Raw genomic sequence first — 72089 nt, 5'->3', positions numbered from 1 at the left:
AAACATTTGCTCAGAAAAATACACAAGTCCCCTCATATTACAGCATGTGAGAAATTTAGATAAAGATAAATAGAATGCATAAGCAATGGTTTATTTACAAGTTGACTTTCGACTTCACTTATGCCTTCAAGTTCCCTGTTATTTAATTGTTTTCATCCTGTGTTCACAACCTTATGATAACTCCGTGAAAATACAAATGCTTTGCCTCAGATGTCATCACTTATTCATATTAGTGAAAACTTTACAGTTAAATTTTATATTGGATTCAGAGCTAAGGCTTGTTTTCCCAAAACATATTCTCTGGTGGCTGTTCCATTTAGAATGACATTAGCTAATATAAACACATCCTGAGTCTTAATTTTCAGTTTATATTTTAATTTTTCTTTAATTTTCAGAAAGCAGTATTTCATAAGTAATTTATCTAGATTTTGAGCCCATGTTTAGCCAAACGTGAGGATTCCTGTATTAAATCATCAGTACAGGTCATAAGAGAATGATGAGCAAAGAAGGACAGAATTATGCCCTAGGAAAAAAGTAGGCCTAAGGAACCTGCATGGAGTCTTAGCCTTCTGCACAATACAACATGAAAATCCCTAGACAAGAATTTCTAACCTAAGTCTTACCAAATCTTCATTATTTTTCTCCTAACAAGAGGAAAATGCCATGTTCCTGGTACATATTTCATCCAAGAAATATTTATTTAGCATCTGCTAAGATTTTGTGAAGTGTGAAAAGATGCATAATGACATTTGAAAGTTGATGTTAATAGTTTAAAACATGCATAAGAATTCATAAAGTGGAGGGGTGCCTGGGTGGCTCAGTCGGTTGAATGACTCTTGATTTCAGTTGAGGTAGTGATCCCAGGGTCATGGGATCAAGCCCCACATTGGGCTCTGTGCTGAGCATGGAGCCTGCTTGGGATTCTCTCTCCTCCTCTGCCCCTTGCCCCCACTTGTGCTCTCTCTCAAATAAAAATAGAAAGACAGAGGAAGAAAGAAAGAAAGAAAGAAAGAAAGAAAGAAAGAAAGAAAGAGAAGAAAGAAAGAGTGAATTCATAAAGTGGAAATAAAACTATGTTGTCTAGTTAGAAAGCTTTCATTGCCCAGGTGAGAAAAGTATTAGAATCTCTCCTTTGATCCGTTACCTGCTATATTTTTTAACTTTGATCCTTATACTAGTTGTTTTTTTCTTCAAAGTAACTAGCTCCTTTAAATCTCAGTGAACTGTTTTAAATATACTAAGACTGGAGTCTGAAAACTCTGACAAAAATAAGCAAGTAGCCCAGAGAAGGATAATTCCAGTACCATAATGGGGGGCAGAGGGGCATATTCCTAATTATAAAAAAAATTAATCCACCTCATACGATTCACCCCATATTTATTTTCAAATATGTTCTAATTTTGTGGATCTCTTTCTACTGTGTTAAATATATATTATAATGTATACGGTCTATATATCCTTACCATCATTATCCTATTCACTTATATTTCATATCTACTCAACAATTTATATTGAGTACATATACTGTGTGCTACAAGCATGCAGCAAGAATCAAAATAGGCACAGTCTAGTGGAAAAGTTGGACCATTAAAGAGAAAATTATATCACATTTTAAAATCCCAATCATGCTGACAGTACATAAAAACCCCAATCATGGTAGTCTGGAATTTGAGGGAAGGTAGGATAGGAGGACCTCAAAGAAGACCCTCTACCAGGAGTGACATTTAAGCTAGACCTGAAGAATAGACGTTAGCCGGGCAAATAAGTTTTCCGAAAAACTATTCCAGGGGAAAGAGATGGGGACAATGACAAAAGGATCTTCCAGAGAATGTTTCATATTTCAGGAATTCAGAGTAAGCTCCTGTGGTAAATGCTATTATTTAGCCCATATGTAACTTTTACTTCTTTCTTATGAACAGAACTCAGATTTTGTTCAATGGAGAAAAACGTGTAGGTTAAATAGATATAAAAACAAACCCAAAAAACAACATATTTCTGACTCATAGTTAAGGGCCATTTGGCAGAGTTCCGGCCAATGAGACATAAACAGATGTTTAGTGGATTTGTGAGTAGGTATTTCTCTCCTGATCTGCATGCTGTCTCTTCCTCCTTATTTTTCCTCCCTCATATCCTGTCTGGAGTATGGATGTATCTCTGGAGGTGGAGCAGCCATCTTGAAACCAAGAAGGAACCATAAGGAGAAAAGCCCGAGCTGTGAGCTGTGGTGTAGAAAGGTGTAAGAAGGAGACTGGGCAGTTGATGATATCATGGAGCCAGTGTCCTAGCCCTGAACTGTCCACCCTTGAACTTCTTGATATTTAAAAAATGATAATAATGAACCCACCCCCAATTTCGGTGACTTGGGTCACTATTTACATACAGCTGGATGTGATCTCATGTAGTCCATACAGCTGCTGCATTGTGTGTGAAGATTAAGGCTGATAATGGGTGCCTGGCTGGCTCATCAGAAGAGCATGCGACTCTTGATCTCGGAGTTGTGAGTTCAAGCCTCACGTTGGGTGTAGAGATTACTGAAAAATAAAATCTTTAAGAAAAAAGAAAAAGATTAAGGCTGACAAGCGAGCAGGAACAAGATCAATGAAAGACCTTCAAACACGTTAAAGAGTTTGGACTTTATCCTTGGAGCCTTTGGGATACCACTAAAAGATTTTAGATAAAGAAGCCAGTAACAAAATTTGCATAATAGAAAGTTCCCTTGGCTGCAGTGTGGCAAATGTACTGGAAGGGGCAAGACAGAAGGCAGAAAACCACTGAAGCTGGGCAGCCATCCAGACCTGAGATAGTAATAGTATGAACTAGAGTAGTGGCTGCAGGGATGGAGAGAAGTGAATAGTTCTGAGAGATACTGAAGTAGTAAATCAGTAGGAAGAACTTTGCAGTTCCAGCTACAGCTGGGTATAAAGGGTGAGACACATAGATGAGCAAAGGTGATGGCAGTTTTCTGACTCAGTCAGCTGAGAGGGTGGTGTTATCATTTCATGAAAGAGAGACCGAGTGTGGAAACAGGCAAGCTTTGAGGAAGATGAGCTTGGATTGGAGCATTCAGAGTCTGTGATGTCCAGGAGACCATGCGAGGTAAAGTGTTGGAAACACAGATCAGGAACTTGGGATACATCTCTAGGTACAGGATATAGATTTGGGAGTTGTCATCATTTAGATGATATTCAGAACCATGAGAGGAAATGCAGAAGCCCAAGGAGGCACATGGAGAAGGAAAAGTTGAGGTCAAGGTCAAAGGCTGGGAAATGATACCATTTAAAAATAGACAGTAGGGAAACGAAGACTTCTAAGGACACCAAGAGAAGAGGCCAAAGAAAGAGGAAGAGGGAAACAAGACCATGATAGCCGAGAAATCTGGGGGAAAGAAGTGTCTACGGTGTCAAAGGGGCTGAGCGATCAAGGAGGATACAATGCAAGCGTTGTCTGTCAGCTGCAGCTCTAATCGCCTTTCCTGACTTCTGTGAGAACAGTTACCATGGGAGCTCAAGGGCTGAGGAGGGAGCGTGAGGTGACATCCTTGAAAGAGCTTGTACAAAAAATTCTTAAGAGAAGTTTGGCATGGGTTTTGGCTGTGTAGCCCCCAAGCCAGGGTCTCTGGCTCTCCCACAGATTCAAAGAACTATCTGACATTTTTACATGTTCCCTTTCTGCTTAACTAACTGGAACTGATTTCATTTGTTGGCAGCTTGGAACCTCAACTGCTACACAGAGACCAAAGTATTGGAGTTAAGGGTTTCCTGAAAAAAAAAATTTTTTTTTCTGACGCAGTCACCTTTAATTCTTACCTCAGTGAGGGCTGTGATTCCAGAACATCAGCGGATAATTCAGAAAACTCCATCATCTCAGGAGAATCCCCAGAGTTGCTTTGGTAGATAATTGCAGATATCTCTAAAATCTAAGAAAGAACCAAAAGTTTCTTTCTTACATGGGTGAAATGATTTGTTGTCAGAGCTCCTCAGGATGGAAACAGGGAAATCTGTTGTCCTGGTCCCTTTTAGTCACTTAGTCACAAGTTATGTACATAGAAGAGGCACGGGAGAAACAAAGCAAATTTAAATTTTAGTGTTCTATGTATTTGATCAAATAATTTGTAATATGTTTAGCACTAACATCATGAAGGAAGATAATATGTGGTGAGACCTATTATAACAGTGGCTAAAGAACATCTTGTATTTTGTGCATGTTTTTCATAAATAGGTATCAATATGCATCTTATTTCCCTAGAGCCTAGCACCGTGCTGGCAAGAAGAGACTATAAATATTGTACATATGTATGGTTATACTCTGCCTTTGCACACATGCATGTTTAATTTCCAAGACATAAATATCAGGCTGCAAAAGGAATTCATATACATAACACTGTCTGTGTTTATGCCAGAGTTTTACCAGTCACATGCGTGTTCAGCTTGGTAAAGAGTCCGAGTGTTCTGCCTGGATTAGAATGTATACAAACACAGCTGCCAAAACTGAGATTTGTGTCTCCGTCTCCTGGCACAATGGATTGCCAAATACCTTTGCTTAATCTTTGTTTAGTCCTCTTTGATGTTGTAGCAGTGCGGTTTTTATACTTTATTTGGAATGAATTATCTGTGAGATGAAAACACATAGCAGACACAATCCTAAACTCAACCCCTCCAAGGCATCCTGTTGTTTCTTGGAGGCTTGCATATGTAACTGAAACTGGTACATGTTAATTATTTCCTTGTCAGCCAATCACTCCTCAGATGACCAGACATTTTGATACAAAGACTCAAGATCTATGAAAGCCTGATACTATTTGCCCTTTGAAGTAAAAGAACTGCAATGAATTCAATCATATGTCTGTTCTTCTGAACACACCACGAAGGATAGCCTATACATCCATCCCGAAAAATTGGAGCATTGCATTTTTTAATTTTTTTTTTTTTTACCGCTTTGTGCTAGATTTAAATATCCTTGTATCTGAACAAGCATGGAAGTCTTTTTTTTATTTTTTTTAAACGTTTATTTATTTTTGAGACAGAGGGAGACAGAACATGAACGGGGGAGGGTCAGAGAGAGAGAGAGAGGGAGACACAGAATCTGAAACAGGCTCCAGGCTCTGAGCTGTCAGCACAGAGCCCGACGCGGGGCTCGAACTCACAGACCGCGAAATCATGACCTGAGCCGAAGTCGGCCGCTTAACAGACTGAGCCACCCAGGCACCCCCATGGAAGTCTTTTTAAAAGAAACATGATTTACTTGGAAAAACTGGTTCGTTTTTGAGAGATTACTATTGCCTTCCTTTAAAAAAAAAACAATTAAATGGTTTTTGGCATATTCACAGTGGTACAGTCATCGTCAAGATCAATTTTAGGACATTTTTATCACTATGAAAAAGAAACCCACTTACCATTTTTTCCCCATCCCTCTCTCTTTCCAGCCTGAGGCAACCATAAATACACTTTCTGTCTCTATAGATTTGCCCATAATGGATATTTCATGTCAGTGGAATCATATAATATGTGGTTTTTGTGACTCACTTCTTTCCGCTGGCATGTCTGCAGGGTTCATTCATGCATCACATGTGACAATATTTCATTTATTCTTATTGCCAAATAGTATTCCTTTGTGTGGATACACCACATTTTGTTTATCCATTTCATCATTTGATGGACATTTGGGTTGTTTCCACTTTTTGGCTATTATGAATAATGCTGCTCTGAACATCCATACACAAATTTTTGCTTGAACATGTTTTCATTTCTCTTGAGAATATGCCCCGGAGTGGAACTGCTTGCGTCTACGGTAATTCTGTTCAACCTTTGGAGGAGATGCCAGAGTTTCCACAGCAGCTGCCCCATTGTGTATTCCCATCAGCAGTTGCATATGATTTTGAATATCCAAATATTTACATATTCTTGGAATTCATTACGTTTGAATCTCTGCACCTAATAATATAATAATCTGTAATGTTTGAGGAAAGTCTAAACAAATGGAATTTTTTAATTCTTTGGAAATTAGAGTTTTGAATATAAAATATTAAACGGTAATTGAATTTTAGAAGCCTCATTTTAATATATATTTCTTCAAAGAAAGTAACAATTTTTTTGGCTGTTTTACATATAATTATACTTTATAACTTTACAAGTTGTATAGGAACCTTAGAAGATCAAATGACATTCTGCTTTTTCATTCCTGAATTACAAGCTGATCGAATGCCCTACACTAACCTCTGACTAAATAAATGGAAATCCCATTTACTGACAAAAAGTAGAAAATATTAACCACACTCATCACATATAACTTCCTTTTTAAAATAGAATATACAAAGTTATTTTCCAGATATATTTACCATTTATATATATGAATAAACAGAACTAAGTATAATTCTACTCCTAGATATAAAACATTACATTTTAAACTGATTTTTTGATGCTAATAGCTTAGCAAATATAGTCCGACATTAACAGATTTTGGTGAATCATTTATACTTTCCCCTTACCTCTATTTTAGAATGGAATCTTTTTTTTTGTTTTTGTTTTTTCCGGTATGAGACAAAAAAGGTAGGATTGGATTCTATTTTGTTCTATATTACAAGCAGAATTTCAAACTGAATACTCTTTATCTTTGTAATTATTCACACACACAGCTTCCTAATATTTCAGATTTTTGTGAAACATAACATTGCTTTATTATACTTACTTAGTATGAAGATATCACAGAGATAAGTTTAATTTCAGCATCATAGAAATTATAATGAGAACCTGGCTTGGTACCATATGTCTATGCAATGTCTTAAGCTGTAAGTTATAACAGAAGTGATTTCTCAGTCAATTAGGATGATTTTTAGATTCTGAAGAAGCATATTGATGCTCTGTTTAATAAGTCATGCAGCATACTTTCAATTTATATCACAGAGAGTTATTATTCTAAAGAACACATGAAGACCAACTGATGATCACATGGGGCATCAAGAAAAACCCCAATTTTCTACTAAAAGGCAGTGTTATCTTTAAATAGAAAAAAGCAGGATAGTCCCTCAGCGCTCGTGGTTTCTGAATGGTAAGCTTCAACCTTGATTTCATTCCCCTGTTTTGAAACTACATCTGGATATGCCTTAAGACCAGCCAGTCCTTTTGGATTGAGAATATCACAAATTTGCTACCAACTCTCAATCGATTCCAGACTGATAGTTACTAATCCTCAAATACTATGTCTTCATGATAAACGCAGCATACTGACGAATTAATGAGCTAAAACCAGAAAGTGTACTTTCAATACAAGAACCTATTGACCTACCTTGTTTTTCTGCTGCTCTAGTCTGTTATACTGGAAACTTTGTGAAATAACTTTCTTCCCTCCCTTGCTCTCCACGTCCCAAAGTAAGTCAGCACATGGTCATAGAGCTCTTACCTGGACTAAGCCAAATTACAACTCTAAAACACTGGCTTAGTGATCCTTGGCCAATAAATGACTTAACCTCACAGAGCCTCAGTTTCTTCACTTATAAAATTGGGATAAATCACATAGCTCTTGCTTGTAAGGCAGTTCGGAGGATAATTGATAAATGTGGAAAACTCCTTTTCAAATTAAAAAAAAAAAAAACCTCCTTATTTTAAAAATAAGCTTGTAAGGGTACCTGGGTGGCTTAGTCAATTAAGTGTCTGACTCTTGATCTTGGCTGAGGTCATGATCTCACGGGTTCATGAGTTCGAGCCCCACATCAGGCTCTGTGCAGGTGACAGAGAGTAGTCTGCTTGGGATTCTGTCTTCTCCCCTCTCTCTGCCCCTCCCCTACTGGCACTGCCTCTTTCTTTCTCAAAATAAATAAATAAACTTTAAGAAAACAAAATAAGTCTGTAAATTATAATTGCTCTTCATGTATTCATTAACAAATTGATTTTTGTAAAATGCTAATGATTTATCAGATATCAAATCTAGGACCCAGTTTCTTCATTAAATTACTTGCAAATAGCCAACAGTTTTATTTTTCTTTTCAATACATCAGACACGATGCTGCATCTTTGCTGAGTTTGCCTGTTTTGTGCCAAAAATGTCAGTAGTTTAGAGTAATCTTTAATTTTTTTAAATGTTTATTTATTTTTGAGAGAGAGGGAATATGAGCAGGGGAGGGAGTGGGGTGGGGTAAAAAGAGAGGGAGACACAGAATCTGAAGCAGGCTCCATGCTCTGATCTGTCAGCAAAGAGCCCAATACAGGGCTCCAACTCAAAAACTGTGACATCATGACCTGAGCCGAAGTCGGTCGCTTAACTGACTGAGCCACTCAGGCGCCCCTAGAGTAATCTTTAAATCTTAATTACTTGTAACTAAAATGCTGTTTAATTAATAAGTTCTGTGCTCTTCAGAAAGCTAAAAAAATAAAAGTAATCATAAATAAAATACTATTTTTATGCTATGAAATCACATAAAGTACTATTTTATCTAACAATTGTTGGCGTTATGCAGAGTAACTTTATTCAGTGCCCAAAAACAAGCTGAGGAGGAAACGAGGCACATCGATCCTGAGGCACACTTAATTTGTTTATTTATTCACTCTGAATATTTTCTAAATGCCTATCAGTTGGCAGGTATGGGACTAGTAGAATCCGTAAGAACGAAGGTTGTTTGAGTCTTCCCCTGATCTGGTATCACCTACAGAGGGCGCCCTTTCACTCCTGTCTCAGGGCTCTGCGGTTACTTGATTCTACTTTGGCAGCACGGCCTGTGGGTGGGGGATGACCTACATTCCCTTTTGAAAGGAAGACCCAACATCAGTACTTAACACTGTTGATTAAATGTAGCCGATCAGTAGCAACTCCCCCCTGGGCCTCTGCCCACGCCCCCTTTCAGTTCGCACACAAAACATCATAATATTCATACATTCTGGCCTGAATCCTATGCTTGATGGAAAAGCTCCCCTGCCAGAGCAAACACACCCGTTCTGACTCCCATCCCTCTGGCACCATCTCGTCTGACCTCCTCCTGACAGTTTGAACAATTGTACAAAGTAGTGCAACTTTTAGAAATTTCTACGAACGTGAAAACACAGGCTTTCCTCCAAGTTTCTGTCCTCCCCTTGTCTCTAGTAATCACACCTACCATGCCTCTATGCCAGTAACTCTAGAAATTTATTCCATACTGACTTCTGTCCTCAACTTCAGTCAGTAGTTGCCAGCTGCTTCTTATTCTAGAAGTTGTTTAAGAACTTAGCCTTAGGTAGTCTGATTTGGTGGATTTGGGTGGGAAAATTGTAAAATCTTTTGACCATACGTTAGAGTTACATTCCTAAGAGACCATGCATTATCACAAAGTGTGGTATTAAAGCAAATACCTCAATGAATAATAAAAAAGAGAATTAGAATCTAAAAATTTTTAGACACATAGAAAAACATTTTCTTCTATGTTTTTTTAAATGATAATAAATATGGCTATATAATAGATACAAAATCAAGCAAATCTGGATAGGATTTTATATAGAGTTTCCTATTACTGCCCTTCCAGAGCTGTTATTAGCACAGGAATTCTTAGATACAACTTACCACTTAAGTTACTGACATGGGAGGCACAAAGCCACACGAAGTGGCTGTTGCCCAAGAACACATCTTTTATTTTAGTGTCTGCTGCTGTTTTCCAATCATTATTTATCTGCTACTTTCTGCTCATGGTCATATTATAATCAATGGCAGTTTGTAGCAGTGTGAGGAAACCAAAATGTGTTACCTGCTTAATCAATCATGACATATTGAACTGCAATCTAAAAATTCCAACTGTGACAGAACTTTCTGCAGTAAAGAAGCAAACACCCCTCACCATCTGATTCTGGTAACAGTTTTGAAAACCGCTGGGCTAGACTACTCTGTATGTGTATACCCACATCACCACCAAGTGACACATGCTTTCTTATTTCAGACCGGTTAAATTCTCCCATGCTGATTTCACCTTTGTGCTTCCTATTTTTTGTCAATGGTTCCAACATTTTTCTGGTTACTCTGCTTAATACACAGGAGCCATATGACACTATTCCCACCTCGGGGATCAGTTTCTAGGACCTGTCAATCTTCTCTCCAAATTATTTAACTTCCGTTTTCCCATCAATCCATTCTCTCTGTTACTAACCTTTCTTCGGACTTCGATTGCCTCTAAGCAGGAGTCTTACCGAGCTGCCTAACTAGCCCTCCTCCTCACTCTGTTCTTAACCAGTTTTTGTCAGAGTAATCTTTCTAAACCACAGATCTGAAATTGGCAATCTTCAAATGAAAACAAACAAACAAACAAAAAAACAACTTTGACCATTTATTCTGTAATTGGTAGGACCCACCTCAAGAGCTGAGGATACAAGTAAGCTCACAAAAACTGTTTTTCAAAATAAAACCACCTCAGAGTCACCTGGGTGGCTCAGTCACTTAAGCGTCCAACTTCGGGTCAGGTCATGATCTCATGGTTCATGGATTAGAGGTCCATGTCAGGCTCTGCGCTGGCAGCATGGAACCTGCTTGGAATTCTTTCACTCTCCTTGTCTCTCTCTCTCTCTCTCTCTCTCTTTCTCAAAATAAATACACAAAATAAAACCACCTCAGAATCAAATATTAGGTTAGCAGGAAGACCGGTATCTTCCTCTTGGGGCCTCTCACCTTTCCGTGAAGGATCTCATAACCATAGGAACTGAATTTAAAGAAGCAGCCTTCTTTTTAAATACTTTTTGACGATAGAGTTGAGGATAATATGACCATATGACCAGTCTCCTAGTGGCCTGGTTTTCAGCCACTTTATCTCCGTCTGTCCTGTAGTGTTGTTGTTCTGAACAAGACTTACTATCATCATGCGATGATTGGTTGAGATTTCTTCAAAGACTGCAGTAGTTCTGACATAAAGGAAGAGTGAGCTTACCTGTGGCAGAAGTCCACCATGCTAGGAAGACAGGATGAGGGCAGGCTGTTGCACTCATCCGTGGTACACACCGAAACCAGGCCTTTCTCCCACGACTGTTCAAACCCTGTTGTTGAGACCAGGTCTCCAGGGCGGACCTTCCCCTAACTTCTCTTACACAAGTTCCCACTGGAAGCCTCTTCCTGCTATAGACCTTAGCTGAGGCCATGTCAATCTCAAAGAAAAAAAAAAAAAAAGATTCAATCAGATACATGTCTTTTATTCCTTCTGCAACCGAAATGTTCCTTGGCTTTAGACAAGGTTTTGTACCTTTTCCTAGCTAGCAATTCCATTCGGGGTGGCAGTACTGTTTACAAAAAAAAGGGCCCATTCTGTCTTCTTCCCCAGGCAATCTTTACCTAATTGCCTTGCATTTATTTAACTAAAAAGGACATTTAAGCTGCTTCTCTACAACCAAAGATATGCCTCAATGAGACTTACACTCACTCCCAGTCAGAGAGGCAGCTGGCAACTTTTATATGGCAGATGTGTCTGGATTTAAAAAATAATCAGTCTAATAGTTCACCTGGCTGTGATAAATTCTGTACCGGCATTGCTCAAGACATTGGAGATCAAAGAGTCTAGCAGGAGAATTAGACACGAAAACAGAATTTCAAAGGGATTGGCGCTTAAGTAGGGGTAGATACATGAAATGGAAGTGGTGCAAAGAGAACAGCAAGTTACTCTGGTTGGGAAACTGAGGAAAGCCGCACCAAAGTGCAGGCTCTGGAACCTTGTATTGAACAATAAATAGATCTCCAAGGCGACAAGGGGTAGTGCACGGCTGGGCAGGGGATGGATATGGGACATTGTGGGCATTGTATAAAAAGTACAAAGGCACTTTTGTACCTGCCCCAATTTAGTTCTGCCCCAATCCAATATCATTCTTTTGTAACACCTTATATTCATTTTTCTTTTTCATTCTTACTTTTTAAAAAAGCATAAAATGCATACAAGAAAAAACAAAAATCATAAATGTGCAGCTTGGCAACCTATAAGAAAGTGAACACATCTATGCAACTACTATGAAGAAATAGAACAGTATTGTCTACTTTTAAGGAGTGACTGCCCTGGCCAGGCACTCACTCTACTAAGCGTTGTATATAGATTTGGGAACTGACTGGGTGTGGCATGATAATATTAAGGAGTCCTCAATGGCTGAAATCCAACTTCCTTTACCAAGATGTAAAGACTATCCACCATCAGGGTCCTTTTTTTTTTTTTTTTTTTTTTTTTTTTACTTTCTGAATTTGCCTCATGCCACAGAGCCCTATGTTGTTCTTAGCTGATAAATTACTTGCTGTTTCCTTGGAACACACCCTAGTTCTCTCTGGTGCCTTTGCTTGGGCTGTTCCTTCTTCTTCCGGGAGCACAGCTCCTTCTCCTGGTCTGTTTCTCTGTCCTGCCCTCCCCCAGCACACGCAGGCTCAAAGCCTTCTTGTGGGACTACACTTCAACAACACCTTTTCAGCGGTGGGTGACAGCTCTTCCCAACTGCAGGTAAGTCCGCATCTTCAGACGTTTTCACAACATTGTGTGTATCCTGCTATAGCCCTTATCTTTTTCTACATTGGATTATTATCTTCATTTTATATCCACTGTGTATCATTTTATCATTTTGCATTGACTTATTCTTAAAATACCATCTCGAAAGATTAACCATGGTACTTTGTACACATGTCGTTTTATCAGCCATCACTTATATTGTTTAAATTTTTGTTAATGTTTGTTTATTTTTGAAAGAGAGACAGAGCCAGAGACAAAGCATGAGTGGTGGAGGGGCAGAGAGAGAGGGGTACACAGAATACGAAGCAGGCTCCAGGCTCTGAGCCATTGGCACAGAGCCCAACGCGGGGCTCGAACCCATGAACTGTGAGATCATGACCTAAGCCGAAGTCAGACGCTTCACCGACTGAGCTTATATCACTTACATTTTAAACCAGTGAGCTTTCATCACTTATATTTTAAACCATAAAAAAGTTTTCTATGCTCAGCAACGTGAACATCAAAGTAAAATAACTGATGTAGATAGGATAGCACAGAAGCATTCAATATACATCTCAGATGTGATCAAAGATTTCCTCAATGTAAACTTGGAATGTAAAATAAAATAGGGAGTAGAAATTTAATTGTTTTTAGTGTTTATTTTTATTCTCGAGAGACAGACAGAGGTGGGAGAGGTGCACAGACAGAGAGAGACACAGAATCTGAGGCAGACTCCAGGCTCCAAGTTGTCAGCACAGAGCCCAACTCATGGCTTCAGCTCATGAACCATGAGATCATGACCTAAGCTGAAGTCAGCCACTCAACTGACTGAGCCACCCAGGTGCCCCAATCATTATCTTTTTCCTGATTAAAAAATATTTTCTTTTCATCCGTCAACAACAAAGTTCCTAGTAAAGCATTTTGTTTTTCATTAGTACATGAGAATGCAAAGAAAGGAAGCAAAGATTCTACTTGACTTATAATTTTAAAATAAACCACGCTTCAATCTTCCCTTAAATGCTAAATGTAAGACAATGAAAAAGTTGCATAGTAAATAAGTCATTCCGTCCTCAGGATTATAAATCATATTTGATTACTTGACTTCTTCGTTGCCTCCCTTCCACATTATAACTTGCCTCACCCGGTCAACTACTCTAATGCTGTTATACAAACTCACATATACCCACTCACACACACTCACACGGATATACTCACATGCAGACACACACACACACACACACACACACACACACACTCGCACATACTCATTAGGGCAAAGATCAACTGTGGTTTCTAAATATCTATTCTAGTACTAGACTACTGCTCTAAAAACTGTTTATGAAATTGGTGTTTTAGTAAGGGAATTAATAAACAAATAAAAATGGACTCAAGAGTAATGTAACAGAACTTTCTCTTCTCATTTTCTCTAGGATATTAGGCTATAGTTTTTCTAAATTGTCCTAATAAAATTACTTACTAGATGGTTTCTTGCAAAGAGAACTAATCTATTGTTTGTTTTATGTATATTCATAAAACTCATTTAAAGATACCTTAAACTGTTAGGAATTCTTCAATAATGGGGGAGGATATGAGGCAATATTTCTGTTATGTATCCTTTCATTAGATATTAAAGTGTTGTTTGGTCTTAATTAAAATACCCCAAAGTGCTATGATATCAATTCTATTCTGGGTAATAACTAATTTTCCTAACTACACAGAGGTCCAGTTTAGATTAGAGAATTTGAAATTAGTTATCTAAATCCCTTATTCTGTGTTTGGCAAAAGGAGAAGCACTTTAATTATACATGGTTGTTCTAAACAGTCATTTCAAGGGGCGCCTGGGTGTCTCAGTCGGCTAAGTGTCTGACTTTGGATCAGATCATGTACTCACAGCTCATGAGGTTGGCCCCATGTCGGGCTCTGTGCTGAGAGCACGGATCCTGCTTTAGATCTTCTGTCTCCGTCTCTCTGCCCCTCCCCATCCCTCAAAAATACATAAATATTAAAAAAGAAAATATTTTAAATAAAATAAAGAGTCATTTTAAGAGTGATTGCCACAGGGGCACCTGGGTGTCTCAGTCAGTTAAGCGTCTGACTTTGGCTCAGGTCATGATGTCATGGCTCGTGGGTTTGAGCCCCGCATTGGGCTCTGGGCTGACAGCTCAGAGCCTGGAGCCTGCTTTGGATTCTGTGTCTCCTTCTCTCTCTGCCCCTCCACCTGCTCATGCTCTGTCTTTGTCTCTCAAAAATAAATAAACGTAAAAAAAAATTATGTTTTTTTTGGTTTGAAGGTAGAGGAAATTATTATCCTCAAAATCATAATTAGTTACTGCCTCAAAAGTTGTAAGGATCTGAACACTACTTTGGGTCCCCCTGCTCTTGGGATTGAGAAAACCACTGGAAGGGCTCTATGAGTTGCATTAGTTACAGCAAGTACCTGGTGACTAGTTTCGGGAGTACTGAAGTAACTACCAAACTTAATGGAGATATTTTAAATGGGGAAGCTAAGCATTCCGTTTTGTCATAATGGTGCATTCGAAGCTGTTTCTCTAGGGTCTGTTGCCTGTTTAAGAATCAGTATGTGCAAGTTATTCGTTTTGTTTTTTTCTCTGTGTAGAGTTGTGCCTTTAAGATTATCACTTGTTTTTATGGAGATCAGCTGGCTCCTGTTTGAGCAATTATTCTTAGGATGTGAAACATTCATTCAATAAATTCTGACCTCCTACTAAGTGCCAGACACTGCAGTAGACACTAGGGGTGGAGTGGCACATGACATTGACATTCTCCTTGCCTGTGGGAAGTTATAATGGAAAAGGGGACAGATAGTGAGGGCACACAGTAAACAAATACAAATTCTAGGAAGAAGAAATAAAGCAGAGTAAAGAATAGAAAATGGTGGCAGAGATGGAAGGGGGTTCTGGGCAGATACTTGAGATATTCGGGATGGCCTTTCTCAGGAGGTGACATTTGAGCCTGGCCCTTTCTCAGGAGGTGACATTTGAGCCTGAGGGGAGAACCTTCCCCCAGAAGCAGAGAGACCACACGAGAGGACCAGAAACACACCGGACATGGACTGGAGTGTGGGGTGGTAAGGCAGCAGTGGGGTGGTAAGTGGTAATTTGGTTTGGATGTATATATCCCTGGATGGGTTAGATATGGTATATGAGGATGACTCCTAAGTCCTTGCTCTGAGAAAGTAGGTAAATTGGGTGCTAATGTATAGGGTGGGATATGCTCAGTCTGAGGAGTAGGTTTAGGAATTGTTTGAGATGTTTATATTCATCTCAGTTGTGGATATCAGGGAATAGGTCCGGGTTGGAAACAAATCTGGCAGAATAAAGGGTGTTTAAAGTCCTGGTGCTAGATGAGATTACCTAAAGACTGAGCTTTGGAGCGTTCCAACAAGAGAATGTGAATGTGATGGAGAGGATCACAATGCTCATGACAGAGGGTAGAAATGTAAAAATGACTGAACAGGACTGGACTGTTGAAATCAGATATAACACACAGGGCTTGTTAAAAAGAGCAGAATCAGGACACATCTGTTCTGATGTGATGGCCTTACCGGGGTGCTGTTACACTGGACATTCTCACTGTCAGTCATACCCAAAGGGACAGGTCCAAGGCCAGAGGGACACAGAGAGTAGACCTTGTTTGTGTTATGCCGTGATAACTTTCCACCACTGTGCCTTTGGGCAGCTGGGTCTTGACTAGGTGTCCAGAGGCATGTGATGGCCCTCTCAGAAGACATGGCAACTTGTCTCATGACTTAAAACCCGGCGAAACTAGTCCTTGAAGCTGCCCATAAAAGAAGTTCATGAGGAGAGTTTTGGACCCATGGGCCTGGTGAATTCTTATCTAGGAGTCATTCTATGTAAATCTGAGGTTGTACTTCTGACATTTTCTTTTTAAAGTCTTGTCAAAATTGTACCGTGGCTTTGTGCTGTAGTGGATCAAAGTGAATTAGCCTAAATTAGGACTCCCTAGAGCATAATGAAGAAGAAAAGACACTGGTGCCAGACATAGGGGACAAATGCCAGTGCCACTGCCTGTTAACCGAAAAATCAGTTAGGAGGTAAATTAACTAGTTTAGGAGAGACATTATAAGACCCAGATGTAAGTACTGGAAATGGAATGTAAAGAAAGAAATGGATTAAAGAGACAGGTGGCTAATTGTACGTGGGACAAAGGAGAATTTTTTAAATGGCTCTGAGATTTTACTTGCGGCTCTTAAATGAACTCCTGTAAGCCAAAACAAGGACGAAAAGAGAAGGGTCATATTTCAGCAACAGTAATCATAAGGTGATAATTACGTTTCGAACATCCTGGGTCTTTGGTAGAGAAGTTCAAGAGACAATTCAAAATGGAGTTTAGCTGAAAAAAACTTTCTGATATAAGGTTATGAAACATAAATAGTTTATCATGAATATGAATGATATTGACACACTTTGGAAACGTAAAATGTATCCATTTTTATTCTATCAGTTGATGTTCAGGAAAATATCCTTTTGCTGGCACATCTGTTTTCCCTCAGCTTTATTGAGCTATAATTGACAGGTAACATCATGTAAGTTTAATGTGTACAATGTGATGGTTTTGATATATTGTGAAACGATTACTACAATAAAGTTAGTAAAAATATCCATCATCTCACAAGGTTCCCATTCCTGTGTGTGTGTGCATGTGTGTGTGTGTGGTGATAACATTTCTGATCTACTTTCTTAGCATGTTTCAAGCAACAATACATTATTGTTAATTATAGTCCCCATGCTGTACATTAGATCCTTAGAACTTATAACTAGAAGTTTGTACCCTTGACCAACATCTCCCCTTTTTTTCCTTCCTACCAATGCTTAGCAACCACCATTGTACTCTCTTTTTCTATGGTTCAACATTTTTTATTAAAAAAAATTTTTTTAATGTTTTTATTTTTGAGAGAGAGACAGCACAAGCGGGGGAGGGGCAGAGAGAGAGTGAGATACAGAATCTGAAGCAGGTTTCAGGCTCTGAGCTGTCAGCACAGCCCAAACTCACGAACTGCGAGATATGACTGAGCTGAAGTCGGACACCCTACTGACTGAACCACCCAGGAGTCCCTGTAGGGTTCAACTTTTTAAGATTCACAGATAAATGGTATCATACACTATTCTTCTTTCTGTCCGGTTTATTTCACTTAGCATATTGCCCACCAAGTTTGTTCATGTTGCAAATGGCAGAATTTGCTTCTTTTTTTTTTTATGGTGAATAATATTCAATTGTATACATATACCACATTTTCTTTATCCATTCATCATCCGATACTTAGGTTGTTTCCATGTCTTAATATTGTAAATAATACTGCAATAAACATAGGGGTGGGGATATCTCTTCAAGACAGTGATTTCAGTGTGTTGCTGGATCATGTAATAGTTCTATTTTTAATTTTTTGAGGAACCTCCATACTCTTTTCCATAGTGGCTGCACCAATTCACATTCCCACGACAGTGCATAAGTGTTCCCTTTTCTATCCATCCAAACCAACAGGTTTTCTCTTGTCTTCATAATAGCCATCCTAACAAGTGTGAGGTGATATCTCATTGCAGTTTGATTTACATTTCCCTGGTGACTAGTGATGTTGAGCACCTTGTGGTGTATCAGTTAGCTATTAGTGTGTCTTCTCTGGAAAAATGTCCAGTCAGGTCCTTTACCCACTTTTAACTGAATTGAATTTTAATTGAATGTTTATATTGTTTTATGGGTTTTTTTTTTGTTTGTTTTTGGTTTTTTGTTTGTTTTGTTTGTTTTGTTTTGTTTTGTTTTTGCTATTGAGTTGTATGAGTTCTTTATATATTTTGGGTATTAACCACATGTCTATCTATTATCAGATAGATACTTTTCAAATATTTTCTCTTATTCCATAGGTTTTCTTCTCATTTTGTTGATTTTTTCTGTGCTGAGGTTTTTTAGTTTGATGTAGTCCCACTCATTGATATTTGCTTTTGTTGCTTGTGCTTTTGGTGTCAGATTTAAAACATTATTGCCAAGACCAATGTCAAGGAGACTCTTCTATTTTCTTCTAGAAGTTTCATGGTTTCAGGTCTTACATTTAAGTCTTTAAGGATAAGAGTCCAATTTCATTCTTAGCCAATGAATGTCCAATTTTCCTATCCCCTTCTGTTGAAGAAACTGTCCTTTTCCTATTGAGTATTCTTGGCACGTTTGTCATAGATTAGTTGAGCACATATGCGTGACAATTTCTGGGATCTCAGTTCTATTCTATAGAGGTGTTCTGTATGTCTGTATTCATAGCATTGCCATACTCGTTTTATTACTATAGTTTTATAATATACTTCGAAGACAGAAAGTGTGATGCCTCAAGCTTTGTTCTTTCTCAAGATTGCCTTGGTTATTTGGGGTCTTTTGTGGCTTCATATGGATTTTAGGATTATTTTTACTATTTTTGTGAAAAAGATCATTGGAATTTGGGGAGAGATTGCAGTCAGTCTATTGATTGCTTGGGTTAATATGAACATTTTAACAATATAAATTCTTGAGATCCACAAGCACAGAATATCTTTTCATTTATTTGTGTCCTCTTTAATTTCTTTCATCAGTGCTTTATACTTTTCAGTGTATAGATCTTTTTTATTATTTTACTATTTATTTTATTTTATTTTATTTTATTTTATTTTATTTTATTTTATTTTATTTTATAGACAGAGCACACAAGCAGGGGAGAGAGGCAAAGGGGAAGAGACATAAAATCCTAAGCAGGCTCCATGTTCAGTGTGGAGCCCGACACTAGCCCACTAGCAGAACACCGGGCTCATGCCTGAGACCCTGGGATCATGACATGAGTGTAAATCAAGAGTTGGATGCTCAACTGACTGAGCCATCCAGGTGCCCAGTGTACAGATCTTTTGCTTTCTTAGTTGAATTTATTCCTACATATTCTATTTTCCTGGTGTTATTGTAAGTGGGATTATTTATTTTGTTTATATAGTTTGTTAGTGTATAAAAACACAGCTGATTTTTTATGTTGATTTTGTATCCTACAACTTTACTGAATTTGCTTATTAGATGCAAGGTTTTTTTCTGGAGTCTTTAGTGTTTTCTATATATAAGATTATATCTGCAAACCGTGACAATTTTATTTCTTCTTTTCTGATTTAGATGACTTTTATTTCTTTTTCTTGCTTAATTGCTATGTCTAGAACTTCCAGTACTATGTTGAATAGGAATGGTGAATGGGAGTGGGCACTTTTGTCTTGTTGCTGGTTTAAGAGGAAAAGCTTTGAACCTTTCACCATTGGGTATGATATATCTGTGGGCTTGTCTTATATGACCTTTATTATGCTGACATACATTTCTTCATACTCAGTTTATTGAGAGTTTTTATCAAAAAGGATGTTAAATTTTTCAAATGCTTTTTCTGAATCTTTTGAGGTGATCATATGACTTGCATTCTTTTTTTTTTTTAATGTTTATTTTATTTTTGAGAGAAAGAGAGCACGAGCAGGGTAGGGACAGAGAGAGAGGAAGACAGAGAATCCAAAGCAGGCTCCAGGCTCTGAACTGTCAGCACAAAGCCTGATGCGGGACTCAAACCCACAAGCCTTGAGATCATGACCTGAGCCCAAGTCAGACACTTAACTGACTGAGCCACCCAGGTGCCCCACCCTTTTTTTTTTTTTTTTTTGCATTCTTAATTCTATTAATGTGGTGTATCGCATTTATTGATTTGCATATTTTGAACCAAACTTGAGGTGTTAAAATGTTACTTGACATTTTTATTTTATCTTAAAGTAGGTATTTATAGCTATAAACTTTCCTCTTAAAATTGCTTTTGCTGCATCTAAGAAGTTTTGTTCTGTTGTTTCCATTTTCATTTGTCTCATAATTTTTTAGATTTTTTTATTCTTCTTTGATCTGTTATTTGTTCCAGAGTATGCTATTTAATTTCCATGTATTTGTGAATTTTCCAATATTTCTCCTGTTAGTGATTTCTGATTTTATCCCATTGTGGTCAGAAAAGATACTTGATGTATTTTCAATCTTCCTGAATTTATTGAGACTTGTTTTGTGATCTAACATATGATCTGTCTTGCCTCATGTTCCATATGGGTTTGAGAAGAATGTGTATTCTACTGCTGTTGGATGAACTGTTCTGTATATGTCTGTTAGGTCTATTTGGTCTATGGTGTTGTTCAACTGCTGTTTCCTCATTGATTTTCTGCCTGGATGATTTATCTATTGTTGAGAGTGGAGGATTAAAGTCCCCCTAGCACATCTTTCTTTTTTTTTTTTTCCTATGGGAAATTATAATCTCCTCTTTTTGGATGTGTTTGAGTATATCATAGAAGTTATGCTTCCGTGCTCTGTGTACTGTTGCTTCTAGCTGCAATTCTTTTCCCCTACACTTTGTCTGGTGTTGAGTTCTTTTAATACTCAGCTTTAAAATTACATTTTTTCCTGACCTTGACTCTGTCAGATAAAGTTTGTACAAGTATATGACTTGATAATAAGTTCTATTTTACCACTCAGAAGTCCTATTGTATATCATAGCAATTATGTGCTGTGTGTCTATTGCCTCCACTGAACCAATTCCTTCCACCATAGCCCATGCCTTCTGTTTACCCAGACCTTCAAACTTGGGAGATTCCAGTAAATATGTACTAGTTATAAGCCTATGTGAGGTATCCTAGAAAACCCAACCCTGTTCTAGTTATAAGCCTAAGTGAGGTATCCTAGAAAACAGTGTGCAAAGTCATGAAGGACATTAGCTACGGTGTGTGTTTGCTTAATTTAAGCACATCATAGAAAATCAGATTATGGAAGAGGAAAAATGCTACAGGCATCAGATTTGATCTGGGTCCTGGTATTCAAAAAGGAGAAAAAAGGTAAATTACTCAATTGTATTTCAAAGGAGAAAGCTTACGGATTTCTTAAGATCAGTATTTCTTCAAAATGTCTCACCATTTAACCTGAGATTCTTGTTGGATACAGATCACTAGCTCCTTCCCTAATGATTCTCTCATTTGGCAGGTCTGTGATGGAGACCAAGAATGTATATTTTTATAACCACTACCAGATGCTTCTCCTTATTAGTAAAGTTTGGAAAACCATAACTAAAGGCAGGGGTTCACAGAACCTCTTGTCTAAATAACTTTTTCATGGTGCCTCAGGCCCAAAGAAATATCCCAAATTTCCATTTAAGTAGATAGATCCAGTCAGCTTAATAGTTACAGTTGTTAACAGAGTCCAACAGATGGCACTGTGTTTCCCTCAAAAAGTTAAAATCTCCCATAGAATCCTCATGAATTCCTGAGGCACCCCAGAGCACCTCAACACGCAGCCTATGTACTATAGCTTAAAAGGAACACTTTCCTGGAATAGCATCTAAATAAAGTATCTGAACTTGCCTTCTACAGGAAGGTTGTGCAACAAAGTAAATGGTGTATTCCATTAATTCCATTGCTTTTTATATCATTTAATGCAGTTTTCGTATGGTTGTTATTACTTACAGAGGAGGAGTATGCTTTTTCTCTAACGAGCTGGAGAGAAAATATTTTAGGTTTTGTGGGCCACAAGTGGCCTCTATTGTATATTCTTATCTTTTCTGTTGCAGCCCTTTAAACATGTAAAAACCATTCTTATCTCCTGATATAGGCAAATTCACACAGGCTGTAGTTTGCCAACCCTGTTCTAGTTATAAGCCTATGTTATTAGCATTAAGTGTAATTCCATGAAGGTGATTCTGCCAGGGTAGAAACTCTTAGTATTTTCCCATCTCCTTCTGTTTCTCCAGGGAAAAGTGTACAGATACGCACCCTTGCAACTAACAGGGAAAGGCCTACTTAATTGTAAAGCTATTGTAAACACAAGGCTGTTAGGGACTCATGTTCTTAATTCTTGATTTCATGACAATTTTCAAGTTTTTCCAGTTTAATAAAGAATATCTGTTAAATTTCTAAGAAAAGACTAGTTATTACACTAAGCCCTTTATCACTTACTTGCTGATTATTGTAAATGGCTAATGCTAACTAATGGCTGTAAATGGCTAATGATAACTAACAAGGCAAGCTTTAGCTTACACTAGATTCAGCAACTTGATGTAATATGCTATTTGAGATTTCTAGCTTTATTTCCAAAATTAGTGGTGTGGTCTTGAAAATATACACTGTACTTAGACCTAAGGTTTTATGTCTATTCTTTAAAATAATTTTTTAATGTTTATTTTTTTTTTAATTTTTTTTTTCCACGTTTATTTATTTTTGGGACAGAGAGAGACAGAGCATGAACGGGGGAGGGGCAGAGAGAGAGGGAGACACAGACTCAGAAACAGGCTCCAGGCTCCGAGCCATCAGCCCAGAGCCCGACGCGGGGCTCGAACTCACGGACCGCGAGATCGTGACCTGGCTGAAGTCGGACGCTTAACCGACTGCGCCACCCAGGCGCCCCTAATGTTTATTTTTGAGAGAGAGAGAGAGAGAGAGAGAGAGAGAGAGAGAAGCAGAGTGTAAGAAGGGCAGGGCAGGGAGAGGAGGAGACACAGAATTCAAAGTAGGCTTCAGGCTCTGAACTGTCAGCACAGAGCCCCACCTGGGGCTAGAACTCATGAACTGTGAGATCACAACTGGAACTGAAGTTGGAAGCTTAACAGACTGAGCCACCCAGCTGCCCCTTATGTCTGTTACTTTAAAAAAATCTAGTAATAAAGGTAATAAATATCACTAGCAATGATGGTGTTGAGAAACATAAATTTCTTGAGGAAACTTCAATCTGTATTTTCAAAGTGAAATTGTTTTTAATGTGCACCATGTATATTCTTCCAAGTTCCAATCTCTTACAGTCCCAACCCAAAAGATGTTTGTTGATTGACACTTTCCCAGTACCACACCTTCAATGTTGTCTAAGTATCCTGAAATTATCACTGATCACATTTTTAATTAAATTTTTTCATGTGGCAATTTGGTTACTCTTTTGCTCCCAATGAGAACAACATTCCAGGAGACAGAGACAAGGTCTGATTTCTTCACCATTCTATCCCTGAGGACATAGAATTGTCCTTACTGCCTGTTAAGTCAGGCTTGACTTATGAGTCAAGCACACAACTGCCATTTAGGGTCAGAATTATTCAACAGGAAGCATTAGGCATTTAATGACTAGTAAGTAGACTTTAAGTTCCACTAATTTTCCTTGGGTTAATAGAAACGCCTATTTAATGTTTCAGTTTATTTCCTCATTTGTGAAACCGGGATATTTCTACCTCACGGGGATGTTGCTAGGGTCGTGTGGGAGAGAGGGAATTTATTTGCTTTGCAAAAGGATGATGAGTTTCAGACACCATTCTGCCCCAGACGTTCAGGCCAGCTACTGAGGCACGCCCACGTCATCCCGTTATATAAGGGGCCCGCCCGTCCGGGATCTTCTGAAATCTCTGACGGTACGTCACCGGCCACCGCCCAGAGGACACCGTACGGCGCCCGGAGGATAGGCGGTGCAGGGTGGGACCCGCCGCGAACTATCTCAAGCCACCCGCCGGCTAGAGAAAGCGTCGGAGACAGCAACTGCTCAGGAAGCTGAAGCCGGAAGCTCCGCCCGACCTCGCCTGTGGCGGGTCCGGGTTAGGCCAGTTCGAACGTGACCTTGTTTTGCCGTTGCTAGGAGACCGGGCTCCCGCACGCCCCCCAATGGCCAGCTCCCGGGTGCGCGCTGAAGGGGGGCGGGGCCGCGGCTGCTGAGCTGAGGGATCGGCCGGGCACCGTTAGGAGGCCTGGCGCACGGCGCCAGCCGGGCGCCCCTAGAAGCCGCGTATCACCCTCGGCCACCAACGGGGCCTCCCTGGTGCCTTCCGACAGGTAGCAGCGCGCTCCCGAGCTGCTGTGAGCGACGCTGGGTCCAGACCAGGAAAGACGGTGAGTCAGGTGAGCCGCAGCGGGGCGGGCAGCTGGTGTGGCCACGCCCTGCGGAGGGAGAGGAGGCTGCCGGGTGCGGAGGGGCGAGGTATAGGGATCGTGCTGGCGGGACAGTGACCCTGCCCGTGCGGGAGCCGCACGTAGAATCATTCACGCCTGGGGGTTGGCACGGCCTCGGCGAGCACCTTTCGCCAGCGGACGAAGGGTTAACGCGCCGGCGGTGATCGTGGGTCCCGGATGTGGGAGCCCCGGCCGGCGTTCGCCGGCCGCGCTGCAGGTGCGCCAGAGCGGGCGGAACGAGGTGTCTGGCAGCGACCTGACCGGCCGGTCGAGGCTCCTTGTCACCTGCAGGGGCCACTCGGCTTCCTCCGTGGGCGCCTTGTTTTCTAACTTAAGGGCAACAGGTGGTGCCTGTGGACCGAGGGAGAGCCCAGCTCGGCCGCACTTGGAGCGGCAGTTAATTCTCACCAATTAGGGCACTGGGGCGTGTGTGTATTGGACGCGCTGACGCGGGTGACCAATGGGATTTGGGCTCGTGGGTGGGCAGTGAGGGGTGGGCGTGGTCAGAGTCCGAAGCTACGGTTTCTAGTGCAGCAACTGCCAGAGCTGCGTGGAGAGCGAAGCTGAGCGGTCGTGGGGTGCTTTTCTCTCCAACCCCGTGCGTGTAAAACGTCTAACAAATGCTTTCCTATTTGGATCCAGACTCCAGTTCCGGAGGTGAGAGCACTGTGCTGTTTGCCGGGGGGGCGGGGGGGGGGGTTCGTGAAGGGGGGATAATAGTGACCCTGGGTATGCTGTTAAGCACGTGGAATTAGATCCCTAAAATAGGATTACGTGTTACGCGTTTTCTGCCAAAAAAGGCACTTCTGTGGTTATTGTAAGTCGAACCAGATACTGGTGATTAGGTTATCTTCAGAATGAGGTCTTTGAGATTTGGAACCCAGGGACGTAGAGAAGTACGTGTTACTGCAATTTTCATGACTGTGAAAGAATTTGAATCACAAGGATTATTCTGTCTTTTGCCTTGGTTTGCGTGCGTTTATTTGGCTTATTTACTCGAACAAGTTTTATTTTCAAGTTCCTCGTCTTAATATAAGAAGAAGGGAGAGAGAAAAACAGTTGTAGTACGGTATTTCAAAGAATAACTTATTCATTTTTCCCCTCAGCAGTCTTGTAGCTGGATCCCCTAGGAAGAGAAATTCTGAAGCAGTAAGAAGAAAGCATTTCAATTTGGAACACTAATTTGCACCTGGAAATGGGGAATGGACTGTCAGACCAGACTTCTATCCTGTCCAGCCTGCCTTCATTTCAGTCCTTTCACATTGTTATTTTGGGTTTGGACTGTGCTGGAAAGACAACTGTATTATACAGGCTGCAGTTCAATGAGTTTGTAAATACTGTACCTACCAAAGGATTTAACACTGAAAAAATTAAGGTAACCTTGGGAAATTCTAAAACAGTCACTTTTCACTTCTGGGATGTAGGTGGCCAGGAGAAATTAAGGCCACTGTGGAAGTCATATACCAGATGCACAGATGGCATTGTGTTTGTTGTGGACTCTGTTGATGTTGAAAGAATGGAAGAAGCCAAAACTGAACTTCATAAAATAACCAGGATATCAGAAAATCAGGGAGTCCCTGTACTTATAGTTGCTAACAAGCAAGACCTGAGGAACTCATTGTCTCTCTCAGAAATTGAGAAATTGTTAGCAATGGGTGAACTGAGCTCTTCCACTCCCTGGCATTTGCAGCCCACCTGTGCAATCATAGGAGATGGACTGAAGGAAGGACTTGAGAAACTACATGATATGATAATTAAAAGAAGAAAAATGTTGCGGCAACAGAAAAAGAAGAGATGAATGGTAATACCTTTTCGATCTGTGTGGAGTAGGTTTTCTCCAGTCTGATTTTGACAAATGGAAGAGTGTCTACAGCCTGGTTTGCCTGCCTGCCCTCCTGGATGCTGATAAAGCTTTGTTTTGTTGAACAATCAGATGCCCAACTCTTTTGCCTTGTGGAAGATGCGTAAATGCAGTGCTTCTTAAAATGGTCTCTTCTCCCTACCCCACAAATCTTTTGGTACTACCATTCTGGGAAGCCAAGCATGGATAGCAAATTGACCAGAAAACACTTGTGGAAATTTGACCTGAAGTTAGTGAAATAAAACTTTGAAGAGTATCTGCCTAGTGTTTTGTATTTGCATCTTTTGGGGGGAAGCCTTTACGAGGAAATTACAATAGAAGGCTCTGTATGTTAAGATGAAATGCTAATGAATGGAAATGTTAAGGTAGATTAATATATATACAGTTGTATTGATCACATTGGTCCAACCAGTAAGGGATAAGGAGGAAGTGTTTGTTTTTTTAAGTTTTGGCCAAATGCATTTTGACATTTTCTGGAATCAAATGATGTAATGCTCTATCTTAATTCTGGGCAATGTTTTAAATTGGTCTAACTTAAAATAATAAAAATAAGGTATTGGCATATTCAAGTGCATGAATTAGTTTTCCTGACAATGCATGTTTTGGTGTGTAGTTGTTTACTTTTTAGAAGTAGCTATGCATCTTTCTCCATGGTCAGGTTTAAAACACCCTTTGGGGGATTTAGGGCTGTTGTAGAAATAGTTTATTGTCAGGAGCACTTTCACTTGAACCTAAAATAAGTTACTTAATTTTTTTATATCGTCAATTAGGGCATGTAGACTAATCATAAATGCACACGCTTGGTATATGTATGGATTTATGAAGAAAGCAATTGACGAATTCAGTCAAGAGGATGTAATTACAGTACATGGTCTCTAAAGTATTCCAGTTGTAAAATATTTGTTTTCTTGACGCTGGCTGAAAGATGTTTCATATATTTTTGTAGACTTTTGAGAGGAGCAAAAGCTTTATCAACAACACCTGATGCACTGTGGAGTGAAAATGTAAGAGGTATCCTATAAATGCTCTGAGCTTTAATTTTTTTGTTTACAATCCAAGCAGCGTTATGTGGGCAGTCAAGTCCTGACTATAAGGTAGGAAGAAATGAAACAGTACTGCTGATAAAAATTAGAAAATGAAGGAGAAAGTAGCAAAGCTATGTTTTATGAAAATTCGCTGGTGCTGTTTACACTGGAATCCAAAAAACCCTCTAAATTAAAAGGAGGAAAACCCTCTACCTGATTCTTACCTACAAGCAAGGACTTATTTCCAGTGATCGTATATTAGCAAATCTACATAATTTCTACGTGTAAAGCCAACAGCTGTTTGTTCTGAAGATAACCAAAAGGACTGCACTTTGCTAACAGGCTTTTATTTGGATTCGGTTTTCTGTTTTGGGGGTTGGTTTTGTTTTTAGTGGTACAGTTAGGTTTTCGGAACCTCGATCCTTGTTACACACGAAATAAAGTAGCTTCCTGTGGAGCTCTCGTTGTTAAATGTACCTGCACTAGTGACATTCACTTAGAATGTTTATATTTATAAAAACGTGGATAATAACTACGAATAAAGTACTGGAGGCACTAGGAGAACAGTGTTTGAGTTTTAATGTATTTCCTTTTGCTGAAGCTTTTAATGAGGTGTGTAAAAACAACCCTGACAGCTGAGTTACAGAGTCCTAAAGTAGTTTTATTTCCCTGAAGTGTGGCAGAGGCACCAAAGACTGTTGTCTGGGAGAACTTTTTTTTTTCCTTTCTCTGAATTAAATCATGATACACTCTAAACATCACTAGATCCGTGATGGATTAATAAAGCTTGCTGAAAAAAAACAAAACAAAGCAAAAACAGGGAATGGATTTAGATTTTTAGCCTTCCGGTACTTTGTATATACTTGCTGTATAAAATTGTACTGTTTTAACGATCACTTGAAAGTTTAAGCGTGCTGACCCTTATTTTGTAGCCTAAGAATTTGATAAGCAAATTCATGTTATCTAAGCATTTCATATTTAGTGCACAACTGAACAACAAAATAGCGACAATACTATACTAGCTTTTATTTATGAAATACATTTTCAACTCCAAAACTGGTTGTAATGTTTTCCATTTTGCTAAGTTGAAGTTCCCCAGCACCTTTTCTAGCTATTAATACCATAGGATGATGGGATGGTAGGAATCTTCCCACAATACACCCAAAGAGTTTAGACAATGCTCTTATACCCAGTTTTTTATTAAGGTACAACTTTTCTCAAGTGTATTTCTAAAATATTTTCTTATATTTAAGGTTACTTGGTTTAATACCAAACCTTAAGGACTGGATGATTCTAAATGCAAATTACTATCAAAGAAAGTTAAATATAAAAAAGTTTAGGGTAATTCCTAAATGGATTATAAGCATTTAGGGGGAAAAAAAAAAAGCGTGTAGTTTATGTAGCCACCATAGGTTTACTAAGAGTCATGGAAAGATGGGGGCGCCTGGGTGGCGCAGTCGGTTAAGCGTCCGACTTCAGTCAGGTCACGATCTCGCGGTCCGTGAGTTTGAGCCCCGCGTCAGGCTCTGGGCTGATGGCTCGGAGCCTGGAGCCTGTTTCCGATTCTGTGTCTCCCTCTCTCTCTGCCCCTCCCCCGTTCATGCTCTGTCTCTCTGTGTCCCAAAAATAAATAAACGTTAAAAAAAAGAGTCATGGAAAAATGAATGAAGCCTTGGAAGTTGAAAAGTGAAGCTACTGGTAAAAATAAATGTATGTAGAGAAAATGACTAGCATGTAGAAGCTTGATGGTTTCTGAGCAGAGGGAAAGATATAGAATGTTTTTGTTTGTACAAGCCATTTGACACTTAAACGGTGTTTGATTAATTATTCATATTGACCTGGAGGGAGGTCTTAGGTAGAGTGTTTTCCGGGGGTTCTATTTAATACAACAATTTCATCAGTAATATAAACACAATGGTTTCTTAAGTGATAGCAAAAGACACAAAAAATGTTTTTTTTTTTTTTAACTTTTGGTGATGTAACACTCAGCATTTAGTTAATACAACTTGGAACTTTGAATATAGCATCGTCTGAAGTTGGAATTTTACATTTAAGGTTTCAGTTTAGCAGAAGATTCTTAAATGGATAGTGGTAATGCTTGTGTAACATTGTGAATGTACTTAATGCCACTGAGTTACGCGTCCGAAAATTGTTAAAAATAGTAAATATTATATATATTTCACCATGATAAAAGATTTAGAATATTAAGTGTACACTTCGTTTCGAAGAACCAGCCAAAAGCAAAGTGAGGGCATCCTAATTTAGAGGCGAAATTTCATTACAAATTTCGTGGAAGATGGGTATTTTTTTTTTAATTTTTTTTAATGTTTATTTCTGAGACAGACAGAGCACGAGTGGGGGAGGGGCAGAGAGAGAGGGAGACACAGAATCAGAAGCAGGCTCCAGGCTCTGAGCCTTCAGCTCAGAGACTGATGCGGGGCTTGAACTCACAAACCATGAGATCATGACCTGAGCCGAAGTCGGTCCCTCAACCGACCGAGCCACCCAGGCACCCCGAAGATGGGTAATTTAAAGCTTAATATGAACGAATGTAGCATGCTAAAACTAATAATCATAAAATTAGTATTAAAATATGTGATATAATAGTCTGAACCACAGCTGAAGTATGTACACAAGATAGAACTGTAGGAATAACTACACGGGAGGCTAGTGGAGCTTCAGAGTCAGGTGAGGGTTCAAATCCCAGCTCTCCCACTATATACTTGTAACCTTTTGGCAAGTTCTTTGAAACTTCTCATGATGTGAGTACCCTCCTGGTAAAATAAAGACTGTCACAGAGAATTTTGAGAGAATTGAGTGAAATAATGTCAGCTATTTAGCTCTTTATTTCATAAGAACTCAATAAATGGTAGCTATTATTGTTAAGCAATATGGATCACTAGGTGTTGAGAGGCAGTTGATAATGATTGTAGAAATTCAGATTTGATTCTTAGATACACGATTTACTAGTTTCATTTTGGACAATTTATTCGCCCTCAGCCTTAGTTTCTTCACTGGTAAAATGAGCCTATACCTACTATTTGGGTTTAATTGACTAAAAGGATTAAATAAACAACGAATGAATACCTGACACATGGTAAACATTGAATGGATACCTGTTAATAGCCAGGATATTTTCTGACAAATGTACTTAAAACCTATTCTGGAGAGGAATGTGACACAGAAAGCTCCTAATTTGTTTTTCTTAGCACTCCTGCAGTATGGCACAGAATGGGAGGTTAGTGGAGCCTGGGTAAGACTAAACATAGTGAATTCTCTTGAAATCCACATCATTTCCTTAAATTTCTAAAGCACCACTCAACTTAGCTAATATAATCTCACCTTCCCCATTAAGAAACAAAATTAAAATCATGGTTATTTTTTGGGATAGACATAAATCAAAATAGAACACCACAGAAATCAAAAATCTGGAACTGTGTACCTTGTGGTTCAAAATATCTCAAGATCGTTATTAATTTGTAAATTTTATCTGGTGATAAGTAGGGATTTGTATGCTGAACCTTGCATGGAAACTTAATATTTGTGGGCATGTCTGGTGGATGATGACGGACAGATGTGCGTGCTGTGTTATTTTCTAATTTCAGTTTGGGGTCATGTTTTTATGTGTTCTGCTTATGTTTTGTTGAAGTTGAGATTACCCATATTAGGCGTTGGGTTATAAAGAAATTGAGTAGAAAATCCTGGATTATTAGCCAAAATAAACCTATACTTTTTTTTGGCCCTCTCTTCTGTGAGTCTGTAATAAGGAAGAAATTAAAGCAGTGCCAAAATAGAAGTATTATCTGGACCATTGTACCCACCCCTTTCCTTCCTGTTTGAAGACTAACTCAGGTAATGCATCTTTGTGTGTGTGTGTGTGTGTGTGTGTGTGTGTGTGTGCTTGTATTTATGTCTTCTAAATGAGTGAAACTGGTATGGGTTCTCAAAGTATGGTTCCTGGAACAGAAGTATTAGCATTACCAAGAAACTTGTTAGAAATGCAAATTCTTAGGCTCTATTCCAGTAAAAGTTTGGGTTTGGGCCCAGCAGTCTGTGCTCTCATAAGCCCAGCAGGTGATTCTGAGCTTCACTAAAGTTAACCATTGAGTTAACAGAAAACCCAGGCATTTATCATGCTAAAAAAGTTGAATTAAGATAAATTCCAGGGGCGCCTGGGTGGCGCAGTCGGTTAAGCGTCCGACTTCAGCCAGGTCACGATCTCGCGGTCCCTGAGTTCGAGCCCCGCGTCAGGCTCTGGGCTGATGACTCAGAGCCTGGAGCCTGTTTCCGATTCTGTGTCTCCCTCTCTCTCTGCTCCTCCCCCGTTCATGCTCTGTCTGTCTCTGTCCCAAAAAAATAAATAAACGTTAAAAAAAAAATTTTTAAAAAAGATAAATTCCAATACCATAAGATTTAGGCCTTTTTTAACCATGCTTTTTCAGAAGCATGATGTTTGACTTAAAGTAGTCATCCAATAAAACCTAGTTGAATAAACTTTAATCATGCCAGCAGAAACATATCTTTTATTTTATACATATACATAAGGGAAAGGAGCTTTGTGAACTGTGTGCTAAGATGTATAGCATCCTCAAAATGAGTGGTTGTGGCGCCTGGGTGGCTCAGCGGGTTGAGTGTCCGACTTTGGCTCAGGTCATGATCTCACAGTTCCTGAGTTAGAGCCCTGCCTTGGGCTCTGTGCTGACAGCTCAGAGCCTGGAGCCTGCTTCAGATTCTATGTCTCCTTCTCTCTGCCCCTACCCCTATTCCATTGTGTCTCTTTCTCTCAAAAATAAATAAACATTAAAAAGAAATTTAGGGGTCCCTGTGTGGTTCAGTCGGTTAAGCGTCAGACTTCCGCTCAGGTCAAGATCTTCCTGCTCCTGGGTTCAGCCTTGATCCTGCGTCAGACTCTGTCTCCTGTGCCCCTCCCCTGCTTTGTGCTCTCTCTCTCTCTCTCTCAAATATAAATAAACATTAATTAATAATAATAATAATAATAATAATAATGGGTGGTTGAAGAGAGACTGTGAGGTTGATTCATTTCAATGATGCTCTAGTTTTATTTTTTTAAATTTTTTTAGTGTTTATTTATTTATTTTAATGTTTTTATTTATTTTTGAAGGAGAGAGAGAGACAGCATGAGTGGGGGAGGAACAGAGAGAGAGGGAGGCCCAGAATCCGAAGCAGGCTCCAGGCTCTGAGCTGTCACCACAGAGCCCGATCCGGGGCTTGAACCCACGAACTGTGAGATCATGACCTGAGCCGAAGTCGGATGCTTAACCGACTGAGCCACCCAGGTGCCCCAATGATGCTCTAGTTTTAAATAAAAATCTTAACCTTTTATTATGACAAATCTCAAACTTACATAAAAGTAGAATAGCATAATGAACACCCAAGTATCTCTCATCTAGTTTCAGTAATTATCAATTTTTGGCCAATCTCGTTTACTCTGTATTCCATCCACCTCCTTCTCTGTGACCTTCTCCTCTCTCCCCTGTACTATTTTGAAGTCCTAAAAATAACATTTTATTTATAAATAGTTTATGTCTCTAAAAGATAAGCACTGTTTTGTTTTGTTTTTTTTTAATTTCAAGTTTTTATTTAAGTTCTTGTTAATATATAGTGCAGTACTGGTTCAGGAGTAGAATTTAGTGATTCATCACTCACATATAACACCCAGGATAGGCACTCTTCTTAAAAATAATCTCAATATCATCACATGTAAAAAAAAATACTTTTTCAAAATAATAAAATATCCGTTCAATGTTTAGATTTCCCCAATGACTTTAAAATTTTGAAAAGTTTTTTTTGCACTGGAAGACATCTGCTATGGAACAGTCTGGTTGAAAAAGGACTTAATCTTGTCTTTCTATCGCTGCTGTATGTAATGTGAACATGAATATGAATAGTCATGTTTCCTTTTTAATGCAGAAATGGAATAACTAAACAGCAGGTAAGATTGGAAACCATGGGCATCCAGTGGGTGAATGTATTTTTTAAATATTAAAATGAGAAATACTTGTCCCCCTTAATCCATTATCTCCCTATCTATAGATACCCTGAAATGGGTCAGTAGCAAAATGGAGTTCCCTGGAACAATGTTTTGCCAAACTGGCTATACCACAGAATGGCTTAAGGAGCTTTTAAAACTCCCTAGACTGTACCTGGGACATTTTGAATCAAGTATCTAGAGGATGGAGCCAGTAACTTATTTTCAAACTCTTGCTAGCTTTTTAACACACCTGCATTGGCTAGATTTAGAAACCATTGCTTTGTTGGGGATGATAGAGGGATGGTACATTTAGTGGCAGATAAAGAGATCATAAATAGAACTGGCTGGTTGAACGTTTACCTGGCTGTCTTAGATCCTTTTTTTTTTCCCCATGAGGTGTGATTTTCTGTTGGTTTGACATTGATGTCAAAATAACCAAACTGAGAACTTTGATTCAGAGACAGATTGGATAGCTTAGGGGAAATCTGAGAAAGCCCAGCGGAAAGGCAATATGGAATAGACGCTCTTCCTTCCATGGACTGTGTGTATAGTTGATGCTAAGGGGAGGAAGGAATCCTGGAAATTGATAAGTAGTCCTGCTCATCTCAGAAAAACTACAGACCAGTTAGAGACTTAGAGATAAAATACTAACTTGCCTGCAATGTTGCTTTTCTGTAATCCTCATGGGAACTTTGTATATCACAGGCTTCAATGATCATGATCATGGCCAATTATTTTGGGACTACCAGGTCTCATAAAGAAAAATCACAGATGTATTATAGTTGCAACACCTAAATAAAATGGGTGTTGCCATACGACCTAGACTAAACCCCTGACACATTTGATTAATAAAATAAACAAACACTTTCAGTCCTTCAGTTTGGTGGACAAAGATGGTTCATTCCTCTTGCTGGATCAGTCTGTCAACAATACCCCATGCTAAACTCTGGTGCTTGTTTTCAATTTTACAGAGAGTTAAAACCACGATCTTGACCTATATTGGCTATGTGACTGAATGCAAGTTACTTAATTTCCCTGAGTTGCAGCCTTCTCACCTTAAAATGGTGATACTCCCTCTCTTACAGGGTTATATTGTGAAAGACTTGTAAGTCATCTGGTATGATTCTGGCACATACATCAAACATTCACTCAAGAAGTATTTGAATGACTGCCTCGTGCTGCCAGGCGTTTGGGATACAGCAGTGAGCAAAACCAGAGATGGGTACTGTTTCTATCTTCTGCACTAGAAAGTAAGCTCCAGCAGGGTAAGGAATTTATCCATTGTTGTATCCTTCACGCTTAAAATGCTACATGGCACGTGCACATACTCACCACTTAAAGGGCAGAGGAAGGACAACAACAGGAGGGGCTGACTGTTGATAGAGTCGTTTGGGAAGATTTTTCTGATCTATCCAAAGAGCTATGGAGAGACTAGAGGGAAAAGCATTTCAGGCAGAGGGCCTTTCGATGCAAAGGCCTTGACTCTGACAATCACTAAATTGAGTTGAGAACTGAGAGTAGACTAGAAGGGTCAGAACTAGTGAGAAAAGGAGAAAATGGCAGGACGTGAAGTTGAAAGATCGGGGTAAGACTTTTTATGTAGTTTGACAACTGTGTTTTAGTGAGACTATTTAGTTTGCTTTTATTTTGTCTTTAACATTTATTTATTTTTGAGAGACAGAGAGACACGGAGCTTTAGTGGGGGAGGGACAGAGGGAGAGGGAGACACAGAATCCGAAGCAGGCTCCGGGCTCTGAGCTGTCAGCACAGAGTGTGATGCTGGGCTCGAACTCAGGAACTGTGAGATCATGACCTGAGCCAAAGTCGGACATTTAACCAGCTGAGCCACCGAGGTGCCCCTTATTCAGTCTTTATATATTTAAATACATATTAGTGTTATCTGTGTTTAAATCTGCCATAATATTTTTCATTTGTTTGACTATTTCTGTTTTTCTAAAATGTCTTTTTCTTCTTTTTTGATTTGTTGAGTATTATTCTTTTTTTTTTATTAACTTATAAAGTTTTCTACTGACCTTTTTTTGTTGTCATAATTACCACATACATCCTTGATTTAGGGAGGTTGAATATAAATTAGCACTTTTGCCATTTCTACTTTTTGGGCAAATATGAAAAACATAGAGCACTTTTAACTGCATTTACTTCCTTTGTGGTAAAGAGGCTATTAGTGTCGTATATTTTATACACATTGGAGATCTTCTAAGACACAATTATTTATTTATTGCCTACGTATTCTTTTTGCTCTCTACTTTTTCTTGAATCCCTTGAGGTATAATCCGGGATAATTTTCCTTCTGCCTGAAGAAACTCTTTTACTATTTTCTCTAGTATGATCCAGTGACAACAAATCCTTCCATATTTGGTTTCTGAAAATACTTACTTTGCTTTTATTTTTAAAGGGTACTTTTACCGTGCATAGAGTTTTAAGTGGGTTTTGTTGTTGTTTTCGACACTTGAAAGTATGTCATTTTGTTGTCTTCTTATCAGGAGGTCAGCTGTTAGTATCATTTGTGTGTGTGTGTGCTTACATGAGAGTAGTATGTCTTTTATGCTCTGGCCCCTTATAAGATTTTTCTCGGTGTTCAGGTTTTACACTTTGACTATATGTGTAGGGGTGGTTTTATTTGTGTCTCTTTTGGTTGGGATTTATAGTTTCCTCAATTCGTGCCTGTCACATAACACCAGCATCTGGTTATCTGTGTGTCTTGTTTGTCTTCCATTTTTTAATTAAATTTTGCCCTGTTATATTTTTGTTTATCTTCTGACTACCATACATCGTAAATAAAATTTTAGTGATATTTGAGGCTCTACAGCATGTCATTCTCCAGAAAGAATTTACTTTTGTTGCTGGCAGCTAAGCAAGGGTTCATCTCTCTGGGCTTCTTTTTTCTTTTGGCTCCTTCCCCTAAGTCCCCAGTGTCTCTGCAGGTCTCTTTTCCCTTCAGATAGACTTAAAAACACCAATTGTCTAGCTTTTCTAGTTTCTATTAAGTAGTAGCTTGGTCTGAAGGAAATTAAAAGAAATATTCTAAAAGCTCTAGGAACTTATTAAAGAGTTTCAAGGATTTGACATAATCGGATTCCTATTGTTAGGATGATATTTAAAATTATTTATTTTGTCATCCCTTCCCTTAAAATGTCTCTAAAGTTGCCTTTTATCTCCATTTCTACTGTTATCATCCTGATCTAAAGTCTAGTTACTGGCTTGAGTATTGCTTTATCTTACTCTCTCAGTCCCTGAAGGCCATGCAGCAAGCATATCAAGGTTAGATTCTTTTTCCTGAGATCCTGTTTCTTTTATGTCCAGATTTGGAACCTAAAAATAGCTCCGGAATCCTTTTACTTAAGTAGGTAGTTTTAATAGTCACTTTTATAGAAGAGCAAAGTGGCTTAAGGTGGTTAAAGAACTTGTTCAGATGGAGCTACAGGTTGAACACAGGGTTCTTGAATTTCAGAAGGTAGAGCTATTATTCTGTAACCGAGTTGTATTCTACTCAGACTGTATTTACTCCAAATGTAGCAGCATTTGTATTCTGTTGCTGCTGCAGAAAAAACTTAGTTAAAATTTAAACAATAAGAAAATGTTAACACTTATCACTGTTCATGCTCACTGACATCAAAGTTGCTTGGACCGAAACTTCTTTTCAAAGATGTTCAGAGATTTTTTTTCCGAGACATTTAACAGTGGCCTATACAATTGTTAATAATATTTTAGAATAAGAATCCTTTCTATTTATATACAAACATTTAATATTATTTCACATACACACACATAACACACACATATATATACACAGATGCATGAGAATTTTAGAAAGCATGAAGATATTAAATTTAGTGCCTTGCTAGGGCCCAGTCGATTAAGCGTCCAACTCTTAGTTTCAGCTCAGGTCATGATCTCACATGTTCATGAGTTGAAGCCCTAAGTTGAGCCCCACCTCGGGCTCCGAGCTGACAGTGCAGACCCTGCTGGGATTCTTTCTCTGTCCGTCTCTCTACCCCTCTCCCCCCGCCCTGCCTTTAGAATAAATAAATGAATGTGTAAAAAAGAAAATAGTACTTGGCAATTTTTATTATCTAATCGTATGTATATATATATATATATATATATATATATATATATACACACACACACACACACACACACATATATACATATATATATATATATTTTTTTTTTTTTTAAAGGATCAGAGAAATTTGTTTCCTGGACTACAGTTTCTATCTTTTTTTTTTTTTTTTTAATTTTTTTTTTTTTTCAACGTTTATTTATTTTTGGGACAGAGAGAGACAGAGCTTGAACGGGGAAGGGGCAGAGAGAGAGGGAGACACAGAATCGGAAACAGGCTTCAGGCTCTGAGCCATCAGCCCAGAGCCTGACGCGGGGCTCGAACTCACGGACCGCGAGATCGTGACCTGGCTGAAGTCGGACGCTTAACCGACTGCGCCACCCAGGCGCCCCTACAGTTTCTATCTTTAATTTGGTATTTCCTAGGTACTTTGGTATTCTTATTTTTGAGGTATTTTTAGATATATCAAGTGCTTAAATCACTTATTTCCTCATATATTGGGCTACATGTATGTCTATAAGCCTGGGCATAGATTGGGGGGGGTGTAGGGAGGCAGTGCTTTTGTCATTTTTTCTTAAAATGAAATTGCTAATAACATTCTACTCATTAATCTATGCCCTAATATGTGCCATTTATACTTATTGGATTAAAGTTTCAACTCCATCTCAAATACATCCTAGATTCTTGATATCATGTGTGTCTAGCTCACATATTTTGAACAATAACTGGATTCCTATATATCCTGGAGTGACTATTTTTAAACCCCTGAATTTGAAATATTAGAATTTCAGACCCAATAGAACAGAAGAAGTTAGAGTGAAATGGCAGTGATGAGTTGTAAAGCTCTCTGAGAGAAGGTATGACATGGTTGTGAAGAGCTTAGCTTCTGGAACCAAACTGACTGGGTCCAAATGTTGGTTTTACCATTTATCAACTATGTAACTTTGGATAGGTTACTTCACCTCGTCGGCACAATATTATCAACTATAAAATCAGATGAATAATAATATACTCTTTTAGAGTTGTTGTAAGTATTAAAATAACCATGAAATGTTAAGTGTTAAGAATCTTGTCCCACCCTTAGTGGGAATTTATTTATTATTATTATTTTTACCAATAAAATTTTCTCTGAAGTGGCCCAGACATAATTGGGTTTGTATGGAAGATCTTCACAATCCATGACATTCTGTCAATTGATGTAGTTTCCAGAGATTCTTCAGCAGTTTGAATGAGCTATGACTCTCCAATATGATATTGTTTATATCTGTACCAGTTCTGCATGTGGCAATCTGTGGTCTGTATACTAATATGCAAATGTTCATTTAAAACTCAGTGTTACAAGAGGGAAGGGTAGATTCTGACACAAATAAACAGGACATAACTAAAGAGATTTTTCAAGAGGCAGCAATAAAATTCTGCTTCCTGGCTGCAGAGAGGAATGTTCAGGGAGGTCTGACTCCAAAGGAGGACCAACAAGGAGCCAACCACAGGTTCCTCCAGGTTCTGCCTTAATTGAGTTTCTCTGACCCCATTTGTAATTGAAAGTCTGGTGGACAGAGGGCTTCTGGTGTATCCAGCAAGTCACTAATATTTCTAAGTAATACATGTTACCACTTTAATTATACAGCCTTGCCGAAATGTTGATGGCCTCAGGTTTCACAGGTGTAGTGTAATGCTAAATTGGCCATGACCACAAACAGGATGTCATTGTCATTCCTTTCAAACTACAGAACAGTAATCTGGTAATGAGTGAACACCTGGATTCGTACCGCCTTTAACCTAAAAAAAAAAAAAAAAAAAAAAAAAAAAAGGGAGAGGAATGGCCTGAATCTAGTTTTGTCCTTATGAGAGCTGACCCATGTATCTCCATCCCTTTATAAGCATTGTATTTGGGTATGTGTCTATGTATATGTACATTTTTATTTTTTAGAACAGCTCCTTGAGGGAACCATTACTTTTGCCATATTATGTACAGCAACGTGGGTGCTAAATGAATGTTAAGTACTAATAATAACAATACCAGTAATTTACGGGTGAGGCACTGGTTAGTCACCACTTGCTATGTGTTCAATATTTAAACTTGGTTATAAAAACGTATCAGATATTTCTTCTATGAATTTAGCTTTTAGCATAATCCCTGGAGTCATTGTTAAGGAAGAGCCTTTTAAATGTTTTTTGTTTTGTTTTACTTTTTTTCCCACTTTGTTTATTTTGAGAGGGAAAGAGAGGGAGTGGGAGAGGGGCAGAGATAGAGGGAGACAGAGAATCCCAAGCAGGCTCTGCCCTGTCAGCTTGGAGCCCAACGTGGGGCTCAAACTCACTAAACCTTGAGATCATGACCTGAGTGGAAACCAAGAGTTGGCCGCTTAACCTACTGGGCCAACAGGCTCTGCTGTTTTGTTTTACTTTCAGTTTTGGAACAATTTTAAACTTGGAGAAAACTTGTAAGAATTGAACTGAAAAAAAAAATGAAAGAAAGAAAGAAAGAAAGAAAGAAAGAAAGAAAGAAGGAAGGAAGGAAGGAAGGAAGGAAGGAAGGAAGGAAGGAAGGAAGGAAAGAAAAGAAAAGAAAAGAAAAGAAAAGAAAAGAAAAGAAAAGAAAAGAAAAGAAAAGAAAAGAAAAGAAAAGAAAAGAAAAGAAAAAAAAAATTAGCCTAGGGACTTCATCCAAGGTTGGCTGATTGTCTCAATAACATCCTTTATGACACGAGATGCACTCAAGGATCAATGGTGATACCTGGTTGTCTCATTTATTCTGGAACAATTCCTCCTTTCCTTGACTTTCTTGGCCATATCATTTTGAAGATTATAGGCCAGTTTTTGGAGGCTGTCCCTCAATTAGGGTTTATCCAATGTTTCCTCATAATTATATCCAGGTCATGCATTTTTTTGAACAAAATCTCACAGAACTGGTACTTAGCTCTTTTCCTTGCACCTAATCATATTGCACATGGTGTTAATTTTTTTCATTACTGATGACCTTGACTTTGATCACTTGAATAAGGTCATATCTCTGAGGTCTCTTTACTATAAAAGGTATGATTTTTTTTACATTTTGGAATTAGTAATTATCTGGTAGGGAGAAATTTTGACACTGTAAAATCTTGTTCCTTGGCCCACTTTCGCTGGTTAGTTTTAGTATCCTTGCTAAATAATACCTAATAATAATAATAATGATAGCTATTGCTATTTCTTGCCTGATTATTTCTATATTGGTTGAGAAATGTTGATTTCTAATTTATTCATTCCTTCTACAGAAAGGAAATTCCTTTCTTTTCTCCCCATTTGTTTGTATCTATCATTTGAGGACTCATGAATTCTTTTTTTTTATTCCATGAGCTATAGTTAGGTACTGTCATTATTTATTTTGATGTTCAAATTATCCCAGATTTGACTAGTAGACCCTTCAGTCTGGCTTTTGTGTCCTTTTGACATGTAGCCATCATTCTTACTTTCTGGTACAGTCAGATGATCCAAGCTCATCTTGTTCTTTCTTTATACCAGCCCCGGGATCAGCCATTTCACTAAGAAGCTCTGTTTCTTTTAGTAGAAGGGTACTAAACTAGCCCTAGAAGCTAAGATCAAGATGACTGCAAGGTATGCCCATTGCTGGGATAGATAGATACTCCTGCTTCTAGGCTCCTCTAGTGGAAAAAGGAAATTTATACATATACATACATATACCTCTGTTTCTCTCTCCAGCTCTCTCTTTATATGTGTGTGTGTGTGTGTGTGTGTGTATGTGTATATGTATATGTATAGACACATATTTATTTATTAATACAAACCATATTTCCAATTCATTATTTCCTAACACCACAGAACTCATTATAGGAATTTCCCTGGCTTACAATGGGGTTACTTACTGATAAACCCACCTAAAGTTGAAAATATCATCAGTCAAAAATGCCATGAATATACATAACCTCTTGAACATCATAGCTTAGCCTAGCCTACCTTATTGTGCTCACAACACTTACAATTAGCCTGCAGTTGGGCAAAATCATCTAACACAAAGTCAATTTTATAACTAAGTGTTGAATATCTCATGGAAGTTGCTGACTACTGTACTAAAAGTGACAAGCAGAATGGTTGTCTGGTACACAGTGTTTGTAAGTATATTAGTTGTTCACCTTCATAATCACAGGGCTGTCTGGCATCATGAGAAGGGATTGTATGGCATATCACTGGCCTGGGAGAAGATCCAAATTCCCAATCTAAAGTGTGGTTTCTACTGAATGGATATTGCTTTTACGCCATCACAAAGCTGAAAAACCATAATCAATTAAACCACTGTAAGTTGGGGGCCATCTGTAGCTTTCTCTCTTTCCATATTTGTACCTTCTTCCTCTGACAGTAAGAAACATGGCTTCCATTATTTCAGTATATATTATTTTCTCAATTCACCTATATGTAGCCAACCTTGCTAAGCTGCCTTCCTGCCCTCTTGGTTCTGCCTAATGGCTTTTTCACTGAACAGTAGAACAGGGACAAAGAGAAGGATAGAGGGAGGTAGGGAGGGAAGAAAGGAAGGAGGAAAGAAGAGAGGCAGGGAGTAACATTTCAAATCTAAACTGAGGGGCACCTGGGTGCCTCAGTCAGTTAAGTGTCTGACTTCGGCTCAGGTCATGATCTCACGGTCTGTGAGTTTGAGCCCTGTGTTGGGCTCTGTGCTGACAGCTCAGAGCCTGGAGCCTGTTTCAGGTCTGTGTTTCCCTCTCTCTCTGCCCCTCCCCTGCTCATGCTCTGTCTCTGTCTCAAAAATAAAAAAATAAAATAAAATCTAAATTGAAATTTAAAAATAGATTTTTTGCAGATGTTTTATGTTATAGGTATTACAGAAATAAAATTCTAGGAATTAATTTTATTATTTTTTTTAGATTTTGAATGTATATTCTATTATTTTGTCTTCATATATTCATTCACAGCATTTAATGGTAAATGATGTTAGCCATACAAAGATGAATGAGACAGAGTCTCCAGAGAACACAGAATTTGATAGAGAAAGCAGACATGTTAACAATCCCTATGGTAGTCTGATAAGGGTTCTAGTAGAGGAATACAAAGAGTTCCAGGAGCATGTAGAAGAGACCATTAGATTTTGAGAGAAGCAGCTGAACGCTTTTCTTGTCCATTGAGAATAGGGATTGATAGGCTAAAAGGTTAATTTCTTTTTATTTATTTATTTATTTATTTATTTATTTATTTTTTAACGTTTATTTATTTTTTGGGACAGAGAGAGACAGAGCATGAATGGGGGAGGGGCAGAGAGAGGGAGACACAGAATCAGAAACAGGGTCCAGGCTCTGAGCCATCAGCCCAGAGCCCGACGCGGGGCTCGAACTCACGGACCGCGAGATCGTGACCTGGCTGAAGTCGGACGCTTAACCGACTGCGCCACCCAGGCGCCCCTAAAAGGTTAATTTCTAATTGGCCTTCTGAATTATTTTTCTTCATTCTTTGTTCTGCCCTAGTCATTCTGTAGAAGGCCAGAGAAGGTTAGAAAAGAGGAAGTCTCCCTGAGTGGTCAGTTAGGATAGCTATTGAACCATAGCAAACACAACTGTGCCTTAAAGGTCTGGTGTCCTGTTTCTCCCAGTCCTGAAGTTGGGAGACTTTGTCGGATTTTGGTTATAGCTTTTACTGCAATGGATCAGAATTTTATTATATTTAATACCATAATTCTTTTGAATATTATATACTTTTCAGCGATTTTAAAGCCACTATTATAAAATGTATACTATCACATCATACCAATATTCTAGAATTTTTGTGCAAATCAATTTTGCCATTATGTATAGTTAATGGCCACATAGGTAAATAACTTCAGTCTTTGTTATTATAGTTAAAGGGTTCTTTATTATATAAGGTGTCTTTAAAACATGCTTGTTAAGTCTTTCAACAATGTGGAAATGTAGGTTGGTTTTACCCCTTTCCAATTAAAAGTTATTCATTCCTTCATGGCTTCCAAGGAAGAAAGGTAAGGCACTTAGAGAAACTGGTACAATTTTACATGGTACAAGTAAAATAAGTAAATCCAGATCAATGAATCTTGACCTCTTTTTTTTCATGCCTTAAATCATCTTAGAGGTAAATAAACTCCCTGTTCTAATAACGGAGTCTCAGGTTCTAGCTCAGAAAGCCATTGTCCCTTATCAGAACTGACCTTCAAAACTTGAGATGCTCTGTTTTCAAACAAAATCAAATTAAAATAAAAAAAAAAAACAACATTCTTTGATATTACACAAAAGGCAATGGTAATGTAATAAAAAAAAAAAAAAACATTTAAAGCTACCTTTTGCCCTGCATTACAGAAACTGACAACTCTATTATATATTATTATATTATATTATATTATATTATATTATATTATATTATATTATATTATATCATATTAATGATATTATATATGCATATTTTACAACATAAATATATTCCTTAAACTAAGTACTAGCATTAAAACTGCAAGTGTCTGTCTGTATTTGATATGGAGCATGGATACTGGGTCACATTTTGATAAGGATCTCAGGCCTGTTGAAAGCTGCTTGAAACCCAGGGTGGAGTCTGTGTGACAGGCCCATTATGATTGTGTCTTGGACACAGCCCAATGACACTTTGATTATGACTTACAAGTTCACACAGTTCATAGGTAATTCATATACACTCAAAATGTTTGAGTAGCCAGGCAAGAGACTATTTGCATCTTAGGGGCCCCTAGGTCTGAGTTTGTGACTCATTTCTATGTATCTAGAAACCTTAACAGTCCTCACCTTGGAATCCTGTCTTGGTGGAGGTACAATTAACTTTCATTACTTATTTTGGATTTGGATGGTTTTAAAACCAGAAATTCACTGGGGCGCCTGGGTGGCTCAGTCGGTTAAGCTTCCGACTTTGGCTCAGGTCATGATCTCACGGTCCTGGGTTTGAGCCCCTCATCGGGCTCTGTGCTGACAGCTCAGAGCCTGGAGCCTGTTTCAGATTCTGTGTCTCCCTCTCTCTCTGACCCTCCCCCGTTCATGCTCTGTCTCTCTCTGTCTCAAAAATAAATAAATGTTAAAAAAAATAAATAAATAAAAATAAAATAAAATAAAACCAGAAAGTCACTAAGTCCAGTACAATCATCTTGCATCTTGTTTATTTTTTTTAGAGCTTTCTTTCTATTCCTTTTGATTTTATTCATAACTATGGTAAAAAAAGAAAAGGTAAATGTCATGTGAATAGATAAGAATTTTGAAAATGTTTTCAGATCTGTCATAGGAAGATACTCTTCTGAGATTTCCCTTCTGGATTGTGTTAGAGGAATGATATGATAAAATATTTTCACAATTATTTTATCAAGCATAATATTCAGCAAATGATAACACTAACCTTATTATACAGAGTCTGAGGAAATAGGTAATAAGTATTATTATTTTGTATTTAGTGATAGAAACATGCAGGCCGACAATAACCAGTGATTTAAAAATAATGATTAAGTTCCATCTAAGCTAGTCATTTGACAAGCATTTACTGAAAGTAGTTGAGAAAGCAGCAGCAGGAGTGATGGCGATAATAAAACATAGCAGGATAGACTTGCCTCTTTCATGTCCATGGCTCTTGAGCAACATGTATAATTAACAATCCATTGAAACCACCAGAGGAATATCTTGTAACTTAGTTTAGAGAGATTTTGTCCTCAGATTTACTAGCAAATGATATTCTATCATGATCTGGTAACTCACTATATTCTACCGATTTTAAAATATTAGCGAATATATAGTTAAAAATAGCCAGTCTGACAGAGAACTCGAGTTGTACCTTTTCTTTTAAACTCTTCCCAGGAACTTTTGGCATTTTCTCAACTTCTGGGGAATGCCCAGAACGTCTGTCTCTCAGCAGATGAAATGAAGCACCAACAATAGACTCCTATTTTGAAATCCAGCAGTTTCATAAGGCTGTTGAAATTATGTTCATTACTAAACTCTGCTGGTATAAATGTTACATAACAAAATTATGACTTACTAGTAAATCATTTCATTTGAACTTTTGTAATGCAAAAATCAAGAAACAACGTATTCTACATTTCTTCCTGCCAATAAATATCTACAGTAAATGTACTTTTAAATTATAGGATCTGCAACCCTATAAATGTCATAATCTTTAAAGATATAAAATTCTGAGAAATAAAAGTGACCTGAGATGTACCAACTCACAATGAGATGTACCAGATATGACTGCTTAGCAGAAATATGAAAGTCTGGCTAATGATTTGTTGAGAATAAGTTTGTAAAATGTTTTCAAGAAAAACTATGTGTGAAGAACGATTGAAAGTTTTTTGTTTAAGAGTTCTCTCTTTTACTTATTTATTTTTAATCTTTATTTATTTTTGAGAGAGAGACAGCGTGTGAGCAGGGAAGGAGCAGAGAGAGAGACACACACACGGAATGTGAAGCAGGCTCCAGGCTCTGAGCTGTCAGCACAGAGCCCGTCGGCAGGGCTCGAATTCAGGAACTGTGAGATCATGACCTGAGCCGAAGTAGGACAGTCGACCCACTGAGCCATCCAGGCGCCCTGAAAGTATTTTTTTAAATATGGTTCCAATTTAATTAAACAACAAGCCACTTCTTAGTACCTGCCTCCTAAAGTGTTATACACACATAGGCACATTTAAGGATATTCTCAACCCTTCTTGGATCATGGCGCTTTTAATGTCTCAGTGATTTTTTCATGGTGGCCCGAGGACAAAAGCAATATCTAATATTTCTGTTTATTAAGTAAGTAGACCCACGTTTAATAGTATTGTAGTAGTTTGTGTAGTGTTTGACAGATGTTGCTGTGCTCCCCTCAACATTTAAAAATACTCTGTGACACTGCTGTGTGTTCATAGCAGCCAGCATGGTTTGGGAACTATGGTCTTAGCAGCATTAATTGCAAAACACCGGTAATGACTTAAATGCTCATTAATTGGAGGATGTTTAAACGATAGTGTATCTATGTGACAGAATACTATGTAGGAGTCAAAGAGAATGAAACAGATCTGTGTATATCGGTTTAGAAAGATCTCCAATACATGCCATTAAGTAAAACTTGGAAATTTGTAGGGAAATAACTATGATATATACCATTTAAAACACATACATGTATATACATGTATACGTACACAAACACACAGAGTGTATATATATATATATATGTATGTATACACACACATATATACATATATACATGCATTTTGTGTGTTGTGGGTGACAGACATTTTGTGCTGGTCCCTGACGCTCGCTGCTCTGTCTGGGGTGTTCCCATCCGGTATTGTTCGCCGCTCTGAAGTATGCAGTAGATAGCCCAGGCTTCCCCCTCAATAGCGGTTTCCCTTTTTCCAAAACTGCTCTGTCTGGCTCTCCATATTCCATTCTTTTCTCTCCCCTACAATTTTTAAATAATTAAGACAAAATTTTAAAGGAATTATATTGTGAAGGGAGTAAACTTAAAGTTATGCCCTGTAGGACTTTCTTGATGATAGAAGATCAATCAAAATCTTAAGACCTTACTAAGGAGCCCTCACTTGCAGAGCCTCTGTCTCCAACTCAGTTTTCCTGACCTCAGGTTCATGCATTTCTCTCAAACTGTGTCCTCCTCCTTCTACACTTTCCTGTAAGTGGCGTCTCTTGTATGTCACACAGGCAACTCCAAACCCTGCCTAGTACATGGTCTAATTCCCTGTGGGATCCTGCTTCCCTCTATGGTCCATCTCCCTACCTCCCCTGGCATGTTTCCTGTAGGCAGTAACCACCCCCCCGCCCTTATCCATGCGGGATATGTTCCACGAGCCCCAGTGGATGCCTGAATCCCTATATATACTATTTTTTTCTAAAAATACATACCAGTGATAAATACCAATGCCTAATTTGTTAAATAGGCATAGTAAAAGACTGTCAATAGTAACCAGTAATAAATTAGAACAATTATAATAATATATTATAATAACAATTGCGTGAATATGGTCTCTCTCTCTCTCTCTCTCTCTCTCAAATTATCTTGCCATACTGTACTCACCCTTCTTGTGATAATGTGTGATGATAAAATGCCTGCACGATGAGGTAAAGTGAAGTGAGTGATGAGGCATGGCAACATTAATGTCAGATCGACCTTTCTGACTGTGTGTTGGAAGGGGAATCCTCTGCTCATCTGCATCTAGACCACTGTGGGCTACAGGTAACTGAAACCAGGGGTAAGGGGAGGACTACTGTACCAGGTCTCTGGTAGAAGTTGGAAAGTGTTCTCTTGGTCAATTCCGACCATCGCAATTGCTCAACAACGTCGTTTGCACACACACTCTAGCTCCCAGGCACCACACACCTGTTTCTGCTTTAGGGCTTTTGCTACAGCTTATTTCTGACATTACTGTCCATATCACATTCTCACAGAGGCCTTTCCCAACCTCTCAGTTTAAGAAGTCTCCCAGGTAGAGTTGTGACATGAAATACAAGAGACAGGACTTAGTTTGAATCTCAGATAAACAATGAATATTTTTTTGTAAAAGTATGTCTCATATGTTGCATGGGACATATTTATTTATACTAAAAATAAGGTTATTTATTTGAATGTAAACTGAACTGTCTCCTGTTTTATTTTTATTTGTGGGGGGGGGGTGCCTGGGCACATGAGTGGGGGAGGGGCAGAGGGAGAGGGAGAGGGAGATAGAATCTTAAGCAGGTGCCACACTCAGCGCAAAGCCTGACACAGGGCTCCATCCCAAGACCCCAGGATCATAACCTGAGCCGAAATCAAGAGCCAGACACTTAATTGACTGAGCCACCCAGGTGCCCCTCCTGTGTTTTTATTTGCTAAGCCTGGCAACTCTCCTTCTGGTCATTTTCTAATATAACACCCTATTGTACTTTTCTCCTGGCACTTACCACTGCATGATATTCTCTTGTTTATTGAATTTTGTTTTTGTGTTTAATGCCTGTCATCCTCCACAGGAATGTAGGGTCCGTGAGAGCAGGAGCCCTTTTTGTCTTACTCCCTATTGTCATCCCAGAGCCTAGGATGCTGCCTAGCATATAGTAAGTAGTCATTATACTCTGTTTAGGGGATGAACACACGTCTTCCAAAGACAAATGTTAATTATCAAAAGTAGTCCATTTTACACTGCAATATTCCCTACCTATCTTGTACCTTGTATTTTGTGAGGAACCCATCTTTCGTGGAGCTCTGTTGTCACATAATTACACATGGGTGCAGTTAATTCCTTACCACTCCTGATTGTGTCCTTCAGAACTGCTAAAATAAGAAAGGAGTCATGTAGTCCAGTTACAGAAAGAAAAGCTTTGAAAAGGCCATTTAAGAAACGAACAAAACTTTATTACATTTAGTGATCTTGATAAAGAGAAAGGAGGTCATGTATTTTACCAGGCATATATATTTTAACGAATCTTTTTAAAACTTTAGTAATAACAGGGGCGCCTGGGTGGCGCAGTCGGTTAAGCGTCCGACTTCAGCCAGGTCACGATCTCGCGGTCCGTGAGTTCGAGCCCCGCGTCAGGCTGTGGGCTGATGGCTCAGAGCCTGGAGCCTGTTTCCGATTCTGTGTCTCCCTCTCTCTCTGCCCCTGCCCCGTTCATGCTCTGTCTCTCTCTGTCCCAAAAATAAATAAACGTTAAAAAAAAAAAAATTAAAAAAAAAAAAACTTTAGTAATAACAATCAAAAATATATCAAAATTAACTCATAGGATATTGTTAACACATTAGGTTGTCCTGGGGTTAACTTTAAATGGTTTTTGGCAAAAATCTCACAATAAAGCCTCTATTAATATTTTTGAACTTTTTTTGTAGATGTAGTATTATATGAAATTCATAAATTTTTTTAAAAAATTGATTTGTTTTTAAGTTAATTGGCTTTCTGGTAGTCTAAAGAAAGGTAAACAGTGTTTCTTGTTCATCCTGGTAAATGATGTTTTTTCTGGATATTTGTTTCCGTGGAATACAAATTCTCCGGAACGTGAATCTTATTGATAGAGGATAAAGTTCTATAAGATCTTTTTCACAAAAAGTTTCTATATCTTCTTTGGGTGAATTTGGCTAAGTGATCATTAGGCAAAACGGTCTGAGCAAAATTCTGAGTCGAGCAATTATGAGGAAAATCTAATCAATATAGACTGATGTTGTGTAATTCAGATCTCTTTTTTTCCTAATTCCAATGTAAGGATCAGGATTTTAGATTACATAACTGTAAATCGTGCTCTGTTTATTTACTTGAAGTCTAAATTGGTGGTGGTTGGTGTGTGTGTGTAGAATCTAAAAATGTACATGAAACCTTTAATAGATTTTAAGTCTCCATTTCATTTGTATGCAACGTATGTATAACATATCAATGTTTTGCTTTCAGCACACAGATCTCTCTTGGACACTGGGGATCAAAGCATCTATCTATCATGATATTCAGAACTCTCCTCCAGTATTAACTAAGGATGTTAGATTTTGCAGCTTCTTTCAGAGCAGTTGCTAAGGTGGGTCAGCATAATTAGAAGGCTTCCCTTCCCCTGTCCCCGAAAGCAACTAGGTTTTGCTTGAGTGAAACAAATAAAAAGCAGGAGGCTGGCCAGAGGTTGTAAAGAGTGGGCAGTGGGATCCCCCAGAATTCCTCTTGGGTGTATCCTATCTTCTCTTTTGTTTGGTGAGTGTGTGTGTGTGTGTGTGTGTGTGTGTGCGCACCCATTAGCTGATGAAACCCCCTTCGCGTTGAACTGGGACGGAACTAAGTGAGCAGGGTGTAGCTTTGGAGGGTTCTGAAATCTAAGAACAAGCTTCCTTTCCCACCACTTTATGCTGAGTCAGTTCGCGGCAGAGTGCTCTGCAGGATCTAGAAGCCTTTGTGTTCAGATTATTTTACTAGCTACAAAAGCCACACCCTTGTGCTACACAAACAGAACACTTTGTCCTTCCAGGAGGTCCGTACTTTGACCACAGCCCTGGGATTTCAAAGCTGCCTCACAGTGGCTCGCCTATTGTGATGTAAAGTGTTAGGCCAGTGAGAGTCTCCGAGTTATAATGCAGATTTTTACGATTGTGAGCTCTGGGGCTCACGGGCCAGTGGAAGCTTTGAACAACGACCATCACTTAAAAACGCCTCAGAAATCCATGCATTACACTCTCACAAAAGAAAATAGTACAGTGACAGTGAGAAAGAAATGGAATAATGTGTTTTGATTTAGAAAAATCCAGACTTTTATTTTCTAACAACACGTATTCATTTAGAGCAAATACAGGCCCCCCCCCCCCGGCCCCCCCAGCCCCTCCACTCCTTATCTGTGGTTTTGCTTTCTGGGGTTTTAGTTACCCGCAGTCAACCATGATCTGGAAGCAGATGATCCTCCTCCGGACCAGCAGTCAGAAGTATTATCATATCTATATGTCGATAGGAGCCTAACCCTCACAGTGTCCACATCACTCACCTGACTTGTCCCATCACGTAGGCATTTTATCACCTCCCACCATCACAGGAAGGAGGGAGAGTACAGTACCTTAAGATATTGTGAAAGAGAGAGAGAGAGAGAGAGAGAGAGATCACATTCACATAACTTTTATTATAGGATATTGTTATACTTGTTCTATTTTATTATTAGTTATTGTTGATCATCTCTTACTGTGGCTAATTTATAGATTAAACTTTATCATAGGTATGTGAGCATAGGAAAAAAAAACATAGTATATAATACAGGGTTTTGTAGTATCCATGGTTTCAGGCATCTGCTGGGGGTCTTGGGACATTTACCTGGCAGATAAGAGGGGACTACTGTCCCCATTTAGATTTGTTAGGATAGTAAATTATCCATTGGTCCACACTGGTACCAGCAGGAAAGAAGTGGCTGGAGGGCTGAACTTGGAGGCTAAGCCACACCTGGCAACCTAAATCTCCAGCTTCTTCCTAGCATAGCAGCAATCATTTTCATGAGATCTTAGTCATATCCTTATTCTCAAACAAACTCTGTTACAGGCTCCAATGCATTTTACATAATATTATATTTCTAACTCAATACGGTAATAATGAAACTACCTTTACGTGAATGGTGATCACTGCCCTATGCACTGCACTGTACTAAATGCTCCATTTTCTCCTTTAATTCTCAACATAAACTTGTTGTAACTTCTGCTGTAATCCTTTTTTCACTAACAAGGAAAGCGGCTTAGAGGTGTTAAATCTTTAGACATGGTCACTCAGTTAATGAGAAGAACTGGGGTTCTAACAAGGCCTGGTAGATTCCAGAGCTCAAGATCATAACTTGCAAGCCCATTAATTGCACGAGACTTTGCACTAAATTAAGGAGGATTTTGAGAGGCAGCCTGGACAAACTGGAAGGCCAGAGGACTTGCTTTGAAGTGTTGCCCTAGGAAGCACACTGGTTTTACTTAGATGGGATGCCAGTTGTGGGGCCTAACCAGCTTTGTCCCCCAAACCCTTGGCAAAACCATTTCCTCTCCTAATGCTTTGCAACCTTCATAAGATAATGTGGGATATCATTTTTCCTTTAGCCAAGTAGATCTTAGTGAATTCTCCCTTTTCACTATTAGCACCCCTCTTCCTGAAATGCACATTCATTACCATCCACCAAACTATATCCTAAACTGTTCTGCGAAGTGAATTTCACACCAAAGTTATTGACATTTTTTCTGAAGACTCATAGACCACTCCTGCAAATTTCAGCCATTACAAGAAATATTGTGAAGCAACCTACCCCTGGCTTTTTTTCTTAACGAAACCTAATTGTATCTGTCTGAGGCATTTAAAAAGTTTTGACGGGTGGGGGTATGAATGCTCATGTTTTTATTCTTTTATTTTGATACGTGACTTTAATAGCAGCCAAAAAAACTAGTGTGTGTGTGTGTGTGTGTGTGTGTGTGTGTGTGTGTATACAATTCTTTTGGTAAGTCCTCAAACTGAATACAAATGATTCTAAGAAGTGTTTCTTTCATTTCTTTTTGTAAATGTGAGCTGATTTGGTCACTTTTTTTCTGAAAACACACTCTTCTCATGCCTTCTGTGCCACCACAGTCCTCTGATTTTCTTTCTGTCTCATTTGCTGTTCTTCCTTGCTCGTCTTTGCTAGTTTTTTTTTTTTTTTTCTTGACTCAACTGCTCCATCTTGGAGTACCTTGGATTTGACTTTGATCTCTCTCCTCCATCTCTTCTCTATCCCTCTCTGACCTTATCCAGCCCCATCCGAATTTAAAAACCCTCTCTACACTGAAGATCTAACATTTCTATCTTCAGTTTTGACATTTCCTCTAGTTCCAGATGTCTAGTCCATGACTCCCTCCCTATGTACAATGACAAGATTTGTCACATATACAAAGAAGGACTTTTAATTTTCTCTCAGAATGATTCCTCTCCTAGTCTCGTCCATCTTGGTTATATTTAAACTGCTACATACCATGTTGTTCATGCCATTTCATAGTCTCTTGTTTCTGTATCTCCCCCATCTCTGTCATTCTTTTCTCTCTCTACAGACTAGCTCTTCACTGTGTATTACTTCCCAGTGACGGTGCTGAGGAGAGAGGGACTGAAGCTTCTGAATTCCAACTCCAGCCCTGGCTTTGTAAAGAAAGTCATTTGGATAAGCTCTTGTTAGCGGTCTGTCCTGACCTTAGCATGGGATTAAGGTCATATGCTATCATCAGGCCTCACCTCTAGTTATGAGTAAGGCAGTTTTTCAGAGAAGGGTGTGAGATGGGCATACATCCTGGTAATTGTTTACAATCATACCAGATTTATTTTTATTTTAATTTTTTAAATGTTTATATTTTGAAAGAAAGAGAGACAGAGGGCAAGCAAGGGAGGGGCACAGAGAGATGGAGACAGAATCCAAAGAGGGCCCAGGCTGTGAGCCATCAGCACAGAGCCTGATGTGGGGCTCAAACTCAAGAGTGGTGAGATCGATCATGACCTGATCCGAAGTCGGACACTTAACCAACTGAGCCACCCAGACACCCACAGATTTTCAATAATTTTTACAGTCATGGTCCCCTTGACTTGAATGCTCATGTAAAAATTTAGAAAGAATCATGCTTTTATCAGTAATGATTGTAGTCAACAGACTTCTTTTTGTGTTCCAGCATTTCTTCTTTTTCCCTGTTGATTAACAAAGAACTTGGACTGTATGATTTCCCAACCGACCCTAACATAAGCTCTTTCTTAAGTTCAGCCCAGCAAGTTTGTTTCCCTTTATTTCTTTACTGAATGTGCACGCCTAGTTTGGACCCTTTGCCAAGTAGGCCTTTTGGGGGTAATCTGATGTACTAAGAGTAGCAGTGACTAAGTAGCCTTGAATTCAACCAGAGTCTGTTAAAATTGATGTAATTATAACCTTTACAATATGATCTTGAGTAACTGGTGGGGGGGGCGGTGAGGAAATGCACTACAGGAATTCCCCAAAGAAAAGAAATCTAGTGAGAGAAAAAAAGAATACAGCAAATACTCTTAATTTTGACAATTCAAGGGAAGTCTGATGGACGATACTCACCTTTCTTTAGCCACAATCTTAATCCATACTAAGTCAGTGCATCACAGAAGGAAAAGTTGAATTGTATGCTAAGATTTATCTTTCTAAAAAAAAGTCACATTCATGCCCGCCCTCAAAAGGGGGAGGAGCTTCTCTCTTCATGAACTAGAGTTATTCATCTTATTTCTTACCTCATCAGTTTCTCAACAGTAATTTTCAAACGGAAATCTACTAGGCAGTTTTGTTGGGATGGGCCTTCCTTTCTAGCAATGCAGTTATTTCCATTTAATAATTAGATAATTGTTATGGAAATTCCCTCTTAAAAACATTACTTTAAAAAACATTGTACAACATTTCTCCTCAAACTTCTTAAAGAATGCGTATGTCACACCAAGAATAAATGATGTGAAATTGCTTTTCCGGGACATTGTTCCATTAGAGTGAAAGTAAAACAGTGTTTTAGTAGCCCTTTGCTTCATAGAATAATCATCATGACTGTCATTGTCATGAACTAATTTTGGTCTATTTGAAGACAGAATTCTCTACATGATAGCTAAATTGTTTTGATTACTTGACATGTCACAATATGAAAAATGGTACCACTGAAATTTCCTCACTTTTCCTCCTTTATTGAATCTGAATTATACACCCAAACTGAGAAAAATCAGTCATTGGATAATGAAGATATTCACAAGCAAATGAAAACAGGAGTGTATATATATACATATATATATATATATATGTGTATATATATTTTAAAAAGGATGAGTTGCATAATAGATTTTGTGTTATATAAAATCCATTTATCTTCATGAATGGTGTTGCCACCAGTTTTCAAGCAAACTGATAAAAAAATCTTTGGTAGAGCAGTACAGCCTATGGAGAAGATTCCAGTGGGATCCTTGCTCTGCTTCTTCATTGTTTTCTTCTTATTGGAAAAAAAAAAAACAATGAGAATGATCACTGATAAATCTTCAAAATTTCTCCAGAAGGAGAGAAGTATAAACTCTTCTCAGAACACTTGCATTGGATAATGAATTCTGTGGTCAGATGAGTTTAGGGACCAGTACTGTATTCCATGATTTTCATAAAATTTCCATGATTTCAGCCATGGTCCAGCCTCTTCTTTAGTGTCACTATACAGCCAACCACCTTAACTGACTGAGCCACCCAGGCGCTCCTTCCTCCCTCCCCCCCCTCCCCCCGCCCCCATAGCTAGCCATCTTTATAACATGTTCTCCTGGAAGTTCCACAGACAATTCAAACTCCAAAACTGAACTCAGGGTTTTGGGTTTTTTTTTTTTTGTTTGTTTGTTTCGTTTTTTGTTTTTTTCTTTTTCTTTTATCTGCTTTCCTACATCCATTTCCTGCCAGCTATCTTCTTGTCCAAGCCAGAAAACTGATATTCATCCCATATACCTCTCTCTTTGTCATTTCCCTCCCCCCAACCTTGGTCAGTCATCCAGTTCTTTTTATTTCATGCCTTTCTGATCTCGCTGACACTTACTCTTTTTCTCTATTGTCCATCAGGCCGCTAATCTAGGCTCTCACTTGCAAGGCCTGCATTTTTCTCCTCTTCCTCCAATTCATCCTTCACACTGTTGACACAGATTTCCTACACAGCTCTTGCCCAGCAGGTCCCCTATTTATACTTTTTAAGTGGTTCCCCTTCAGGGTAAATGTCCTCCCTCCACTCTTTCCCCCTCAGATCTTCTGTCTTCTTTTCATGAACCCTGTGTTTCAGAAGTTCCCTAAAATTGATGTTCTCTGTCTTCCCATCACTGACTGAACATACTATTGTGCTGAAAACACACTTCCTATCCTTTTGCGATAGGCCAATTCCTTCTCATTCGAGGCTCAGCTCCTGTGTAATCTTCCCTGATGCTGAATAATGTGCCCCATCCTCATGCTTCCTAAACACCTAGTACATAACTCTGATATAACACTACAGGGGAATGTGATGGTCTGTGGCTAAAAGAGTATTGCCCCTGGAATCAGACAGATCTGTGTTTGAATCATGGATCTACTATTTATTAAATAAAAACCCAGAAACGTAGTTTAACCTCGACAGATCTCAGCTTTTTATCTGTAATTACTTATATTGATAATACCTGCCAAATGGAGTCCATGTAAGTTTTAAGTGAAACCAAGTGTATAAAAGCATAAAAAAAATAGTGCCTGGTGTAATAGGTAGATATAGTTGGGTCTCCCCCAAAACTGTGGGTGTATCGTGTTCTTAGGATTCTCAGGGCTGGGAATAGAATTGGTCCTTTGAGATTCTGACATCCTGTCAGCATTTGACACTCTTGCCAACTCCCTCCTTCAAAAATACAGTCTCCTATCTTGGGTTTCCTGACATAATTCTCATTTACATTCTCCCTACCGTTCTGGCTACTCTTTTTCCATATATTTTGCTGGGTCATTTCTCACAACAACTGTTTCTCTACTCTCTTAGATTAAATCTCAGAGGCATGTGAATTAAACCGGTGAAAGACAGGTTCATAGAAAAGAAGGCATAAAACTTATTTTTTTTTTTTAATATTTATTTTTGAGAGAGAGAGAGAGAGAGAGCACAAAGAGAGGAGGGGTAGAGAGGGAGGGGACCAAGAATCCAAAACAGGCTCCATGCTGACAGCAGAAAGCCTGATGTGAGGCCTGAGCTCACAAACCTTGAGATCATGACCTGAGCCGAAGTCAGATGCTTAACTGACTGAGCCACCCAGGTGCCCCTAAAATCTTATTTTTTATTTTATTAAAAAAAAAAATTAAGTTTATTTATTTATCTGAGAGAGAGAGAGTGGGGGAGAGGCAGAGAGAGAAGGAAAGAGAGAATCCCAAGCAAGCTCCACACTATCAGTGCAGAGTCTGATGGGGGGCTCGAATTCACACACTGTGAGACCATGACCTGAAGCAAAATCAAGAGTCAGATGCTTAATGGACTGAGCCACCCTGGAGCCCCTAAAATCTTATTTTTAATTTTACACACATGGGGACTCCACAGAAAAGAAGTAAAACTTCCCCCGAAGAGTTTTCATGAAGGTTACATAAGGTAATGTGTATAAAGCACCTTGTATTATAAGAGGCACACAGGAAGTTCAAAATAAGTGTTAGTTGTTGCTATGATCCATTACTACTGTCTTCAGCCCGTCAGCCATCCAACATTAGTGATCTTTTAAAAATGCAAATCAGATCAAATCATACTTCTGCTACAAACTCTTCAATGGCTTTGTGACATCTTTAGAAAATTGACCTTTACAAGACTTGTGTGACTATGATCCAGCTAGCTGTAGTTGAAAGTCCCAGCACGATCTTATACTGCTCTTCCTGTTGATTTTTCCCCCCAGAAATTCTGGATTTCTTTCATTACTTATGTATATGACCCTCTTTTGCAGGCGGGTTTGCACGCTTCTAGTTCTTTCTTATCTGACATACAGTCCTGGCAGTCGCTCCCTCCAAGTCCCTCAGGCTTTGGTTGTTTAGGAAATCCTACTCCTCTTTGAGTTTTGTTTTGTTTTCCATCATGTCTTAGAGGAAAAAAATTAACCAACTTTTTGGAGGTGGGCTTGTTCTTTTGGGTTCACTTCTTCCTTTTTTGCAGTGTTCCTCACGCTTGTGATTTCTTTCTTTGCCCATTATTCTCATGTTACGCTTTGATGATGGGGAACATCTCTGTCTTCTTCCTGGTTGCACTTCCAGTGTATACAGTGTGGAAGATGCTCAGTAATTCAATATTCACTAAGTGAATGAATATTATGGCCAAAATGTTGATAATTTCCCATTGATTTTTTGCATATTTCTTCTCTCTTAAATCTTAAACCAAAATTTTCTCTAGTCTAATCCAGAGATTAGATTCATGCCATCTAATAACTTTGATTATTAGATGTGTATGAGTATTAAGAACAAATGAACGATGCTCTAAAAGTCATGAGATTTCTCTCAGAGAAATGTCTACATCTGCAAAATTTTCTTCAGAAAATAAGTTCCCAGGCCTGATACATTTTTGATGTTCAATGAATAAATTATTCATTCAATAAAATTGAGTGTTCTTGATTATAAAAATACTTCTTTATCAGTACAGCATATCAGTATGGTTGCTATTCTGTTTATTATGACAAAACTGCTTTCAGACATATTTTTACCATGAAAGGGGACATTAGGTTTTATATGGATAGGACTAAATATTTCATAAAATGTTTTTTAATTGTGGTCTAACTTTTTCTATTCCTCAATATACTAGTTTATAAATACAGAATTGATTGGTTCTATAAGCTAATGGAAACCGAGGTCTATTGTATTAAAAGTATTGGGACCCCTTAGATTGTTTTACGTCTGGTTCGTTATTCTTTAACAGCAAAGAGCAACTTTAGCGTTTTCTTCCTCCAGACTTGTAGCAGGTCATGAGATTTGCCCATAGCATTACCTTTCATCATTTTATTGCTCATTCTACCTTTTTAAAAAATCTCCTCACTGTCCCACGCAGCTAAGATAAATGGGAGAATAACTCAGTGGAGCTCACCCTTTTAATTAGTCACTCGCTTGGACTCTGAGCAACTAAGCCAGCACCCACATTGCCTCCAAGATTTATAGCCCAGGGTGGTAGCTATAAATAGCCCATTTCTATCTACACTTAAGTTTCAAAAAAAAAATGGAGTGTTGCTGTAGATAAGGTCAAAAATAAGGTTTAGTGGGGAATATAATTCTGGAAGACAGCTAACCACCGCTTTAGAAAATATTATAAGAAAAGAAAATTTGAGTCTTAGGTCTTTACTGTTTCTATACTGTCATGAATCTTGATACCTGCAGCTCTAATATTGTTTACTTCACACAGTCCCTCTGTGCCTCAGATATTAGCTCTTCTCCCAGGACGTATATGGTGAATAGTGATTACATGTTGCCATCTTGACTGTCTAACGTATGCCATGGGTTGTATTATCTCTAATTCTGTAATCCCATATTTTTTACATGAAGAAACTACATATCAGCATGGCTAAGCAATGTGCCCAGATTCCTCTATATAGTAAGTTAGGGGGTCTGATGTTCAAATCCAGACATTTCTGACTATAGTCTGTTCATTTTGCAGGGTACCACATTGCTTATCCTCATCATTGCAGAGCAAGACAGGACTGAATCCAGAGGGCTGATCTCATTATGATGGAAATCACAATGATGGAAAAATCTTCCATCATTTTTCATATCTCTTGCAACTCCCTGTCCCTTCCCCCCACCGGGTAGCATCCATAGGCTCCTTCTTGGTCCACTCTGTCCACTGCTTATACCTCCCTCCACTTTTGGCAGTTGACCTTCCTTAAAGGCATTGCATTGAGAGACTAAGAGAAAAATTACCAGGTGTACTCACAACTGCAAAGAAAAGACCTCCCCCCCCCCCCCCCCCACCTTCCCGGGACCAGCCAGGGCGTGCCCGGTTGTGGTCTGACCTAAAGGCGGGAACCAATCAAGTTCTGCTGAGTGGTTTGAAAAAAAGGCGGGAACCAATCAAGTTCTGCTGAGTGTTCAAATTTAAATGTCAACCAATAACAGCTCTGTAACCGAAAAAAATCCCTAACTTGTTTGTGCCTGTCTATAAAAGAAGCTGTAAGATCCTCGCTCGGGGCCTCTTGCGTCACTGGCAACGAGTGCCCAGAGGTCCGGGTTCGAACCTGCAATAAACGACCCTTGCCGCTTGGCTTTGGCTCTGGACTCTGGTGGTTTGTTCTTGGGGGTCTTTCGAGTTTGGGCATATCAGCATCATCAAAATACTTTCCATTAAGAGCTAGGTCTACTTAGAGCTGGGTTTGTTCATAATAAAATGTCAGTTTTTGAACAAAGTACCAAATGAGGGCAGGCCTCAGCTAAAAATATCTATAGAAATCTCACCAATACAAATTTGTTCCTTAAGTCACTTAAAATTAAATAATTTCCCTGAGGGAGTTAATACTTCTTGCCACTGTTTAACTTGAACTGAATGTTTTAGTCAAAAATTTTTTTTCCTACCAATAAACTGGGACCAGCTTTCCTGAGTGAGTGTATGGGGGGTGGTGCAGGGTAGAGTGAGGAGGAAGGGAAGACAGGCCCGGGTGAAAGAGGATATTCATGAGGTCAATTTTGGATACTGACCTTTCTAGGGAGAGCAGTTCTAGAATAAATGCTATTCGAATTGGAACTGCTAGAGCCTGGCAAAATCTGTTCCTTGTGAGCACGAGGCACAAGGAACATGGTTAGGTCTCAGTCCTGGAAATGAGATGTTTCCCAGTGTGGATAAGGGTGGTGCTTGAACTCTGGAAAATTGATATTGTATTCCCATCTTCACCCGTTTATTTCTTCATAGCAAAAGGCTTCTGTCTGAGCATACTTTCTTTCATGCATTCTATGTCCTATATATGTCTTGATGACAAATTACTAGGTTGCATGCTACCCACTCAACTTGCCTAAAGAAGTTTCTCGTAAGCATCCTGGGGACTCTCATCAAAGAAATGTGCAGAACATATAACTGGCTTCATGGAACTGGGACATTTGTTAGGAACTGACTCTCCTTTTTTCCCTTTCTGGGGCCGCATGGTCTCACTTTTTTTTTTTTTTTTTTTTGATGTTTATTTATTTTTGAGAGAGACAGAGATAGAATGCGAATGGGTTGGGGCAGAGAGAGAGAGGGGCACAGAATCTGAAGCAGAATGCAGGCTCCGAGCTGTCAGCACAGAGCCTGACCCGGGGCTTGAACTCACGAGCTGTGAGATCATGACCTGAGCCGAAGTTGGACGCTCAACCTACTGAGCCATCCAGGTGCCCTAAAAATTATTTTTATTTTATTTTTTTCCATTATGGTAAGTGTACTCTTTAATCCTCATCCTCTTACCTACAACCATCAATTTGTTCTCTGTAGCTAAGAGTCTGTTTCTTGGTTTGTCTCTCTTTCTGTCTCTTTTTCTTATCTCATTTGTTTTGTTTCTTAAATTCTACTTGTGAGTGAGATCATATGGTACTTGTCTTCCTCTGACTGACTTATTTTGCTCAGTGTTATACTCTCTCGCTTTATGCATGTTTTTGCAAATGTCAAGGTTTCATTCTTTTTTTATGGCTGAATTGTGTGTATACCTACATATATAAAATCACTTCTTTGTCCATTCATCTGTTGATGAACACTTGGGCTATTTCCATATTTTGGCTATTGCAAATAATGCTGAAATAAACATGGGGGCACATCTACCCTTCGAATTAGTGTTTTTGTATTTTTGGAATAAATAACCAAAAGTGTGATCCTGGATCCTAGAGTAGTTCTATTTTTAATTGCTTGAAGAACTTTCATACTGTTTTTCACAGTGGCTGCATCAATTTACATTCTTACCAACAGTGCATGAGTTTCCTTTTTCTCCACATCCTCACCAACACGTGTTGTTTCTTGTGTTTTTTATTTTAGCCATTCTGAGAGGTGTGAAGTGATATCTCGTTGTAGTTTTCATTTAATTTCCCTGATAATGAGTGATGTTGAACATCTTTTCATATATCTGTAGGCCATGTGCATGTTTTCTGCCCATTTTTGAATTGGATTATTTGGTTTTTGGGTATTGAATTGTATAAGTTCTTTATATATTTTGGATATCAATCCTTTATCAGATACGTCATTTGCAAATATCTTCTTCCATTCAGTAGGTTGCCTTTTAGTTTTGTTGATTGTTTTCTTCACTGTGCATAAATTTTGTTTTATGTACTCCCAATAGTTTATTTTTGCTTTTATTTTCCTTGCTTCAGGAGACCTATCTGGAAAAATGACCAGTATCAGAGAGATTACTGCCTGTGCTCTCTTCAAGGGTTTTTAATGGCTTCAGGTCTCACATTTAGATCTTTAATCCATTTTGAGTTTATTTCTGTGTATGGTAAAAGAAAGTGATTCAGTGTTATTCTTTTGCACGTGAGTGCCCAATTTTCCCAATACCTTTTGTTAAAGAGACTAGGGCCACATGATCTCTTGTCCCAGCGTCTCTGTAGGTGTCTGCTGTACATTTTGGTCCCTGGAGACTACTCTATAAACATTTGCAGAATTTCTGTTCCGGAAGGGTTAGTGACAACAGTCTGTGGTGATTGTGGTGGGAATGTTTTGGGGCTAATATAGAGGCTGTGAGCAAATAGTTTTAAATGAGACTGTATATTTGGATGGGATTATGGGGGTTTAAAGCACCCATCACACTATCATGTGTCCCCTTTCCATTTGGCCCGTCTGTGAGTATCCTGGCAGTTGACTTGATGTGGCCTTTCAACGTCTTGCCTCCAAATTCCTGGGCCAGAGATTATAGTTGCCCCAAGTTTTTTTCATCTGGTGAAAAATATCAGTGCTCTGCCTGCTGTTAATAATTCTTTCCTCGTCTTGCATGTTCTTTAGCCCAAATCAAGAAAGACTGGCAAGAAGATGCAAGTGAACAGCTTTCCATCATAGAGAAAACTTGGAGCTTATACCTTTTTAGATGTTGTTACCTTACTACCTTGGTATTTCTTTTGTTGTACTTGTGAAAGACAAATCAAGAATCCTGACTTAGCATGAAAAAGGAAAACAAAAGCACCCATTGGTAAAAGCCTTCCTCAAATTCCCTGAACCAGACATCTCCCATTTCCTTTGCTTAAGCTCATTTCCTGACAGCCAGCCTTGTGCCTTTCTGAGCTCTTTTATTGTAGTTTACTAAAAAACAAGCGGGTGAGCGCTCTGCCTTTTTGCTCGCTAACATCATCTTTGGAAGGTAGCTTCTTAGACTTTCCATCTATGTGATTTCTTTGATGTAATTCATTTTTATACACACATAAAGAATTTTAAGAATAACTTTATTAGTACTTTAAAAAGTCTAGAAATATATTTGTCAGCAAAATTATATACCTTTTTTGTTTTCAGATTTTATGCTTACACAACAACAACAAAACACTGAACTCTTGCGCGCTTACTTTAAGGAAATCGTTTTCTTTCCTCTGTAGCTTTTGGGAGGAAAGCAGCCCGATCCTTTTTTTAATCTTTTAATTTGTGTCAGTGTATAAAGTCGGACATTTCTTGATTATATTTCTGAGAACTTCTTCCTATAAGGTTTGACATGCTTGGTTGTCTTCATTGTTTCTTTCTTCTTTGCCATGCTTTTCTATTTTAAGCATTTACCTAAACGCTATTTCTTATAACATTAGACAACTTCATCCAGAACTCTCACTTTTCTGGGTTTTCTCTTCTTCGTACAATAAGATCCCCCTCCCGCCCCGCTTTGGTCTGCAGTTTAGGCCAGAATGTGTGTCATCATTAAAAACAAAACAAAACTAAGCCACACACGCAGGCTTCAGCTCTGGCTGGCTTCCAGGATTCCATTAGCCAGACAATGGGCGGCCCCAGTCAACAGGCAGGGGGGCGGGAGGAAGCCTGTCTTGCCCTCTTTGGGTGTCCGGACCCTGAGCAGGGTCAATAGCAGGTTGAGGCTGGAAATGGGGTGGACTGATTGTTTTGCAAATAAATGGTGGTGATAAATATCAGACAAGGCCTGTTCTACTTATACTTGTGTTTAAAAATCAATTAAATCTGGTAGCGTGTATTTAAAACTCCATTTTACAAGTTTATTTATTTATTTTTTCCCTCTTAGAACAGTTCAAATAAAACTGTGACCAATTTTGGAATAACTACAGCCAAGCAAGAAATGGCTTAGTGGGAAGCTAAAAATAGATGTCTTCCTTTAGATTTTTTTTTCGTGTTTATTTCCAAAAGACTTGCCAGTGTACTTGGGATTATAGTCTGAGGACTAACGTAGTCAAATAAAACAATGAAAACTGCAAGGATTAGCATTTTATTGCATAAAAAAAAGTAATTGCTGCTTTCTCTATTTGGATTTCCGAATTCTTCCAGTCCCTCAGCAATGTTGTATCAGTCTTTGCAAGAAATTGCCAAAAGTGAAGAAGACTGAAAGATGATCAATGTACGAGTCTAAAGTTATATTTCCGAGGGAACATTTTAATTTAAAAAACAACTCACACATGTAAAACTCAGTTTACCATATGTTATTTCAGTTACTCCTCCAGTGACCCCTGCAGTTCCTAGAATGTACAGTCCATGAAGGTGGGGATCTTGGGTTACTAATCATGGCATCCACAGATCACTGGGGAAGGCTGAATTCTCAGTCCCGATATGAAAACCTCTCAGAGGGGACCAGGGGACAGACATCTTGTACTTGTTGAAACAACATGCAGGAGCGATGCTGGAGCTGTGCAGGCACTTTACACACATCATTTCATTGACTAACAGTGCTTCCCTCCCACTCCCAACCACCCTCTCCTCAATCAGGTGTTAGAAATTTTCATCACAGGGGCGCCTGGGTGGCGCAGTCGGTTAAGCGTCCGACTTCAGCCAGGTCACGATCTTCAGGTCCGTGAGTTCGAGCCCCGCGTCAGGCTCTGGGCTGATGGCTCAGAGCCTGGAGCCTGTTTCCGATTCTGTGTCTCCCTCTCTCTCTGCCCCTCCCCCGTTCATGCTCTGTCTCTCTCTGTCCCAAAAATAAATAAAAAAAACGTTGAAAAAAAAAATTTAAAAGAAATTTTCATCACAATTTACAGATGAGTAAACTGAGGCTCAGATAAACCCACTCATTCTTACCAAGCATTTTTTTTTTTAATCTAACGCACAACAATGAAAGAATTACATGCTCTAAGTTGCACAGCTGCTAGTAGACAGATCTAAGACACTAATTCCACACGTTATGCTTCCAAATACCAAATGTCACCTGTTTACTGCATTTTTTTTTTTTTTTTTTAACTCACTCTTGTGCAAATAGTGAAGACTAGGGAAACCTCATAAGATTGGGCTGGAGTAGATGTAAGAATTTAGGTTTTGCTTTGGGAAGTTTGGCGAGGGTCTGGAAGGAAGACTGCTATCCCTCTCAGTATGACGGGAAAGGACAGGAAAATGGCATGGAGTCCCCACATAGGCACAACTGGCAGGAAGGTTGGAAAACCGAATTCAGTCTTAAGATTTCTGTTTTGGCATGTGCCTTCCCTGTGACCTTTTCCTTGCCAGAGAAACGCTGGTTCTTTGAAATTTATTCCTTTGTCTCCTTTCTGTTTTCCTCACTCTTTAAGGAGTAACTGTGTACCCAGTCTTGTAAAGAAAAGTAGGGTCTGCCGGTTTGAGCTTGGAGAGAAGGGTGAGCATGTGGGGAGAACAGTTTACAGGTCTCATGATCAACAGTTCGTAATTTTTCTTTTTAAGTTTATTTATTTTTGAGGAAGGGAGGGCAAGGAATTGCAGAGGAGGGACAGAGGATGCAGAGCAGGCTCTTTGCTGTCAGCAGAGAGCCCGATGCAGGGGTTCAATTCATGAACCCATGAGCTCCTGACCTGAGCTGAAGTTGGACACTTAACCAGCTGAGCCACCCAGGAGCCCTGATCCACAACTTGTTAACTTGGTTATTCTGAGTTTCCACTTAAGGGTACCTATTACCTTTGAAAAACATCCATTCCGGGTTATTTCTATAATATGAGCATGAGTCAGGTGTGGGGGAAGGCAGTGCTGATGAACCGGGAGGAAAACACCATGCGTGAGGTAAGGCAGACGATGATTCCTGTAAGTAAACAGGATATGGATGACTTGAGAAAAGCACATAAACAACCAGCATTTTAGGCACTGCTTTCACCAACCTTTCAACTTACAGTAGTTGCGTTTGGCTATAGTGTTTCTATGTTTCTATTTTATTTTTCCTCTTCTTTTATATTTTAACTTATTTCATTGTGACCACAAATCTGATGTAAAATATTAGTAATTCTGGATTTTGTGTTAATGAATTTTAAGAAACACTATCTAGTAGTATTTGGATTCACAGTGATTTTTTAAATTACTTTTAACAAACATGAGAGTGAATGAAAATATTTTTTTCTCTCTTTTTTTTTTTTTTGTCTGTGTTTTTTGGCCCTCCCTTAGAACTTTTTTTTTTTTTTTTTTTTTTTTTTTATCAAAGGATGACAGGCTCTCCAACGACACCCAGCAAGTCTCTTAAAAATATTGATAAAGCTGTCACCACAGACACATTCTTAGCTAAAGGAATATCAACACATTACTAGTGTTAGAAATTTGTGTTTTATAGAAAAGACATTTTTTAAGCACAAGGTCTAGCAAAATAATTACAAAATATGTACACATGATTGTGTTGATACAAACATTTTTAACCTGCCATAGCACTTGAGCTTCTGATTTTACTCAACTTCACTGAACTCCTCTGACACATTTTAACTCCCGCAAGCAGATTATTGGATGAAGAAGCTGAGAGACCTCATTCTGGTGAAGTACAACAGTAACTAAAATACGTATAATCATACAAAGTAAAGAATTCTGATGCATCTACTATGACTAGTTTATAAAGCAAGCGTAGATTAAAAACAAATGTGCTTCTAAATTCACCTGCAGTTGCCATTGCAAGGGAGATTTTGAAGAAAAGGTTAAATTCAGTGGGGGAAAAAAAAACAAAAAACAAAAAACAAAAACCTGGTTAGTAGCTTGTTATTAAGCTCTTTATTTTAACATCAAAAGAATGCATGAATCCAGGCTGCATACTTTCCAGTTGGGTTATAGGCTTACTCATACTCTTAAACTTCTTCAGTCAAATATTTTCTTCAACTTTTTGACTTAGTGTAGTAGTCAGTGTTCTCCAGAGAAACAGGAAATAGGATGTGTGTCTATCTATCTTTCTATTGTGGGGGAGGAAAAATAATTTTCCTTCTACCTTTCTAGCTTCTTGGCTGGGAACCTCTACCCTCTCACCCCTTAGTAAAAGACAGATTAGCAGGAGAAGCACAAACAGAAGTTTAATCACATGTATACTTCTTATATACATGGGAAAGACCCAGGAAAACTGAGTAACTTCCCTGAAATGACCCAAGTCACCACCTTGAATACCATTTCCAGCTAAAGACAAAAGAAAGATGTTAGGGGCGGGGAGTCAGTTATGGGAGGTCACCAGGAAAAGCATAGTACTCAAGGGTAAACTGTTGGGCAGATTTAATTCGTTGCCTTCTTCACTGATAAGAGTTCCTAGAGATTTAGTCATCTTCCTCCTCCTGCTACAGATGGGAGACACCCTTACAAATGGAGATTTCCCTTATAAATGTAACTCTCTTACAAAAGGGTAACTTTCACTTGGTTTTCAGAGCTTCTCCTGTGTCTGCAGTGTCTTAAAAATAATGAGCTACAGATAGTCCTCATGCCAAGGAAACACAATTTGGGGTAGCAAATTTTGGTCTCCTTTACTATCTATCTATCTATCTATCTATCTATCTATCTATCATCCATCTATCTATTATCATCTATCAATCATCTATCATCTATCATCTATCTAGAGATTCATTTCTGTATTTTAAGGAACTGGTATACACGATTGTAGAGGCTGCAAATCCAACATCTGCAGAATAGGCTGGCAGACTGGAGATGCAGGGAAGAAGTGAAATTTAGTTTGAGTCTAATGACACTGTTGAAGTTGAATTCTCTCTTCTTTGGGGGAGTTTAATCTGTTCTCTTAAGAAGCTCTCAAGTTCTTGGATGAGACCCAGCCACATTATGGAGAGTAATCCAATTTACCCAAAGTCTACTGATTTAAATGTTATTCTCATCTAAAAAATACCTTCACAACAACATCTAGGCTGTTTTTATTTATTTATTTATTTATTTATTTATTTATTTATACCAAATATCTAGGTACTGTGGTCTAGCCAAGTTGAATCACAAATTTAAACATCTGTGTTGGCAATTACAAAACCATTTATTTAATCTCTGAAGTTAGATACTCAAGTTAGATTCCCTGAAGAGAGAATCAATCAACACCCTATGCAGAATGGCAATGGAGAAATTCTCCATGGGTTCTATGGCAGATATTTGCTGTCTAATAGTTAATTTTCCCTTCTTAGAGTTACCAGATTTAGCAAATAAAATAACAAATAAAATTATGGGATACCTAGTTAAATTGGAAGGAATTTCAGGTAAACAAATAATACTTTTTTTTGTATAAGTATGTTCCACATTTTGTATGGAACTTACTTAATTAGAAGTGTATTTGTATTTACCTGGAACTCAACTTTAATTGGATATCTTCTCTTTTTTTGTAAGTGTATATTTTCTTTAAAATTCAAAGATCTTGTTTGTTTGGAGCAGGTTGAAAATAAAATTGAGAAGAGGGTACAGAGATTTCCCATATACCCCTATATCCCCATGCATGCATGGCCTCCCTCATTATCAATATCACTCGCTAGAATGGTACCTTTATTACCAAGGATGAACCTATACTAACACACCATGATCACCTAAAGTTCATAGTTTACCTGGGATTCATTCTTGGTGTTGTCCATTTTATGGGTTTGGACAAAAGTGTAATGTCCTATAAGCATCATAATATCATATATTGTATTTTCACTGCCCTAAAGATCCTATGTGCTGTGCACATTCACCATACCCTCCCACCCCTGCAGCCAGAACCACTTTTTATTGTCTCCACAGCATCGCCTGTTCCAAGATGTCTTGTATTTTATTTTGCAACCTCACCTTTTCTCATTACCAAATCATTTCTTTGGAGAGTGGGTACACATTGCCTTATCTAAAATAGTGTTCCAGGCCACATCTAGGCCCAAACACACAGTTGTGCCCTATGAAGTATAATTGGAAGTCAAATGATTGACTTTTTCATCTCTACAATTTGATCTTTGCACTTTTTTATTTCTTTATGTCCAAGCCAGAATACAGTGTCCAGAGGAGGTGACGCCACACATATGAGAATGAGAGGCACATATCAAAAATGGCAGAGCAGAGCAGGAGAGAAGAAGGAGCCTGACATCCTGATAAGATCCTGGAGTTGATGCACCAGTTCTAAAATGCCCATTTAGAATCTCCTATTATATGGAAACATAAACCTTTGTTTGCTAAAGCCCTTGTAGTTATGTTCCGGTTACATGAAACTCTACAGCAGCCTTTGATTGTAGATTTCTGTAGGCCTTTGGAGTCAAATTCAGGGAATATCTTGTTTCATTTCTGTAAGATATAACTTTCCGTCACCTCTTCTTGTCTATGAAAAACAACCTTTCCTGCTTCCTGATTCCTGAGTGAATTTGGAGATAGAGAGAGTTGCCTGCAAGCCAGTCTGAGGAAATGATTGGGTTTTTTTCTTTTTTCTCCCCTGTATTCTGCATACTTGTATACTACCTATGTGCTGCAACCCAGTTAATTTTGTCAACTATCAAAATAAGTTAAACTTTATAAACAACCATGGAAGCGAAAGGACTCCCTTTATATCTGTCTCAAACTATATCTTTAAATTCTATTCCAAACTGTGTTGCTCTTCATCAGAAAAAGTAAATATAAGAAACAAGAATAGAGTCAGCTACTTTTCCAAGAGATATCATATAAAAGGAGGCATTATCTAAGACAGTAGAAAAGAGTAGACCATGAGTCTGCACTTGCAACAAATAAGAAAAATTAGTATTGTTAATTATTTCTAGTAAATCAAGTTTGTAGCTACAAGTAAATGAGGTTCTTGAGTAACATGAGTAAATGTGAAAAACATAAATATAGATATTTCCGTATCTAAAAAAATCACATGCAGCTCTCATGAGAGTCTATGGAGCTTGTATTTATCCAGCATAAAATAAATTCAGTGTGCCTTCAAAGGTAGATTAAGAATCATAATTCCTTCCAAAGTCTTTATCATGCACACATCTCTGGGCCTTTTGTTCACCTGAAAGGAATCTGTGAGTTGCGAGGGTTATTTGTGGCTAAGGATTTGGTCTGGTCCTTTGAGAACAATGTACAGGTAGAAGACATAGTGTTTGATTTTTGCATTGCCAATAAAGAAAACTAGGAATCACTTATGTTTTTGTTTTTATTGTAATCTAGCCATCCAACCTCTCTGAACCCTAATTTTTGAGGATGAAAAATAAAGGTGGTTATAAATATAATCTGTTTCCGAGGGATGTTCAAATAATTAACAAGAAAAAATTACCATTCTTTGAGAAAACAGATGTTCTATGATATAAATTGTTTCATGTTGTTTTTCAGGATATGGGAAACATGCCTCTTTAGTGAATAAAACCATATTTGACAATAGTCAGTCAGTAGGTTATGAGTTCCATCCCTAAGAGGAAATGTAAAGAGAAAATAATGCTTTAGAAAGCAGTGTATTTTTTAGACAATGTGTATTGACCATTATTGTTTTATTTATGAATTACACTATTAAATATATATGTATATTTAAACATAGGTTTGGACTGTGTGGGTCCACCTATATGAGGATTTTTTTCAGTACTGTATTGCAAATGCACTTTTCCTTGTGATTATCCTAATAGAGGTTTCTTGTTTCTAGCTTACTTTATTATAAGAATATAGTAGACAGTACATATAATATCCAAAATATGTGTTAATGTACAATTTATGTTACTAGTAAGATTTTTGAACAAGAGTAGGCTATTGTAGTTAAGTTTTTGGGGTGTCAAAAGTTATATAGATTTTTGACTTCAGGGGGGAGGGGAATCAAGAATCCTACACCTGCCATTGTTCAAGGGTCAATTGTATGTGAAAAGTAACTATAGTTTTTGACTTAACACAATGATCTCTGCTATGCCTTATGACTTGCATTTTAAATAATACCTGATCTTGTATAAATTCCTTTTATATAGGAAAAAAGAGATTCTTGTTTGTAGAGTTTGACTAATAGCCAAGATGTATGCTATATTCATATATGCGATTCGCATAACTAGAAAATATTTTTATATTATATTAAGGGTTAAGAAAATATAAGGATATTTGGCACAAAGGGGAGATTGGTATTACCTACATTCTTTAAAATTTTTATTTCTATTTATTTATTTTTTAAAGATTTATTTATTTATTATATATCACTACCTGAAACTTTATGATTTGTTTAGTAGATAGGAGAGTTGCCTAATTTATCTTTTTCACATCTTGATACATAATTAATATTCAATGAATGTTTATTGAATCAACCAATCTATTAACCGTGTGTGGTTTTGTAATGTTTTTAAAGTTTGTTTATTTAGTTTGAGAGAGAGCACACACATACATGCATGTGCATGCATGCACGTGGGCGAGGGACAGAGAGAGAGGGAGAGAGAGAGAATCCTAGGCAGCCTCCAGGATGTCAGTACACCATGAGATCTCATGAACTGTGAGATCTCACAAACCATGAGCTCATGACCTGAGCCCAAATCAAGAATCGGATGCTTGAATGAGCCACCTAGGCACCCGGGTTTTGAAATTTTTAGTGCTGGAAATTGGTAGGAATTTCTTCTCGTGGTGTTATATTACAGACCTTTTGAAATTACTTATTCAACTTGTACATTTGTTTATTCCTTCTTCAGAAATGTAGTGAGGCTTTATTCGTGGGCTTTGCTGTTAAAAGGAGAGACCCAGGCCACATCCTAGCATTCTTACTTTCGTTAAGTTTATTTACCTTGTTGTCTCATTTTCCATTTTAGAAGGAGGGGTAATGCTTCCTACCTTGTTGGGATAAAATACAGAGAGATAACAGATTTGAAGGTGCCTGTTACAGCAGCTAGCGCATGTTATATCCTCAGCACATGGCAGCCATTCCTACCAGCATCCCATGCCAGGCACAAATCACATTACTTTATTATTATTTTTTTAAACGAGGAATATATGTGGTGAGTGTGTGATAGTATATGTGATACACTAAGTGGGGGGTCTGAAGACCCGGCCTTTAGGCCAAGCTCTGTCACTTACTAGTTTTACTAAGAAGTTAAGGACATATTAATCTCTCTGATCCTTAGAATCTTCACATTTAAAATAAGGAGTATGTGGCGAACGTGTAGGATGGAGAAGAACCGTATTATTTTCACATTTCCTAGGCTCCATCACGTTCTGTAAGTTCTGGAAAGTGTGGAAAACTGTTTTGTAATGTCAAAAGAAATTGTTGAGAGTTTATTTGGCAGACTTCATATATTTCCAAATAAACATTTCTCAACACAGTTTGCATTTCTTCATCATTTGTGGAGCGGTTGAGATAAGAACGTGGGATTGGAGCTACAGGTGAAAGAAACTGATGTTTCAAGAGTATTAGCCTCACATATTTCAGGCTCTCATTCTAGTTCATTCAAGATGTTAACGATAAGCAGGTATTGAAAGCAAAAAGGATTTATCTCATAGGGTTTGATTTTAGAAAAGAAGGCCAAATGTGTTCTCTGTACATAAGGTCAATCATTTTGGTCGCAAGTTGTGTGTTAACAGGTAGGTTAAATTAATTTAAAGCTTTTTCATATGGTGTTAACTAAGTCTACCAGGGTA

General features: G+C 38.5%; 1 protein-coding gene and 1 long non-coding RNA gene across 7 annotated transcripts; both read left to right on the top strand.

Annotated features, from left to right (window-relative positions):
• Positions 1 to 24151: 24151 nt before the first annotated feature.
• On the top strand, positions 24152 to 26468 carry ARL4A (ARF like GTPase 4A). 6 transcript variants are annotated; one of them, XM_025929514.2, is made up of 2 exons: positions 24152 to 24291; positions 25458 to 26468. In XM_025929514.2, the coding sequence occupies exon 2, from the start codon at positions 25547 to 25549 to the stop codon at positions 26147 to 26149; it is 603 nt and encodes a 200-aa protein (XP_025785299.1). In that variant the 5' UTR covers positions 24152 to 24291; positions 25458 to 25546; the 3' UTR covers positions 26150 to 26468. The 6 variants fall into 6 exon arrangements, with proteins under 6 accessions (XP_025785299.1, XP_025785301.1, XP_086551321.1 ...); XM_025929516.2 differs by having other exon boundaries at positions 24153 to 24291; positions 25461 to 26468; XM_086695195.1 differs by having other exon boundaries at positions 24175 to 24300.
• A 21550-nt stretch (positions 26469 to 48018) lies between these two features.
• On the top strand, positions 48019 to 59399 carry LOC147583234 (uncharacterized). The gene is made up of 4 exons (XR_015246627.1): positions 48019 to 48361; positions 49684 to 49804; positions 52803 to 52992; positions 58875 to 59399. It is a non-coding gene; the product is annotated as an uncharacterized LOC147583234 (long non-coding RNA).
• The last annotated feature ends 12690 nt before the right edge of the window (positions 59400 to 72089 follow it).

Source organism: Puma concolor, chromosome A2 (assembly GCF_028749965.1).
Source record: "Puma concolor isolate L17-30 chromosome A2, mPumCon1.1.hap2, whole genome shotgun sequence".
In the NCBI taxonomy this organism is placed as follows: domain Eukaryota; kingdom Metazoa; phylum Chordata; class Mammalia; order Carnivora; family Felidae; genus Puma; species Puma concolor.
The sequence above is the reverse complement of the archived record's forward strand: the minus strand, read 5'-3'. Positions and strand labels throughout refer to the sequence as shown.

Bases quoted from the DNA above. Each gene is read 5' to 3' on its own strand.
- ARL4A (XM_025929514.2), top strand. From the start codon at position 25,547: ATGGGGAATGGACTGTCAGACCAGACTTCTATCCTGTCCAGCCTGCCT.